At 36.3% G+C, this 72,089-nt stretch overlaps 5 protein-coding genes, 1 non-coding gene and 2 pseudogenes across 6 annotated transcripts; 4 read left to right on the forward strand and 4 right to left on the reverse strand.

Moving 5' to 3' along the window:
- Nucleotides 1-14,752: 14,752 nt before the first annotated feature.
- LOC103418834 (pentatricopeptide repeat-containing protein At5g16640, mitochondrial-like) lies at nt 14,753-15,280 on the reverse strand. The gene has a single exon (XM_008356943.3). It carries the CDS (start codon nt 15,278-15,280, stop codon nt 14,753-14,755), a length of 528 nt encoding a protein of 175 aa, XP_008355165.3.
- Nucleotides 15,281-18,221: 2,941 nt separating this feature from the next.
- On the forward strand, nt 18,222-20,314 carry LOC103433327 (pentatricopeptide repeat-containing protein At1g07740, mitochondrial-like). The gene has a single exon (XM_008371573.4). It carries the CDS (start codon nt 18,329-18,331, stop codon nt 19,727-19,729), a length of 1,401 nt encoding a protein of 466 aa, XP_008369795.4. The 5' UTR covers nt 18,222-18,328; the 3' UTR covers nt 19,730-20,314.
- A 235-nt stretch (nt 20,315-20,549) lies between these two features.
- LOC114823928 (dirigent protein 25-like) lies at nt 20,550-21,717 on the forward strand (annotated as a pseudogene).
- A 4,907-nt stretch (nt 21,718-26,624) lies between these two features.
- Nucleotides 26,625-28,284, reverse strand: LOC103418817 (protein SODIUM POTASSIUM ROOT DEFECTIVE 2). The gene is made up of 3 exons (XM_008356926.4): nt 27,644-28,284; nt 27,478-27,553; nt 26,625-27,120 (listed from the first exon to the last, which is right to left on the reverse strand). Exons 1-3 carry the CDS (start codon nt 28,142-28,144, stop codon nt 26,972-26,974), a joined length of 726 nt encoding a protein of 241 aa, XP_008355148.3. The 5' UTR covers nt 28,145-28,284; the 3' UTR covers nt 26,625-26,971.
- A 4,120-nt stretch (nt 28,285-32,404) lies between these two features.
- LOC103422483 (protein JINGUBANG-like) lies at nt 32,405-33,390 on the reverse strand (annotated as a pseudogene).
- A 2,579-nt stretch (nt 33,391-35,969) lies between these two features.
- Nucleotides 35,970-37,881, forward strand: LOC103421534 (large ribosomal subunit protein uL29-like). Its single transcript, XM_008359581.4, has 4 exons — nt 35,970-36,111; nt 36,213-36,348; nt 36,439-36,595; nt 37,656-37,881. The coding sequence occupies exons 1-4, from the start codon at nt 36,108-36,110 to the stop codon at nt 37,728-37,730; spliced, it is 372 nt and encodes a 123-aa protein (XP_008357803.1). The 5' UTR covers nt 35,970-36,107; the 3' UTR covers nt 37,731-37,881.
- A 998-nt stretch (nt 37,882-38,879) lies between these two features.
- Nucleotides 38,880-38,953, reverse strand: TRNAR-UCG (transfer RNA arginine (anticodon UCG)). Its single transcript has one exon. It is a non-coding gene; the product is annotated as a tRNA-Arg (tRNA).
- A 16,041-nt stretch (nt 38,954-54,994) lies between these two features.
- Nucleotides 54,995-56,741, forward strand: LOC103447764 (3-ketoacyl-CoA synthase 12-like). Its single transcript, XM_008386963.4, has one exon. The coding sequence runs from the start codon at nt 55,014-55,016 to the stop codon at nt 56,544-56,546; it is 1,533 nt and encodes a 510-aa protein (XP_008385185.3). The 5' UTR covers nt 54,995-55,013; the 3' UTR covers nt 56,547-56,741.
- The last annotated feature ends 15,348 nt before the right edge of the window (nt 56,742-72,089 follow it).

Consider the following 72,089-nt stretch of genomic DNA (forward strand, 5'->3'; position numbering starts at 1 on the left):
GAAAAACCCAATGGGAAAAATCCTAGTTGAAGGAAAAAGAGGACAACATGCATGTATCATAGATACTCCCCCTGTTATGTATCTTCCCTTGATTCCGCATTCTTCAAATTTAGCTAATTGGTAAGCTGACGTAATCCGATACTCTGCACTAGCTTCTGAAATGTGCACTTTGGTGGAGATTTGGTGAACAGGTCTGCTAGATTTTCAATGAAACGGATTTGTATGACTTCAATAACTTTAGCCTTCTAAAGCTCATGTGCACTGAAAATTTTTGGAGATCTGTGTTTAGTCTTATCGTCCTTGGTGAATCATTCCTTCATTTGGGCAACACATGCTGCATTATCTTCATGGATGATAGTTGGAGTGTCTGTCTTTGAGGGTAGACTACATGAATTTCGGATCTGATGGATCATTGATCTTAACCAAGAGCATTCACGACTTGCTTCATGTAAAGTAAGTATTTCTAAGTGATTTGAATATGTAGCAACTAATGTTTGGTTTGTTGAGCGCCATGAGATTGTTGTATCTCCATTAGTGAACACATATCCAGTTTGTGAGTGGACTTTATGCGGATCAGATAGAAAACTAGCATCTGCATATCCAACAAAGATCTAATCATTTGTGGATTTTTCTAAGTAGAAGAGACCCATGTCTATTGTCCCACGAAGGTATCACAAAACATCTTTGACTCCTTTCCAATGACGAACTGTTGGAGCAGAGCTATACCTTGCAAACAAGTTAACTGAAAAAGCTATATCTAGTCTAGTACATTGTGCTAAATACAATAAAGCACCTATTGCACTCAGATATGGTACTTCTAGACCAATGGCCATTTCATCATCTTCTTTTGGACGAAAATGATCTTTCTTAATGTCTAAAGAATGAACAACCATTGGCGTGCTAAGTGGATAAGCCTTGTCCATGCTAAATCGCTTTAGGATTTTTTCAATGTAAGCTGATTGGTGGACCAAAATTCTATTAGCACAATACTCGATCTGCTAAGACAATATTTTGTTTTTCCAAGGTCTTTCATTTCAAATTCGCTTTTTCAGATATTCAGCAGTTTTATTGAGCTCTTCAGGGGTTCAAACTAGGTTCATATCATCGACATATACTGCCACTATAGCAAATCCAGAATCGGATTTCTTAATGAACACACAAGGGCCAATGACATTGTTGGTATATCCTTCTTTAATCAAATACTCACTGAGATGATTATACCACATTCATCCATATTGTTTCAGCCCATACAAGGATCACCTTAATTTGATTGAGAGCATACATCGCGATTTGTTAGTTGTTTCAGGCAACTTAAGTCCTTCTGGGACCTTCATGTATATGTCAGTATCTAATTCTCCATCTAGATACGTAGTGGTGACATCCATACGTCGCATGTCAAGTTTTTTTTAAACTACTAAACTTATTAAGTAACGGAACGTAATTGCATCCATTACAGGAGAGTATGTCTCCTCATAATCAATTCCAGGTCTTTGTGAAAAGCCTTGTGCAACGAGTTTTGTTTTATATCTTACAATCTCATTTTTCTCATTCGCTTTCTTGTGAATACCCATTTGTAACCCACAAGTGTTACATCAGGCGGAGTTTGGACTACCGGCCCAAAAACACTTCGCCTTTCCAAGGAATTTAATTCTGCTTGAATTGCATCTTTCAACTTAGTCCAATCTTATCTCTGTTTACATTCATCAACAGGGCGAGGCTCAATATCATCACTTAATATGACTTTAGTGCCTACTGCGAATGCAAACATGTCGTCGATGATTATTTCATTTTGATCCCATAATTCATTAATACATGCATAATTTATGGAGATTTTTTTGCTTTCATGTACCTCTGTCTCTTCAGGTACATGTGTCTCATCAAGGATATTTTCCTTTTTTGAAAGTACAGAATCATGCATTGTGGATTTGTCATTCATTCTCTCTTCCTGAATGATTTCATTTGGATTCAGTTGTGCCCTCTTCTTTCTCTTTCTTCTCTTTCGAGGGGCTAATCTTTTGAACCTGGGGGTCTACCATCATTCGCAGCCACTTTATTTTGTCCAACAGGGACATCAATTCTTCCAGATGCATTTGCAGCTAGTATATGTGATTTTGTCACTTTCATAGCATCATTAAATGCATCTGGCATTTGATTAGCAATACTTTGAAGATGAAAGATCCTTTTCACTTCATTTTCACATTGAGTGCTAAGTGGATCAAAATGGGACAAGGTAGGTACAACCCATGACAGCTCTTGTCGTTCTTTTGGAACGGTCCCCCTAATGACAGGAAAACTGTCTCATCAAAGTGACAATCAGCAAAACGAGCTGTAAACATATCACCTATCAAGGATTCCAAATATCTAATGATAGACGGTGAATCAAAACCCACATAAATTCCTAATCTGCACTGAGGTTCCATTTTAGTGCGTTATGGTGGTGCAATAGGCACATAAACAGCACAACCAAAAACTCATAAATGTGAAATGTTTGGCTGATGCCTAAACACGAGTTGTACTGAGAAGTATTGGTGGTTGGCTATAGGTCTCAATTGAACCAATGATGCAGCATGTAAGATGGTATGTCCCCATGCAGAAACTGGCAATTTTGTTTTCATGAGCAAAGTGCGAGCTATTAATTGAAGTTGCTTGATAAATGCTTCTGCTAGATCATTTTGAGTATAGACATGAGGAAAGGGTGTTCAACATCAATGCTCAATATCATGCAGTAATCATCAAAGATTTGAGACATAAATCCACTAACATTATCAAGTCGCATTAACTTAATTGGGTAATCTAGGAACTGTGCTCGCAACTTAATTATCTAAGTAAGAAGTCTCGCAAAAGCTACATTCCGAGTAGACAAGAGACAAATATGTGACCATCGGTTAGATGTATCAACCAAAACCATAAAATATCGAAATGGTCCACAAGATTGTTGAATAGGCCCACAAATATCCCCTTGAATTCTTTGCAAAAATGATGGGGATTCAACATCAGCCTTTAGTTGTGATGGTCTAATTACCAACTTCCCTTGAGAACAAGCCTTGCAAAGGTTATCATTTGAGATAGCAATGTGTCTGCTCAATAATGGATGTCCATTAGAGTTGGTAATGATCCTACGCATCATGGTGGATCTTCAGTGACCCAGACGGTTATGCCAAAGCATGTAAACTTTTGAATCAATGAACTTCCGATTCATGACAGTATATGATTCAATTGTCTTTATGTATGTATAATACAATCCACTCGACAAACCACACAACTTCTCCAATATACGCTTTTGGGTATTATTGGAGGTAATGCATAGATACTCCACATTTTTTGCACTTGTCATTTCAATGTGGTATCCATTTAAACGTATATCTTTAAAACTCAACAAATTTCGAGTAGATTGAGTAGCATACAATGCATTTTGTATGGACAATAGTGTTCCATTTGGTAACATGGTCTAGGTTTTCCATGAGCATTCAATTATATTTGATTGACCTGATATTGTTGTTATCCTTACTTTAGTAAGCATCAAGTTTGAGAAATACTTTCGATCTTGAAGTATTGTATGCTTGGTTTCACTGTCTACAAGACAAATATCTCCGTCATTTCTCTTATTTTGAGAATAACCATAGTTTTTATCCATACTTTCTGAGTAAAGGGAATCACGGTTAAAATCAATTTATTCATAGTAAAAGGAAATTGAAATGCCACTTTTATTGAATTGAAATGCGAGTTTAAACTACAAGTTCAGAATAATAAAAGTACCTTAAACATTCCCACTTTTCACAATGAAGTCTAAGGCATCTAGGTGGGTTGTGTTCAACTGCCTTGATAGTCGAACATTGGATTAGGTATATCCATTGGTCTAGCCTAGTCGAGGAAATTGGTATTGACACTTTTCTTCTTAAGGGAGGCTTGATATAGATCTATCAGATGTTTCGGGGTACAATAGGTACGCGCCCAGTGCCTATTGCCACCACACCTATGGCAGGCTCCTTTAGAGTTTCTAGGAGCATTGTTCATATGAGCTTTGCCTTTGTGGAGATTTACATTTTTGAAGCTCGGGCCTGAATTATGCCTTGGAACCTGATTATGAAACTAGACACCATGATTCTTGCATTTCCCATTCCACCAACCTCGCTTATGGCCACATCCTCGTTTATGATTATTGCCACCAAAGGATGTGGCGTTCACTTCGAGGGAAGCAGCATTCACTTCTAGGAATGGTGCAGATCCAGTAGGTCGGGACTGATGATTTTTCATCAAGAGCTTATTGTTTTGTTCAGCTACCAGGAGCACAAATATCAGCTGGTTGTATTCAGTGAAGTTTTGCTCCCTATATTGCTTCTGCAGGAGTACATTGAAGGCATGAAAGGTGCTGAAAGTCTTTTCCAGCATATCTTCCTCAATGATGGTTTCCCCACAAAGCTTCATATGTGAGCTAATTCTGAACATCGCAGAATTGTACTCAGCCAAAACTTGAAATCCTGGATCCTTAAGTGAGTCTACTCATAAAGAGTCATTCGAAGAATCACCATTTTCTGGTGATTGTATATGTTTCTCAATGTCTTCTAGAGAGCTAATGGATCTTCAACCGTTAGGTACTCGCTCTTTAGTCCTTCATCAAGGTGGCGACGGATAAAGATCATGGCCTTCGTCCGATCTTGAGATGATGCACTGTTTTCTTCCCTAATGGTTTATCCAAGATTCCCTGCCTCCAAATGGATCTTAGTATCCACTACCCAAGTAAGGTAGTTCTTCCCAGTAATATCCAGGGCAACAAAATCAAATGTGGTAAGGGTATTTTCATCATTTTAACAGTGTTTTTTTAATAATTAACTTTTTGTACTTTTTTTTAATTAGTACTTCACAATAAACTCAATCAGTTGTTCATTCAATATTATTTTCTATATTTTTAAACACGTTCAAAACATCTTAAGAGGCGTATAATGTCGGTTATAAAAAAAGGTCTTTCCCACGCGGATAATAATGTGATTAAATTAGGTGTCAAATGATTTTTTTTTAACGAACGATATTAGGTACACTAAGGGACAGGATGTGGTCTTAGCCTCACAATGAGCTAATAATAATGTGATTCAATCAGTTGTTTATTAAATATTATTTCTTTATTCTTAATGTAAATTTTATAGAGACCGGTTTTATTATGTGGATTCAGCTGCTTGAATTAGTTTATGAGTGTTTCTTCTATTATAATATAATATTATTCATTTACTTCAAATATTTAACTTTTCTTTTGTCACTTTACGCATATAAATAAGAACAAAACTTTGAGTCCGCTAACCAAGTCTTTATCCCACTTGGTTGTTGTATTAAAATTATGTGCACCTTATGACAGAGTAGTTCCTCTCATACCTGGATATTTTTATTAGCCAAATTAAAATGAGCAAAAAGTAAACGCTTGAATTAGTCCATTTTGGTGGCATGCGGAATATAATCCCCCAAGTGAGCCAAGTTCTGGTTGGAGCTAAGAACGAATCTCTACGTACTTGATTTGTAATAAAATTTGTATAATAATTGCAAAACTTGCATAATTAATTCAGGAGTTGGGACGTATCCATCAGGAAGTCAATCGTACATGAAAATATACATATATGTATGTATAATAGGGTTTGTGTGTCTTTTTCTTACCATGGCCTTTCTGGGAAGAACAATACTCTTTTTCTTTAGTTCTTTATTTTGCAGTGTGTATTTTGATAACACACGAAGTACTCTATTTATAGAACCATATCCATGATATACAAATGAGGAAAATCATTGCTTCTTTTGAAAATATCACACCTCCACTATTAATTCACTATTCTATAGTCTTCTCATCTTTTGCCAAATGCATGTGGCATTCATCCCACTAATTTTACAACAAAAATGGCAATTTCCACGAGGTTATAATTAAAAAACAAAACATAAAATAAAATAAAGTAGAGCTAGTGGGTTTCTGCTCAATCTCCTGATTGATTAATTTAAAATGGCAATTTCCACGAGGTGATAATTAAAAAAAATATATAAAATAAAATAGAGCGTCAACTTAGTGGGGTTTTGCTCAATTTCTTGGAAGATTCGTTTGTTGCTAGAAGATTTCTGCAAGTTTTTTTTTCTACATTTTGAGTGTATTACTTTTGTTCATGTTTATCGGGAAGCCAACATTGTGGCTAATAGATAGTTTCGGTTGAGCATTTCATTTGTTCAGATTGTTTTGGCTTGATTTTATTGTAAGGAATGTCTTACACTTTGATAGACCAAAGGGCTTTACTCTTTAATTTACCTTTTACTTTTAAAAAAAACAAGGTAATTGGAGTAATGGTTCCTAAATTTTATTGTAATTGGAGTTTTGGTCCTTGAACAAAAAAATTCGTTAGTATTGATCCCTAATTACTCATTCTTACGTGGAATAATGGTCCTTTTGGTTGGCTAACTCTGTTAGAAATTTCATCCAAAATAAAGTTTTTAAGGGGACAAAAAAATGGATAAACCAAATGAATCTTGGTATGTGATATACAGATTCCAGGTCACATGTTTGGCAATAATACTTAGATGCCAATTCCATATCATCCTTTCCAGGTTTATTTGTCATCTCTTTGCAATTTTGCGTTCTCTGGTTAATTTGATATCCATGATATATATTTTTAAAATCTTATTATGGTTGTTGAATGTAATTGCAGCCAGATAATAACACGCATATGCCGAACCCATTGCCATGAGTGCTTGTGAAGAATCTCAGCCGTCAAGTTCTCAAGCTTTTCTTCAACAAAGTATCACTGGTTTTCCTTTGGCATTTCTAGACGCCCAAGTATCAAATGAGAACATTTAGTTATCTCAATGGGATACAGTTCATGCTTAAAGAGACGACTATTGTTTTGGTGCTGCTGCTATTGTAAACTCAGCTTGATTTTTTGCTTTTGGGAATGTAAACTCAGCCTGATTTTTTGTAGACCATAATTTGTACGTGTTGAATAGAATTGAGGCTCTCAACCATAATTTGTATATGAATAACCTAACAGATATTTCATTCTCCATGGCTGGACCGCAAGTAACCAAAATTCCAATCTATCCGCAACCATTTTCATCCGCAAACAATATGATCTTCATATCATGGACTTCGTAAATATCATATTGGCATCAACGATAAACATGCTAAGTGTCTCCTGAGCCCAAAGCCACTTATGTTCCCCATCGTGCAAATGAATTATCTTATATATATATATAGCCAACAATAAAGTGAATACTGTTTTTTTTGTGTCACAAACTTCAAAAAAAATAATTGGACAAAAATGGCCCTCAAACAAAAAATTTCATAAGCAATCCAAAATAATGCGTCAAATGTGGTAAGGGTATTGTCATCATTTTAACGGTGTTTTTTTAATAATTAACTTTTTTGTACTTTTTTTTTAATTAGTACTTCACAATAAACTCAATCAGTTGTTCATTCAATATTATTTTCTATATTTTTAAACACGTTCAAAACATCTTAAGAAACGTATAATATCGGTTATAAACAAGGTCTTTCCCACGCGGATAATAATGTGATTAAGTTAGTTAAATGATTTTTTTTTAACGAACGATATTATGTACACTAAGGGAGAGGAGGTGGGCTTAGCCTCACAATGAGCTAATAATAATGTGATTCAATCAGTTGTTTATTAAATATTATTTCTTTATTCTTAATGTAAATTTTATAGAGACCGATTTTATTATATGAATTCAGCTGCTTGAATTGGTTTATGAGGGTTTCTTCTAGCATAATCTAATATTATTTATTTACTTCAAATATTTGACTTTTCTTTTGTCACTTTACGCATATAAATAAGAACAAAACTTTGAGTCTGCTAACCAAGTCTTTATCCCACTTGGTTGTTGTATTAAAATTATGTGCACCTTATGACAGAGTAGTTCCTCTCATACCTGGATATTTTTAGGGTAAATTACATAGTAGCCCCTCAGGTTTGAGGTCTATTGTAATATTATACAACATCTTTAAAACTTTTCACTTTCATACCTCAAGTACTATTTTATTTCAATTTCATACAACCGTTACATTTTTCATCCATGAATCTGTTAAATGCTGACGTGGCTGCCACATATATGCATGTGGCTGCCAAATGTTTGCCACGTGGCAAATAAAATATTTTTTAATTTTTTTTAAAAAAACCTGAAATTGGAAGAAGAAGAAAAAAAAAAGGGACCAAACCCCTGCAACCCAGAAGAAGGAGGAAGAAGAAGAAGAGAAGAAGAAAGAGGAGGAGGAGGAAGAAGAAGAAGAAAAAAAAAAAAAAAGGACCGAACCCCTTGCAACCCAGAAGAAGGAGGAAGAAGAAGGAGGAAGAAGAAGGAGAGAAGAAGAAGGAGGAGGAAGAAGAAAAAAAAAACAAAAAAAAAAGAAAGGGACCGAATCCAGAAGAAGAAGGAGGAAGAAGAAGAAAAGAAGAAGAAAGAGGAGGAGGAGGAAGAAGAAGAAGAAAAAAAAAAGGACCGAACCCCCTGCAACCCAGAAGAAGAAGGAGGAAGAAAAAGGAGGAAGAAGAAGAAGAGAAGAAGAAAGAGGAGGAGGAAGAAGAAGAAGACAAAAAAAATAAAAGAAAGGACCAAACCAAAAGGACGAAGAAGAAGAAGAAAAGAAAAAAAAAAGGATCGAACCCCCTACAACCCAGAAGAAGGAGGAGGAAGAAGAAGAAGAGAAAAAGAAGGAGGAGGAAGAGGAAGAAAAAGAAGAAGAAAAAAGAAAAAAAAAGAAAGGGATCGAACCCAGAAGAAGAAGGAGGAAGAAGAAGAAGAGAAGAAGAAAGAGGAGGAGGAAGAAGAAGAAGAAGAAAAAAAAAAAGGATGATCGAACCCCTTGCAACTCAGAAGAAGAAGAAAAAAGGGACCAAACCCAGAAGAAGAAGAAGAAAAAAAAGGATGATTGAACCCCTTGCAACCCAGAAGAAGAAGAAGAAAAAGAAGAAGAAGAAAAAAGGGACCGAACCCGAAGAAGAAAAAAGGGACCGAACCCAAAAGAAGAAGAAGAAAGAGAAGAAAAAGAAGAAGAAGAAAAAAAAAAAGATATGTGGCAGACAGGTTTTTTTAAAACAAATTAAAAAATATTTTATTTGCCACGTGGCAGACATTTGGCAACCACGTGGCATATATGTGGCAGCCACATCAGCATTTAACAAAGGAAACTTTAACGAAAAGCACCTGGTACTGTTCACTTTAACGAAAAACCATATTTTTACACTAAAAAGTCAATCCTGGTACTATTCACTTTACCCTTTATTTTGTCCTTATCATTAAAACTCAAAGTTTTCAAGCCATTTTCATTAGTTTTCCTTTTAACAAATCCATGGATGGAAAATGTAACGGTTGTATGAAATTGAAATAAAATAGTACTTGAGGTATGAAAGTGAAATGTTTTTAAGATGTTGTATAAGATTGCAATAGACCTCGAACATGAGAGACTACTATGTAATTTACCCATATTTTTATTAGCCAAATTAAAATGAGCAAAAAGTAAACGCTTGAATTAGTCCATTTTGGTGGCATGCGGAATATAATCCAGGCGAGCCAAGTTCTGGTTGGAGCTAAGAACGAATATCTACGTACTGGATTTGTAATAAAATTTGTATAATAATTGCAAAACTTGCATAATTAATTTAGGAGTTGGTACGTATCCATCAGGAAGTCAATCGTACTTGAAAATATACATATAATAGGGTTTGTGTGTCTTTTTCTTACCATGGCCTTTCTGGGAAGAACAATATAGTCTGGTAGCTCAGACCCAAAGCCAAAGCCATGGGGGAAGGACAGGGGAATGAAAGAAGATAAATGCTAAAGAGACTCTTTTAACAGTGGGACGCTTTATAGACTTTACACAGTCTCATATTTTTTGCACAATGTTTTATAATGTTGACATGAAAGTTGACATTAAATTATGAAGTGGCAAAGAGTTCATAAAGAGATTTTGAAAAAGTCTTCTTAGCACTTTTCACAAAAGAAATATGATCGAATGAAACCTATTGGTTTTGTTTTTTGTGGGAAATAAAAGTAAAAGTTATGAGAGCTTTGATATTATATGTTTTTCAAATTTCCAGAAATAAGGATGAACCCTAGAGGAGAGGAGAGGAGAGGAGAGGGGATTAAGTAATCAGATCTAACTTTTGTCACATTTCTTTGATCAAATCCAAATTTTGATGTGTATTTATGTTTGCAACGTTTTATATATACAATAATGTTAAAATTATTTGATGCATTATTTTGGGATGAACATTGTTAAAATGACGAAAATACTCCTGTATTATTTGATGCATTATTTTTTGTCACAAGCTTTAACAAAAATGTCCCTCATACAAAAAACATCCCAACCCAAAATAATGCATCAAATGTGGCAAGGGTATTTTAGTTATTTTAACAATGTTTTTTATATAATTAATTTTTTTGTACTGATTTTTTATTTATTTATAAATTAGTACCTCACAATAAGCTAGCAATAATGTGATTCAATCAGCAGTTCATAAAATATTATTTCCTCTATTTTTAAACACGTTCAAAACATCTTAAGAGGCGTGTAATGCCGGTTACAAAAAAAGGTATTTCGCACGCGGATAATAATATGATTAAATTAATTATCAAATGATTGTTTTTTTTTTTTTAATAAACGATTATCTACACTAGGGCTAACTCCAACCCATGGCATAAAACCAGTAATTCCCCTTCTATCCCCTCCCCCCCCCCCCCCCCCCAAAAAAAATCCATTCCAACCCAAGTTCTAATTTGGACCTAAAATCTAAAACCTAAAAAAAAGCCAGATTTAGGCTAGGATTAGTGGTGGATCCCCCATCAACAGGGTGTGCCTCCCACTTGTCTGCCAATAACATTGAGCCCAACGGCTCTTTTGGTTGATCAATGGCCCACATTCAAATGAGATGTTGGTTATCCAACGGTTCACATTTAATTTAGTTAATATTTTTTTTATATTTATAAATTTATTGAATCCAACGACTGAGATCAAATATCATCAAATTTGACGGTAAAAAAAAGATCTAACAGTCTAAATTTAAATTAAACAGTTAAAATAATAATAAAAAAATATTTAACTCAAAATTCACCCAAAAACTCTATAAATACCTATATATTTATTGAAATATCCACACAAGACTCACTTTTCTCCTACAATTCTTCCAATTTTTCTTTCTACCATCTTCCCAAACCATGTATTTGCTCATTTGTCTTGTGTTTATACATTTCTATCATATGTTTCATATTCTTCTATAGTGTTTCATGAGTTTCATGTGTCGGTTTAGTGAGTTTTCAATGTTTATTGGAATTTAAATATTTTTAGGTTAAAATTTTCATAAAATTAATTTAGGATAGTCTACATAATTTTTTTAAGGTTAATTTAAAAAAAATAGCCTAAATTCATTCTTTAATAATCTGGGGCTAAAATTTTAGGCCAAAAGAGTTGGAGCAGAAAAGTTGTTTATGGGTTAAAGCCTAAAGGCCTGTTTGGTATCCTATTTGAAATTTTTTATAATTTCTCAAAACATTTCTTAATAACATTTCTTGAAAACAATTTTCTTTAATACTCAAAAACTTGATTAGTTTGCAATTTAAATTTTTTAAATCTTACGACTTAAACTAGATAAAGAGATCTAAAAAGAGGGGGTCGCAGTAGAGAGAGAAAGAGGAGAGAGGAGGAAAGAAAGCAAGAGATGATTGAAGGAAATAGAAAGAAGAGAGAGGATGAGACGAGATAAAGAGGAAGATAAGTGAGAGAAATAACCAAGAGAATAAACAGAGCGGATTGGAGGAGAAACGAAAAAGGTAAAAAAATAAAAAAATAAAAAAAAAGGAGAGAGAGAAGAAACGAGAGGAGAGATTTGGAGTGAGAAGGGATGAGGGAGAGAAAAGAAATGAGTGAGTTTAAGTTTAAAATCTCTAAAAATTCACTTTTTATGTTTTTAGATAATAGATTTTATTTTTTAGTTAGTCTTGAATTCAGTTTTTGAAAATAACCCTATCAAACAAGTTTTTAAGGCTAAAACATAAAAATTGTTTTGAGTTTAAATTTTGGATTCAAGTACCCAACAGACCCTAAATTTTATGGGTTAAAAATTTTAGGTTTTAGGCCAAAGGTTAGAGATGGTCTAAGGGGACGGGGTGGGCTTAACCTCACAATGAACTAGTAATAATGTGATTCAATCAATTTTTTATCAAATATTATTTTCTCTATTCTTAATGTAAATTCTATAGAGATCGATTTTATTATGTCGATTCAGTTGCTTTAATTGGTTTTTGAGGGGTTTCTTCTAGCATGATTTAAGATTATTCATTTACTTCAAATATTTGACTTTCCTTTTGTCAATTTATGCATATAAATACATTTAAAACATGTAAGCCGCGCGTAGTACGTCGTGATACAAAAAATGCTTTATGCACGCACGTGAGCGCATGCATGAAAGCTAGTAACATAGGATAAGGATCCCCGCCGGATCCTCTTTGTTGGGTTCCTGAGGATCAATCAATCATATCCGTTCATCTTACATCGTGGGTCAGAAATTATTTAAAATTGAATATAAAAAGTACTTAACGAAAACTAACTGCACAATGTACGATAAACTGACATTATTGCTTGATCTCCAAGATCCCCATAAAGAGGATACAATGAGGATCCTGATCCAGTAACATACTATGTTAACAATATTGTTAAACACACAAAACATGTACCTTCACATAAGCGTCCAAGACAAGACATTTTCTTCTGGCAATTATTGTTTGTTGAATTTCATCCCCTGCAAAGGGAGAAAAACGTGTATGGGGCTTGGCTTGCCACTAGCCTTCGCAGAGTGGCAATACAATCCACTTAAAACTCGTCACGTGGCAAGTCTTAAATATAATCTTTTATCATTCTTTTATATTTAAAATTTTTATAATTATTTTTTTAACTAATTAATATATTATATATATTAATGTTATGTTTCCTTTTTTATTTCTTTCCCCATATTTTTTTTCTTCCCAAATCCCCCCACACTTTGTTTTGCCGTAGGTCTTAGGACTCCCTCCCCTTTCTTTCTTTCCCAGTTTTGTTTCTTTCTTTCTTTCTTTAAAAAAAAAAAAAAAAAAAGTTATGCACCCACTCCAATTTTATCATGGAAAGCAACCAAGAATCTGTAAGTTTCTTTTCTTTCTTTATACAATATTTGCTTTGATCATGTGACATTAATAACCCACATATATAGCTATATTAGGGTTATTTTCTTTTCTTTTAATTGGGGGTTTTTGGGTGAGGGTGAGGGTTTTTGGTTTTTTATATTTATAATATGATCAGAGTTTTTTAACAGCTAATGTTTTGATCAGAGTTTTATTGTATAAAGAAAGAAAAGAAACTTACAGATTCTTGGTTGCTTTCCATGATAAAAATGGAGTGGGTGCATAACTTTTTTTTTATTTTATTTTTTTAAAGAAAGAAAGAAACAAAACTGGGAATGAAAGAAAGGGGAGGGAGTCCTAAGACCTAGGGCAAAACAACAAGTGTGGGGGGATTTGGGAAGAAAAAAAATAGGGGGAAAGAAATAAAAAAGGAAACATAACATTAATATATATAATATATTAATTAGTTAAAAAAATAATTTTAAATATTTTAAATATAAAATAATGATAAAAGATTATATTTAAGACTTGCCACGTAGCGAGTTTTAAGTGGATTGTAATGCTACTCAGCGAAGTCCAATGGCAAGCCAAGCCTCATACAAGTTTTTCTCCTGCAAAGGAGATGGATTGTCTGCCTTCCCATTTCCATACTATTTCCATCCCCTCATGTTTGTGTGGTCACGGTTAAGCCACGTCAACATTTTATTTTCTTATTTTATAAAAATAATAATACAAAAAGCAATAAGAATATAAAATGTTGACGTGGCTTAACCATGATCACACAAAACAGGAGGGGATGGAAAAAGTATGGAAATTGGAGGGTAGACAATCCATCTCCCCCTGCAAAACAGTTGGTATCAAGAAAACTAGCGACACCCTTAAACTCTTCAATCAAGATGAGAAGCTAATTATTTAGAACATGTTTGAATGTAAAACCAGTATTATTCTCGCAATGCACCTGCACTCGCATGAGTGTAATAAAAGAAGCAGGGCCAGGGTCACCTTCAACATTTATTCCCAGATCAGCATCCTTGGCATCCACAGAGTGACCTGAAGAACACTACCTCAATATTTTTATTGGGCAAGTCGCCTTCAATATTCAAGACTCAGCTCAAATACCATGCTACTCGAGCAAATTTCTCTATCAGATGATGGATTAAACTACATAACATATACAATGCATTAATGGAATGAAAGGTGAAATATTTTCAAAATTAACTGTAATCATTTGAAGGATCTGTTTCGACATTCCAAGATAGAAATTAATTTCATTATGATCTTTTTATCAATGGCAACAAAGCACGATCTACTTTATCTTTGGATAACAAATCAATTATCAATTCCGCAATTGATGCGTTTGCAGAAAAACCCTTCTCCAACATTTTTTGAATAAGTCCGCTTCTGATGTCTCATTGTTATTGAAAAAACCTCGGATGATTATGTTATACGTCTGAAGAACAGCCTTTCTCTTCCGTCTTTAAATAACTTTACTGCTTCGCTCATTAGCCCTCCGTTACAAAATTCACCAATCATTATGTTATGCGTCCTGGTATTAGGTTGAAGACCTCTTGATGATAAACGGTGAATAAGAATAGAGTAAATCACAATATTTGGATCCAACTTCTCACTTTCCAATTTCCATATCTTTTAACAATTTTATTGCTTCGGGAAATTGTTGGTTTTTACACAGGCCATCCAATAAAACAGCATAGATTTGAACATTCGAAAATTGGCTGCAAGCTTGCACCTGAGCGAACAACTTTTGTGCATCTTCTGTTCTCCCTACTTTGCAAAAACCATCCATGAGAGTGGTGTAAGTAACGATATTAGGAACAAGACTGCTACTAGACATTTCCTCAAGAAGCATCAGTGCCTCATCTATTCTTCTAAGCTTACAATAGCCATTTATCAATCTGCTATAACTATAAGCATGAACAATGGATCCCTTGCTGAGCATTTGTTCCAAAAACTTTTCCGCCACGTTCCATTTCCCCTTGCAAGCAATAACCATCCATAAGTATAAGAACTGTGTCAAGTTCAATATCTCTTTTAAGTCATCATTTCGATCAAGCTTTTCGCAACCCTCTTTACAACAGATGTCTGCCAAGACATTGAAGATGTGCAGATTCGGAAAGTTACTTTTGCTCACCATTTCATCAAACAATCTCGTAGTTCGACCACCTTAATTTGCATACTCCATGAATCAAAGAAGTATATGTAATGACGTCAGGGTCAATACCTTTACTCATTATTTCAAAGAAAAGGTTCAATGACACGTCCCAATTCTGATATTCTCTGAATACTCGGATAGGCACGTGCTGGCCGACACCTGAGGGTGACGAAAGTCATTTATTGATTACAAGAGTAATGATTAGGAGCAAATATTCATGAATAAACATTAGAATCTATAAGTAATAAACAAAGTTTAAGGAAGTGTCTAGAGTGCACAGAACACAATCTAAATCAAAAGTCACAAAAAGGAAAGATCATTACAAGATATCACACAAGTGAGTGGTAGATTGCTACTGGTAGGGGAATGCCTCGTACGTCGTGTCGTAGTCCTTGTTTCTAAGACCTGAATGGGGGCGCAAAACAAAGATGAGTGGACCAAGTTCATAAATATAATAATAATAATAAAACAGTTATCAATGTATTAACCCCCACAATTTATATATAATGAAAACTACTAGCATAATAAGTGATGGATTTAATAAAAATCCTAGCATGCCAAAAATATCTCAAAAGTCATATCGTGGAATAACATCGCAGAAATCAAAATAATAAACGTCTCACAGATCGTCTCGTAAACGCGGTGTGCTGCTAGAAGGATCACTGAACAAATATATCTCCTAGCCCTATGCCAGCACTGTGGTCTCTGTGCCCGTAGTCAGAGATTACCAACTCCCGGCCCAATGCCTGCTCCGTGTCCCTCAGCTCGTAGCTAGGGATTATTTCTCCCGGCCTATCTGCCAACACCAGATCCTCACCCCAGGCAGCATAGTGTCCACTATATACGCACAAATAGTTACGCCTCTCATAAATAACCACTTCATAGTATAAAGTCATCCATCGTCTATACTATAAATAGAGGTTTCTAAAACATGTTCTAGCATCCTATTGTCATCCATCAGATAATCTACCAGTTCATGGTTTTTATAGAAAATAATATATTTTAAAATATAGCTCAATATAGGTTAACAAATAAATTCCTCACCAAAAACAAGACGATAAACCACATATTTCATAAACATGCTTAACATAAAATCAAATTATAAACTCGTAAGGCATGCATTTCATTTATGCAATTAAACTAGGAATTTATGCAAATTTTAGAAAGGGTCCACTCACAGATACTCCTTAGCAGTAGAGTTGTGCGGATAAGGATTAAGAATTTCCTCACTAGCAACTTCACATAAGCACAAAAATGTAATAAATAAATAAAGGATTTTCTAAAGGATTTTGGCTTGAACTAAATAAAATAAGGGATTTGGGTTGAATGGGTTAAGGTCTAATGGGTTTTAAAATCCTAAGGTTTTTGGGTTAAAATGGTTTTAGAGTGAAGAAGAGTGGTTTGGGCTTAACCCAAACCCACACTCACACACACACGCTAGCCCACATACACACACACTGCACATCACATACATACACACCAACACGTGCATAACACACGCAAACACACCACACATGCATGGACACACACACACACACGCACTACATATCACACACACCACACAACCCACACACACACACAGCCCAAAACACACACACGGGGCCCAGGCAGGGCACGGCCCACTTCACACACATGCACAACAATCCACACATAAGCAGGCCGGGCTTTAAGCCCTTTCATTTAAAACCGGCCTAAGGCCTTTTGGGTATTTGGGTTTAAAAAAAACATAAAACTAAAAAGAAAAATGGTACAGGCCAGGGTATTGGGTTGGTCCAAAACAGGCTAAGGCCCATGGTGTTCTAAACGGCCTGAAAGGCCTAGTGTTGTTGGAGAAGAACGCCGAAGCTGCTACAACTCTGGCCAACGGCAAACAGGGATTTTAGACCCCGATCTAACTACCAAAATGAAGAGCAAGATGAGGGGAAGAGATTGCTACCCTCGAATAGTTGTGACACGGCCGGAGGTGACTGGAAATTCCCTCAAAACTCACTAGTTCGCCGGAAAAATGGGTGAGCTTCCCCCGCGCCATTCTCGTCTTCAAAACCTTGGAAAAACAATGTAAATCTCATCACACAACGTCCAACATCATCAATGGCGATTTAAAAAAGGATCCAACCTTACCTAACCGGAGGAATAGGAAAATCTCGCAGGAGATTTTCTCTGGGTTCCTCCGTGTCCCGCAACAACGAAAGAGAGGGAGAGACGATAGGGTAATGATGGTGAAGGTGTTGTAGATACGGGGTTGGTAATGGGTGTGGGCTCACGGGAGGATGAGAGGGAGAGAGATGAGAGTGAGTGCAGAGAGAGAGAGAGAGATGAAGGAGAGAGAGGTCTCGGGGTTGGGGGGGACAAAAAGAGAGAAAAGGGAGGTGAGTTAGAATGCTACCACGTGGCAGTTTGGGGTAAAATCACATATAATATGAATAATTGGGGGGTAATTGTAACATTCAACGCATCAATAACCATAGTATACTCGCAAAGACTTACAACTACCACTCTCTATCATTTTATTAAGAATCCCGAAAGTATCAGCCCCTTTATTCTGAAGGAGGGATTCGTTGATCAGTGTGGTGAAGGTCGCCACATCAGGTTCAAAACCAAGTTCGAAGAATTTCCCCTAGACAGACTCTTTATCTTACAACTAATTTGTTGGAAGAAATTTCATTGCCAACGTATATACCCTGATTTGCTCATTTTTTAATTATTTTATTAACGTCATTCTTTTATTTTAATTTTATCACAATTAAAAGGGATGTGATATCCACACATCCCATTTTACTTCTCACACACCCTTTTAATTTTCGGCCGTCAAATCGGATGAATTAAAAATCAACGGATAGAAATTAGCAAGGGATGTGTGAGAAGTAATTTGGGATGTGTGGATAGCACACCCCCAATTAAAATAGCTCTAATTATCTTGAACATTTCTGATCTAGAGATCACAACTCCAATTTTATCGTAAATAATTGCTCCAATTTGTTTTTGGAAACGATTGCTTCATTTTGTTTTCCTTTCTTTTTCCCGCGTCCAATGTTCCATTCAAGAGCCAAATCTATCAACCTTCTCCGCCATTGCGGCAGCAATCCCCTGCAATCCCATCACCAACCATATCAGACTTTCCACTCCAACAAACCCAAGACCACCATCCCTCGCCGCCGCCAAAGACTTCACAGAAGCACCGCAAAGCTCCGCAGGCCGATACCTTTCGTCTCCGATGTCAAAGAAACGCAAGACCCAGAAGAGGCCTTGTCTCTCTTCCACGAGTACCACCAAATGGGCTTCAAACACGACTACCCTTCTTACTCTGCTCTTCTCTACAAGCTCGCTCGCCGCCGGAATTTCGAAGCTGTCGACGCCGTTCTCGGCCTTGTCCGAGATCGAAACATTCACTGCAAAGATACCCTTTTCATTGCTCTGATTCAACATTACGGGAAAGCCGATTTGGTAGAGAAGGCCGTCGATCTTTTTCATCAAATGCCTTCTTTTAACTGTGTCCGTACGTTGCAGTGCTTCAATGAGCTCCTTAATGTGCTTGTTGATGGCGGTAGGTTTTCAGATGCGGATGAGATATTTGGGAGGTGTTCTACATTGGGTTTTCGTCCGAATTCGATTTCGTATAATATAATGATCAAGGGGTGGCTTCAGAAGGGCGACTGGGAAGAAGCATGGAAGGTGTTTGATGAAATGCTTGAGAAAAAGGTGCAACCTAGTGTTGTGACGTATAATAGTCTTATAGGTTTTTTCGGTAGAAGGGGTGAGTTGGAGAAAGCTACTGGTTTGTTTGAGGACATGAGACAGAAAGGGAAATACCCAAATGCGGTGACATATGCATTATTGATGGAAGGTTTGTGCTTGGCGGGGAAGCATGATGAAGCAAAGAAGATAATGTTTGATATGGAGTATCGAGGTTGTAAACCACGTCTTGTGAATTATGGTGTATTGATGAGTGATCTTGGAAAGAGAGGGAAGATTGAGGAGGCAAAGTCTTTCCTTCAGGAGATGAAGAAGAGGCGGTTTAAGCCGAATGTTGTGATTTATAACATATTGATTAACTTTCTGTGCAAGGAAGGCAGGGCTGCAGAGGCTTACAAAGTCTTGGTTGAAATGCAAGTTGGAGGCTGTGAGCCGAATGCAGCTACTTTCAGGATGATGGTTGATGGGTTTTGTCAGATAGAAGATTTTGAGGGAGGTTTTAAGGTTTTGACTGCAATGTTGGCAAGTAGACATTGTCCTCGTTTAGAAACATTTGAATGTTTAGTTACAGGCTTATTAAAGTGCGGGAAGATCAATGATGCTTGTTTTGTCTTGGAGGAGATGGAAAAGAGAAACATGCAATTTCATTTGGAAGCTTGGGAAGCTCTAGTTGTGGATGCTTGTGGAGAGGATATTGTTGCATGTGACGTTGTGACTGAACTAGGCTCTGCCCATTAATGGTCGTCCGGGAAGAGATGAATCAGCACATGGAACGTAACGTCGCTTGGCCTTCGGCAGAGAGTAAGAGGAATGGTGTTCTTTGGGTGATGGGGAGCTTCTGATAAGATTTTTTCTGTGCTCTTAGGTACTTGAAGCTCTAGTCTCTGGTAATTGTGGTGAGAAAACAGTTATTAGGTTGGCATGTAAAGCAACTAAGCAATGTGCATTGTGCACCCGTAAGGCTTCAGGAAGAAGAGGAGTTTATGAATCGAAACATTTCACCAGTATCATGTATTATTGTTGCCAACTCAATGTCTGAGGAAGCTCACTATGCTTGTGGTTCGAGGTTTAGTTGGCATGTAAACTCAGCCTATATATGACCACTGTAGACTTCAGGGAAGCGAATCCTACTCGAGGGAAGAGACGGAAGTTTTGCGCCGGAGTCAAATTGTCGATGTGATTGCGAAGTCAAGTTTCTGGGGGAAGCTCTGATTGATGATGCTTGTTGTGCAAACGCAGCTTTTTGTCATTTTTTTTCAATTTAGTTGTTGATACCAACTCCTTTGTTTCATTTTTGATGGGAAATATAATGGCTTCCATGGATCTTACTTCTATTTCCATTTTTTGAGTTTACATACAATAAAAAGTTACCATATATCTTAGAAATTCTTCTATGAAATTACTTTTTACTCTGTTAATGGATCAAAAGTCAAAATAATAATACGATTTTAATTAAAAATTCAATTAAAAGGGGAACTTCCTAAACGAATCCAAAGGTTTCAATTAATGCTAGAACACCTACTCCATCTTATAATTTAAACTTTCTTGTTAAACTTAGTATATATATACCCAACAATTCTGTCTTAATTCATCATCAACCCATTTAACAAAATATCCTCTCCAGATCATAAGTTCTTCAATTTTCTACCTTTCCTTCGAATTTATGGCAACCCGGAAATCGACTCCCTTGGCCCTCAAGCTCACAATCTGGCTGCTGCTTCTAGCTCTTGCCATGCCATGCGCCACCTCTGCCCGAATCCTCGATGAGGAAAACCCTGCGGCCCCCGAGGAGACTGATACAACTCAAACACAAACACCTGTTTCCAATGTGCCACCTCCTCAGGTAGCTACAAATCCAGCAGGCCCTGCTGCAGCTACAAGTGCCACAGTTGGCAATGCAGCATCCTATCATCCACTAACCTTCTTTTTGCATGACATTATCGGTGGATCAAACCCCTCGGCTAGAGCTGTCACTGGAATTGTGGCCAATCCGGCAGTCAGCGGTCAAGTCCCTTCTGCGGTCAAGTCCCTTTTGCCAAACCCAATGGAGCAAATATCCCAATTGGGAATGGCATTCCCCAGAACAACAACAACAATGGAATCATCAACAACAACAACGTCCCCTTCTTCACCGGCCTTGGTGGTAACGCCGGCAACAAGTTGATCCAAAACAATGGCAACAACAACATCATTGGTGGGAATGGGCTTCCGTACCTGAACGGGGCTCAGCTTCCCCCTGGAATCACCCTTCAGAAGCTTATGTTTGGGACCCTTACAGTTTTCGACGATGAGCTGACTGAAGGGCATGAGCTTGGATCTGGCTTGCTCGGCAAGGCACAAGGGTTTTACGTGGCGAGTTCTGAAGATGGGAGCAGCCAGACCATTGCCTTCACAGCCATGTTTCAGAGTGGAGGTTATGCTGATAGCCTCACCTTCTTCGGTGTGCATCGGGTGGCAGCGTCGGAGTCTCATCTTGCAGTCATGGGAGGAACTGGCAAGTATCTCAATGCAAAGGGTTATGCTCTTGTTAAGACTATTCCTGCAACAAATCAGCAAAACACTGATGGAGTTGACACTGTGGTGCAGTTTACCACGTATCTTACTTACTAGTGTGCTAATTAAGGTTTTAATTTAAAATGTTGTTAATTTTGTGTTTCGCTAAAATCTCTGCACTAGAGATGCATGTTCGAAAAGGATTGTGATTTAAATTGCAGAAATGATTGTTATTTGCATGAAAATGATGTATTTTTTCTTTTGAAATATCTCTTAAATCGGATGAGACTAACGTAAGATTAGATAAGACTAAACTACAAGAGCCTCGTGCTTTTGTGAGAAGTATCTCACGAAAAGTTTTTTTCCGCTTCAAGAGTAGGCTGATTAGCCTTCTAACTACCTTGGCTAATTAGCCTCTACCCCTTCGAGATTAAGTGATCATTTACTATTGGGGTTATTAAGGGCATATTTCAATCAAGTTTTATGAAGTTCCTTTAAGATTAAAACTTACCTGTATATACCGATTAAGTTGGAGACAATGTCGGTACAAGAGGGCTGAAAGACGTTGGCAACCAACGAATAAAAGCAAAAATGTGAAATTTGTCCTGCGTGGTTGAGGATTAAGTGGAAGAGTTTAAGGCATTTATGCATTTTACGATAGTGAATGGTTGATTTAGTGAAAAGGTTGGCCAACAACAGAACATGGGCGTGCCTACAGGGGTTGGGTCATATTGGGCTCAAACGGGCAAGGTCGTGAGCCAGGCTTGGATTCTAAACTCTTTGTCCTATGCTTCGGCAACAAAAGATTGGGTTGGTCGGCCAACCCAATGCTACATGTCGGGCTAAGCAGAAGTTTGGCTCGATTGAACTCGAATCAACCCTCTTTAACCTGCTTTAATTATAATTTTTACCAATCAACGGGTAGAATCATTCGCAGATCACGTAAATTGGCGATGAGGCATTGTAAGTGACATAATAGCCTTACTATTACCGGTATGATCCTTTGAGATTCAGTCTTGCGTCACTTCGAATTTTCCATCTCCTTGTCATTCCCCTCTCTTTTTAATTTACTCATGCTTTGCGAGATGTGGCTATTCTTATATGACAAATGACGATCCTTATAAATGAAATGAAATTAATTTCCTTTCAATTTGATAAAAAAAAAAATATTTGAGTTCAAATTCTTTATTTTTCTACAATGCAACCAAGCATCAAATGCCCCGAAATATAAACGGCCAAATTTGAACATTAAGATCTAATGGCTATAAAAAGATAGATTGCACGGCCAAATCTAGGGTATTATAGCCAGATCCCAAATTCTTTGAGATATAATCCAACTAACTTTGAATCCATGTTACATATGAAGGTTTAAGTTTTTGAGGCGCTCTCTTTCGTACATTTCAAATAAAAAAATAAAAATGACAATATTTACATGCTAAAAAATTCATATTTTCCGGCCAATCTACAAAATAAACCTCTGGCGTGAAGTGAGAATTGAGAAAAAATTTACTGGCCATACATATTGAAACATTTTTTTATCAAACGATAGATTTTGTTAGATTAAATGTTAAATTAGCTACCGATGAAGTTCGAACTCACGTCATCATGCAAAGGCACAACAACTTTCCACCATAGGCACCGGTAAAAGGCCACTTGCCCATACATATTGAATTGAGTTCCGAATTTTGTAATCTCCATACCCTAGCACTACCAGAAAGTTCAAAGGTGAGCTCACATAACATATGGAAGATAGTTCCAAGTTTTAAGCTTTCATACGTCAAAAGCATAGTTCCATGTCTCAAAAAGGAGAGTAACCTAACAAATTTTAATTTGCTTGGATAACATATGGATATCATAAAAATTTCTAAAGTTAATTTCAACCTTTTTTTTCCTATCCTTCTTTCGTATTGTGTAACTTTCCATGTCGATTTCTTCCACATTGTTCCCAACACCCTTCCTCTATCTTTATTCATCCCTTCATTGTTTTACTCTTTATTTCTATAACCAAAAAGTATAACTAAAATTGTACCCCAAAAAAAAAATATAACTAAATAAAATGGTTAAGAAATAGCCTAACGTTTTCAAAATTCCCTCTAAGATATACGGAAATGATCATGTTTCAAACAAATTTGTGGTGATAATATAACAATTCAATATGTAAAAAGAATCTCTTTTATTAAGGGGTCTCTCAATAAAATATTTTATGGCTCCTACTTCCGATTTTATTTCAATTATCCAAATCATCTATTTTTTTATTATTTATCCAAAAAGCTTGTATCCGAACAATAGATTAACATGGTATTTCAAGAAATTACTAAATTCAAAATAATTTAATTGAGTTATTATGGTTGGTATCAGATTTGAGGGATTACCTAAAAGCTATAAGGCGTGGATTATTGAAATACAATGCAAAGTAAGGCTTACAACGGTGCCACTCAGTTAAACAAAATGAGAATATTTGAGGCATTTCTCAAGTTAAAGTAAAATATTTAAGGGTGCCCCTCAAACTAGATAGTTATTGAAGGGATCTTTGTTAGGGCAAAGATAATCCAATGTCCAAACACTTCCTTACAAACAAAAAAGGTAAAAAAATTTAAGGGTGCCCCTCAAACTATAGTTATTGAAGGGAATCTTTATTAGGGCAAAGATAATCCAATGTCCAAACACTTCCTTACAAACGAAAAAGTAAAATATTTAAGGGTACCCCTCAAAATAGATAGTTATTGAAGGGATCTTTGTTAAGGCAAAAATAATCCAATGTCCAAACACTTCCTTACAAACGAAAAAGTAAAATATTTAAGGGTACCCCTCAAACTAGTTAGTTATTGAAGGGATATTTGTTAGGGCAAAGATAATCCAATGTCCAAACACTTCCTCACAAACGAAAAAGAAAGACTTTTAGCTAAAATGGTTCTTCAAATTGACATAATTTCTCATCTTGATCTTTGAGATTTAAAAATCGATATAAGTGGTCTTTGAGTTTGTTCGCCATAAATCATTTTCGTCATTCTGTGAAAAATCTTCATTAGATAAGGTTAAAACTACAAAAATACCCTCAGATTTTGTCAAATCATTTTGCCTTATTGTTTATTAAATTGAGGTTATTTGTGTCATTTTGGTCCATTTTCGTCATTCTGTGAAAAATCTTCATTAGATAAGGTTAAAACTACATAAATACCTCAGATTTTGTCAAATCTTTTTGCCTTATTGTTTATTAAATTGAGGTTATTTGTGTCATTTTGGTCCTTACTTACCAAATATTTTTCATGAAATGACCAAAATAATTTATCATGAAAGGATCAAAATGATTTATAGTGAACTAACTTAGAGACCGATTTCAAATCTCATAAACCAAAGTGAGGAATTATGTTAATTTTAAGGACCAATTTAACTAAAAAGCCAAAAAGAAAAGATTTCATGGTGATCATCACGAAAATTTTTTGCACCAACAGGTATACCAAAAACATATTCTATGATATGATTGCTTGAAGGGTGAATCATTTTCCAACTTTCTTAATAGTAATAAAGTCACGAAACATCCGAAAAAGAAAGATCACAACAGAAAAACAATTATTCAAGTTATGGTTAATTGATGGCGTTTTACTGTAGTTCCGGAAAATAATAATACATATGCACTTTATTGCATGTTTGATTTTCACCTATCTCCTTCCTCTTAAAATTTAACAATTTAACATTAACATTATCGTTTATAAAATAAAAGTTATGGCTAACTTTGCTTGCATTCAATCTATGGATATTGCAGAACTCTTTTGCCTACTAATTAGTTGGTCGGAGGATAGATGGATAATATAGTTTTAAAAAGCAAAAAAGAGAAGGAACAAATTAAGCCGACCAAGAAAAAAGGCATGAAAGTATGCAACTTTTGAATTAAAAGGCTTGCAACAAAAAAATGTTGGTAGAGCTTGTTGTCTTCATTTGGTTCTTTGTGGGAATGGCATGTTGGGCTAAAGTACAAGAGAGATTACACTTTGGTCTCTAATTGTTGTACACGAGATTTGAACTAATGAAAAATCAGATGCTACAAAATCAATTTAAATTTGTAATTATTGTTTGTGAGATTTGATCTTATAAAAAAATCGCGTGCTACTAAATCAAGTGGTGGCTTTTTTTTTAAGTACAACGATATATTTTTTTACACTAAGGGGGGTGGAGAGTTCAGCTAAACCACACAATAGGCAACCTAATTTGGTTTCGAATTCGTCATCCACGAGATTCGAACCTAAGACCTCTTATGTACAAGTGAAGAGGAATACCACCAGACAGTAGTACTGAATGACTGGAAACAAGTGGTGGCTTTAAATTATGAAAATCTTGTTAGAGAGCTAAGATTCATTACTAGCATACAAATTCTGACCATTTATTTGACCACTTACCGTTACTTATGGTACAATCCAGAGGATAGGAGAAGAAAGGAGAAAGAAGAAAGGAAAAGTGCTTCTTGTCCCAAGCAATAAGATGTCCTTGAGTGCCGACCACACTGACAACGCATGCATTTCTCTGTTTCTGAACATTGTCACGACGCTCTCTTGTTTGTATGTTTCACGTTGTTGTTATATATATTTTGCCACACTTGCTACCTACTACCGCATCAAAGGCGTAGGATGCTCAAATGTCAAATAATGTTCCCGGAAGTCAATTGATGGGAAATATTACGTGATACCTGAATATACGATAGTGTTGTATAACTTGTGTGATTTCTCAAAAATATGTGCATGGAAAACGATAGCGTGTTCCGAGTGATCGGATATAAAGGTTTGACACTGGTAGGTTTAATCCAGTAACTTTAATTCTCTGACAATATGTGCAATGCATGCTTTCCATGGTAATCTGCTAAGAAGGAACTGATCATGTTAAAGAAGTTTCCAACAAACATGTACGACAAACAAACAATCTTTGAGCCATTAGATGAACTTTCAAATTCAGATTAACAAGATTATGTCGGTTTAAAAACTGGGAGAGTTTTCATATGTTATACGTGGTCGTGTCACATAATTCTTCTGGAAAGGGTCAAACATTTTGAAGTAATGCAAAAAAACTAATTATAAAAGGTGATGGTGGTTAATATAAGTACATATATGCTCAAAACTGAAAAGTGATACGAATTCGTGGATATGTGGGGTGTTGAAATGCTCAGATTGTTTTGCATTTACATATAAGATACCAAACTTGATTATTGACTTAACAATTAATTAGTTAAAAACTTAATCATACAGATTACAAACACATGCAGACCTGAAAACTTGAAATATGGCAGAGAATATATATCAAAGAGTAGTGCTATCAACACACTTATTTTTCCCTCTCACACATCCTATTTAATTTTCGATTGTCAGATCGAATGAATTGAAAGAAGATCAATAAACAAAAATTAACAAGTGTGTGTGAGAGGTAAAAAGAGGTATGTAAATAGCATTACCCATAAGAAAAGAGATAACTGATTTAATTAATTTAGGGTTCATGAGTGGTTCATGCTGATGAGGGTGATGATGATGTTGGAGAAGGCCAGAGCTGGGCTTTCTTCACCTTGGATACGCTTGAGAGCACAGCCGATGGGGTCACGTCCCCCATCACCGTGACTTTCTTTGTCGGGAAATCTATGCTAAATGAAGTCACTCCTGCAGAAATTCAGCATCGCATTACAGAAACATCATCTATTATTTCAATTTTCATTCCAAGTGATGTTGCACATAACATTAACAAGGACTATCTGAATTATCAATAAACAAAAAAAATTATAATTTAAAAAAAATGTCTGACATTATAACATATTAAATTTTCTGACATGAGAATATTCTTTACATCCCTCTACTGACAAACTCATAATACAAACACCTAAACTAATTTGTTTTTTAATACAAAATTAATTTGGTTTGAAGTATAAAGAAATGTATACTAATGTAATTATTAGATATATACAAATTTATACGAAATTTTAAGTATTTTTTCTTTCTCCATCTAGTAAATAACTATACCTTCCATTTTAGAGAGGTGCTTTCTCACTTTTCCTTCACAACCCTTGCAGTGCATTGACACCCTTAAAACAACAACCTACAACAGTTGAACAACTATATGCATGAGCTCAATTGTCCAATAGCAAAAAATACAAAGAAACAGAAGAAAAATGAAAATTAGGTTTACCTGGTGACGAAAACGAGTAGAAGAAGACTTCAAATCAGTATTAGAATGACCATTTGAGCTCATCAAGCCTCTAGGCTTAGAGGGTACTTGAGGAGGAACAAACGCAGCCGAGAGATTCTTATGATCAGGCTTCTGTATCCAGTCGATGAAGGGCGAGTCACTTAAGAGAAACCGAGAAGAAGAAGAGCCATTGGTACCCTTAGTCCTTGTTAATTCATGTATGTCAGCAGATCTTTTTCTGCGTGGCTGACTTTGTGCACTAGAAAAACTCTTTCTACATTTCTCGTAAAACGGTTTGGGATCGATAGGTAACTGAGATGAGCAAGGGGCATGGTGAGTTTGACGATGAGGTTGGTTTTTCAGTTGATCGCGATCACGAAGATGATAGTGATGACGATGGTCAAGGGGCCCGGGGCCTTGGCGGACCATAGCACGTTGGTCCAGGCTAGAGCAAATGGCTGTGGAAGCTGGAGATGCACAGAAAATATCCATTCCTTTCATAGCTAACTGGAGAATAACTTGGACTGGAAATGGGGTAGCTTTTGTTTGGTGAAGATTGAGGAGAAATTGAAGAGTGAATGAGTGATACAAGGATCGATTTTCTTCAAAAGAGGCCAACTAGTCTCCTTTTAAATTAGGTTGCTGGATGAAATGGAAAGCCAAAGAAAAAAGATGTAGTTCTGATCAGGCCCCACATCAAGGAATAGAAGAAAGGATTGAGATCAACTCTAGATTTTTGTGTCCGGAATCCGCGGATCGAGAGATTCGGACCACTCATTTTTAACCATACGGCCCTATTAGCATCCCACTGACCCACTTAAAAACTTGAACGCCTAAATCTCTCGATCCAGACTTAGGACACAGAAATCCAAAGTGAATCTCATTCCTAGAAGGAAAAATTCTTGCAACCATTGCACTATTCTAATGGCATCATTCATTCATTCAATATACGTTTATTTTTTGTCTAATAAACATTTGATACATGAGGAATCAATGACAAAAGAGAATCTCTTAGAAGAGAGAGGATGATAGTACCTTAGAAGATTAGAAGTGATCCATTTTCAAAGTTCAAAGTTGTGATTTTTTTTTTTTTTTTTTTTTTAAATCTCATTTTCCATTGATTTGAGAGGTGGGGATAATTTGATTAAAGTTGTGGTCATCTTTGTGTGGAATGGTAGCTCAACTATTTCTCTAAAAGTATAGTTCTATTATTGTTACATCATATTGTTTTACATTTGACCCTCGCCATGCATATATAGCATGAATATCCCTATGGTTGGCTAGTTGGGTGCAAATCACATTTGGTTTTCTCATATATATATAGAGAATATGATTGTCACTTGTCAGGCTCTATACGTTGTTGAAACTTGAAGAAGATTATGAGTTCAAATTTTATAAATTAATTTTTTCAAAGGAAAAAACTCAATATTTTGTTGTGCATGTACGGCCTGAAGCCAACAAGATTTTCAGTTTTGTGAAGGTCGGCTTTCTTGTGCATGTACATTTACTAACTGACTAATTATTTACTCTTAAATGTTATGCTAATCAAGCATGCATTAGTTTCCCAAGCACCTTTGGACTAGATCTCTATCTATTTTATACATTATTTTTTTAAACCTTGATAACTAGATTTGAAACAAAACAACCACCTTTAATGCTGTAAAATTATGTCCACTTCTTACGATATGCAATAGGAATTTCAAAATAATTATAAGCGACAAAGCAATGGGCAATAATGGTTGGATGATGCCAAATTAGTGTAACTGGGAGAAGGTGGCAGTGGGTCAAAGCATGATAATCTGACCACTTAGCTTAAAACACACATAATTTATTAATTTTAAACATTAAATCAGAACCTAAAAATGTAAAAGGGATGTTTTGCCGACCTTCTTAGTTGAACATTCTCGTCTTACTTTTTTCGTTTCGTTCTTATCCTACAATACTGCACGATGATTATAACGTTCTACTTTCTACTTCGCCCCAAACTTGGCTGCAGTTTACTGTACAGCATTGCATACCTGTTTGCTGGTCATATAGAATGTCCAGAATCCTGATACTATTTAGCTGTTATTAATTGTTATTTGATTGTGAAATGATTACGCATGGGAAATGGGATAAAGGGCTGAGTTGTGTTCCATCAAACATTGGCATTTTGCACCCACACTGGGCCAAATCCCCCAGCGACATCTTTTTGTAGATGAAGTACAAAGTTGTAAACCACAAGTATTGTAACCATCGATTGCCTTCTGATTAGCTGGGAATTGCAAAGATGATTATTTCCTTCTAATTAATTTTCATGGAAAGCTTCTCCTTTTGACTAGGGTTGTAAGGTGTTGATGCACAAAACCGGAAGGTTTTGAAACAACATAAATCCGACCGTGAATCTGCAAGAAAGCAAAGAACACAAGATGTATCGTGGTTCACCCCAATGTTTGGGCTAAGTCCACACTGATGTTGATTGTATTCCTCTGTAATTGTATGTATGGATTACAAAGTGTTGTTGTGTTTGTGAGGGTATTGCCCTCTGTTGGGTTCACAGAGGAAGAGAGTTGAGAGAGGGATGCTCTGAATAGGAGAGCCTCTGTTTGGGGATCTAAGGCTTGAGGATTGTGAGGGTGAGGAATCCCTTTTATAGACTAAGGGCTCCTCCCCTTTTACATAGATCATGGGTTCAATGTCTGGAAGTCCAAGTAATGAGGCCCAATATAATATGGTACTAACAGTAGTCCCCCAAGTTTTCAGTCAAGAGAGTCTTTTGGCTAGAGACTTGAAATTCAGTCCATGTGTAGGCCGAAGTAACTAGATGTCGTCTAGAACTGATACTCGATATGAGGCGGTACTCAATGTGAAATGATGCTCAACTAGAAGTAGCACATGTTGCGAGGTTGCTCGGCTTGTGGCTTATGTTGCCCTGGTTGGCTCAGCTTGTGGCGTTGAAGGTGAGGGAGTCCATTTTATAGAATAAGGGCTCGCTCCTCAATACATAAGTGATGGGTTAGGAGTGATGCTCACGGTAAGGCGGTTGCTCAGCAGACGGCCATACTCTCTAATGGAGGTGAGGGAGTCTCTTTTATAGAATAAGGGTTCGCTCCTCAATACATAAGTGATAGGCTAAGAGTCTCTCTCTAATGAAGGTGAGGGAGTCCCTTTTATAAAATAAGGGTTCGCTCCTCAATACATGAATAATGGGTGCTCTCTAATGAAAGTGAGGGAATCCATTTTATAGAATAAGGGTTCGTTCCTCAATACATGAATAATAGAGCTAAGTCCCCCAAGTATTTTTCATGAAGCCTAGTTACGGAAGCCCAATATATGGTACATAGTGTAGTCCCCCAAGTCTTCAGTTAAGAGAGTCTTTTGGCTAGAGACTTCAAATTCAATCTATGTATGGGCTGAAGTGGCGGTTGTTCGAAGGCGGTCTTTGTATACCATGCACTGAAGCTTTGTAGGTGAAGTTTTGAAAGTGAAGCTTTGAAGCTGGAGCTTTTGTAAATGAAGCTTTTGAAGCTGGAGCTCTCGAAGCTAGGGCTCTGTAAATGAAGCTTTCGAAGCTGATTGACATGAGTGATGCTCATGAATGTTTATATTGATTGACATGAGTGATGCTCATGGATGTTGACATGAGTGATGCTCATGAATGTTGACATGAGTGATGCGCATGAATGTTGACATGAGTGATGCGCATGAATGTTGACATGAATGATGGTCATGAATGTTTATGTATGATTGACATGAGTGATGCTCATGAAAGTTTATGTATGATTGACATGAGTGATGCTCATGTATAATTTTTGGAGTACTGGACGTACTTTTGATCACCTGGTTGGTGATCAGAGCAGCAGGCTGCCGAATAATTTTGGAGTACTAGACGTACTTTTGATCACCTAGTTGGTGATGATAGTGGCAGGCTGCCGAATAATTTTAGCGTACTAGACATACTTTTGATAATTTGGTTGGTGATAATAGAGGGTCTGGCTTTTTTGGGCATATAGGCCTTTACTCTCCACATAACATTCTAGCCCACTATTTTAGGCTTGTCGACATTTTTTTTTTTGGCATGCTGCCTTCTTTCTTTCTTTATGATTAGCCTCTGGTGGGGTTATACAAATGTCTCCAAAAAATAAGAAAAGTAAATTACATCATTCAAAAAAGCCAACAAAAAAAGAAAGAAAAACTAATGCAAAAGGTGGGGATGGCAGATGGTTGGATAGTGGGATAGCATATGCAGCTGGTAGTTGCGCGGGGGGGGGGGGAGGGCCTACTCAATGGGTCACGGCCATAATTTCCTTCTCTACAATCATGCCATCACCCCGTAATTATCTCTGCTTTTTCCTTCTTTTTATCTTTTTCCCTTTTTTTTCTACCTTTGCTTTTTGCTTTTGCTCGGTTTTTCTGCTTTGCTTTTGCTTTTGTTTCCACTCCATTTCCTGCATGTTCTCCTGTAAGAAGTGACCCCTCTGTACTCTCAGAAAGTGGGCATCTTCTTATCTTATTCATGAGAGTGATTCTCATGCAGTGTAAGTGAATATCGCCTGTATCTTGAATCCATGGGCGAGACAATCCATCCATTTGATTGGATAGGAGTTTGGTTGTAATTCGAAGAACCTAAGGGAGGAAGGATAAGCTTTGAAATGTTTCTTAAATCAAGCTTCGATAAAGCACCTCTCTGAGCAACTCCTGAGGTATCTAAGCCCAGCAGATCTGATTCAACGGCTCCCCCATCAAGTACATTGACAAAACTGCCATTCAATGCGCTTTTGTTTAGCAAACCAGCTTCCAACTCACCTCAAGTTGGTTTTGAACATCACCACCATTTGAAGTGCTAGTACGACTAGCTTCCCATCCCATCACAAACTCGGCCGAGCCACCTTCATGAACCCATCTCCCATCTTTAGAAATGATCACAGAGTTAAGCGAAACATCATTATGCCCTACAAAATACCCTTCAAACAGTGTGTGCTCTTCTTCCCCTCTTTGCCCCAAGCTTTGATTTTCCCATCTGCAGAAGTCGAATACACAATCCCTTTACTTGCCACCAACCCGTTGATTGCATCATCGTGAGCCTTAATCGACTATACACACTTCAAATACGAAATCCTCCGCACCTTGAATTTCTTGTCCCATGATCAAGAGTAAATCAACTCGTTATGGAAAGCCAAACATGATATACTATCTGCATGTTCGATCCACCATCTCTTATGATGTCTTCGAGTTTGGACATAATTACTTTGCTTCATGAACTTCCCCAAATAGTCTTTTGTTATAGGAAGCATGTCGACAAGCCTAAACACATTCTTCGACCTCTGGGAAACCTTCCAAACCCTGATCTTGTTGTCTTGGTGCGCTGTAAATACCTTGTTTCCAACAACAACAACCGCCTTAACGCTTCCATCGCCTTGTATGAATTTCATGAACGGACTAAAATCCGGTTATTGCCAAACTATGATGTCTTTGCCTTGTGAGGGGCTGAGGATGAATTCACCACACAAGGCTAGACACAAAACCGGACCTACGTGTCCGGAGAGCATCGCCAACGATCGATACGAGAAGGACCCCATTAAAGGTATGCAGGGAAATTGATACTTGACGTGATCTTGAAGTGAAAATGGGCCTGAATTCGACGGGCTTTCATCAGTCTCGTGGGTCGTGCTACTGCTTCTGGTGGTGCTTACTGTTGAGGAAGAGAGCAAGGGACTTGTTGAGAGACGCTTGTTTTCTAATAGAGTGGAATTCATTGGATGAAACATGGTTACAGAGAGAGAGAGAAGTGGTGCTCAAATAAGAGAAAGAGAGAGAGGTTGTGGGATTTTGTCTTGCAGTTGCATAGAGAGACTGAGTGAGAAATGAGGTGGCTCCGTGAGTTTTCTAGGAAAGCTTTGGGTTTTTGGGTTTTTGCAGATTCACGATGGATATTATGGTGAGGTTTCACGGTGGTGAGATGAAAAAAATGAAAGAGAACCGACATAGTTTTTCGTGTCGCTTCCCACAGAAGGCGCCAAATGTTGATGCATAAAACCGGAAGGTCTTGGAACAACGTAAATCCGACCGTGAATCTGCAAGAAAGCAAAGAACACAAGATGTATCGTGGTTGACCCTAATGTTTGGGTTACGTCCACACTGATGTTGATTGTATTCCTCTGTAATTGTATGTATGGATTACAAAGTGTTGTTGTGTTTGTGAGGGTATTGCCCTCTGTTGGGTTCACAGAGGAAGAGAGTTGAGAGAGGGATGCTCTGAATATGAAAGCCTCTGTTTGGGGATCTGAGGCTTGAGGATTGTGAGAGTGAGGAGTCCCTTTTATAGACTAAGGGCTCCTCCCCTTTTACATAGATAATGGGCTCAATGTCTGGAAGCCCAAATAACGAGATCCAATATAATATGGTACGAACATAAGGCATCCAACACTGCCTTGATTAATTGATGTTACAAAGATTTGTTAGCTGAAATTCGTGAGCATTGATTCTTGAACTTGTTGTAATGTAGAGCCATGATTCTTTTGGTTAACTCCGTTATAATTTCTATCCAAACTAAAGGGTTTAAAGGGGAAAAAAGATGGAAATTCTAGTGGGGTTAGCCAGAAAGATCTTTACTTCATATTATAACAAGTTAAGGCACCATATTAACGAATTTTTATTTCAGGAACCAAAGCTCCAATTAGTTGAAATTTGATCACCATTTCTCAAATTATCATTCCATAAAATTGAACTAATTCATCATTTGGTTCCTCAATTTGAAAGATGATCAATGTTGCTCATAAATCTTACAATTGCACATCATTCATTACAAGCATTTGTCTTAGTCTTACCATCTAATACCTACCAAAGTTTGATCATGACTAAACTGATTGTAGCAAAAAGTTGTTGGTACCATCTATGATTTTTTTTATAAGCATCAGGTATGAGGGAACTGAACATTGAACCTATTAAAACATTTTTAACCACTTGAATTATCAACTCATTACCATCAACTATACTCTAAGTACAACAATACAAGTTTACTTAATCTTTTTTTGGTCAAGAAGTTTATTATAGCTTTGGTAACTATAATTGTAGCTTAAACTCACTATGACCAACTCCAATGGTTGGGTACTAAATTTTTAGCTCGAAAAGTTTAGGTTTCAACCCAAAAAACAGTTTTTCTCCTCCAATGATTTTGGCTTAAAATTTCAACCTGAGATTATTAAAGGATGAGTTTAGGCTTTTTTTTTTTTTTTTTTTTTTTTGTAGATGATTCTAATTTATTTTTATGAACACATTAACTTAAAAATGTTTAGATTCCAACAAATAATGAAAAATCATTAAATATGTTTCATCTTCTAATACAAACGTTTTAACACATTTGATTTTGTTTGCAATAGAAAGAAACAGTTTTAGAAGTGGGTAGAAAGAAAAATTAGAAGAATTTTACAAGGAAAGTGAATTTTGTGTGGATGTTTGAATAAATACATAGGTATTTACAGAGTTTTTTGGTGAATTTAATTTAAATAATTGTTTAAATTGTTTTAGCCATTGGGTTTAGTTTTGAAACGTTAGATCTTTTGTTTACCATTAAATTTGATCATATTCGATCCGTCGTTAGATTTAATGTATTTATTAGATTTAAAAAATAGGATTTGAATCTGGACCGTGAGATCAAAATCACCTTTGGGGGAGGATTTGTTTGACCAACAAAGTTGTCAGCGATGGGTCATACCCGTTGTAGCTTTGTCGCCTGTGGGACGTGGGCTGCATCAGTGGTGGGCCAGAAAATAGGTTTGGCCTTTTTGGGCTAAAACTTCCCAAATTTAGATTTTATCCCAAAACTTGTTTTAGGCCCAATGGTTAGAGATGGTCAAGCGGGTTTAAAACCTAATTTTAGGTTTTAACCCAGCCATTGGAATTGGATTAAGCATAAAGCCTAAAAGGAGCAAGTCCTTAGTAATTTAGGAGCTTATTTGAAAGTGTTTTTAAAATAACTGAAAGCGTTTTTAGAGAAAATGTCTTTGAGTTCTAAAAGCACTTGAAGTGCTTCTTCCATGAAACATTTTAAGTGTTTTTTTAAGGATTCACTTGCGTAAAGCAGTTATGTGCTTCTTTCATGAAGCACCTCAATTATTTTTTTAGGATTCTTTTGCGTTTTTACTTAGGCTTACTTTCAAAAATATATTTACAAAAAACGCTTGCAGTTATTTTAAAATTACTTCCAAATGAGCTTTAGATCTTACAAGCGTCAGGGTTTTTCCCTTCTAAAGAAGAAGAGGTGAGAGCTGACGACCTAACTGACCCAAATCCATATCCATTTTAGTCCAACGACTCAAATAGAGAATGGACTCAATGATCCGCAATCACTTTGAGCCCAAATGTAATGTGAAAAGACCAAAATGGCCACAAATTAGGGTTTTAGAATTAAAACCGAACCCAAGTTCTAGGGTTACACTCTCGTCTCCACCTCCTTCTTCCAAAGCGAGCAACACAGACCGCAGCAATGGGTACGATCTGCAAAATTATCATCCTCCTCATCAAATTTCTTCTGAAGTCTAATATTGGTTGTTCTAATTTAACTTTGTTTCTTAATTTTTTGATGTAATAGCGAGGATTAAGGTCCATGAGCTCAGGCACAAAACCAAGGCTGATCTTTTGGCTCAGCTGAAGGATCTGAAGGCAGAGCTCGCTCTTCTCCGAGTCGCCAAGGTCACCGGCGGAGCCCCCAACAAGCTCTCCAAAATGTACCCTCTCTCTCTCTGTCTAATTTTATTGATTGATTGATTTTGTAGAGTTTTGTTCAAATAAGTTTTCGTTTGTGTTTGTGATTTCAGCAAGGTGGTGAGGCTTTCAATCGCTCAGGTGTTGACGGTGATGTCTCAGAAGCAGAAGGCGGCTCTGAGAGAAGTCTACAGGAATAAGAAGCTTCTTCCTCTCGATTTGCGTCCCAAGAAGACTAGGGCCATCAGGAGGCGTCTCACCAAGCACCAGGTACTGCTAATCTGCATCTCATTTGAAACCAATTTCGATTTTCGATACTGATTAGTGCGTAGTGACTCGGGCCTGGTTGATGGTTTAAAAGTTGTAGCTAAGTAGTGAAGTTTGCGAGTATGCTTTTGTTATATGCTTCCTTTGCCTGGATATGATATGTATATAGGCCATGTAATACTCGTTTCTTTGTGTGGACGACCCCTTTTAATGATTGTTTGAGAAATAAGTAAAATGACTGTCTGAGAGACCGGGACTTAGTATCGAGGGGTGAAAAGTAATGTGTTGGTATGTTAGATGTTTTTCCTTTTAATTCTATAGTTCATAGACGGTTTAGGCTTTAGGATCTAGATGCAATTGTTTAACCTATGTTTGGCCTGATCATGGTTAAAATTAAAAACAAAATTATGATTTCCAAGACCGTGGCTATATAACTTCATGGTTTTTCGATATGATCCCGCAAGCGCTATGTCGAATCTATCTTAGCTGATAAGCTCAAATTTACATATGACAATGGTGATCTAGAGAATCTCTCTATCTGGTCTGGCTACTATGTGTTCCTGTTTGAAATTTCATGTCCAGTCTTTTTTGGTGTTTGCAATCATATGGGAGAACGGTTCTTCTATTTGATTTTCGTAGATAGACTGACTTGAGTGTAAATTTACTTCATCTGGTTAAGATAGTCTTGTGAGTAGGTTTAGTTTTTCTTTTTTACCAGGATCTTATATGATTCCAGTAGTTGGGGAATTCCTCTATTGCTTTATGATTTTTTTCGGTTTAACTTCTATTTGGCACGATCATATAGTTGATAGATATGAGCTCGAGTTTTGTGAATTGCTGTATTGTTCTGTCTATCTTTGTCCCCCTCCCCTCCCCTCCCCTCCCCTCCCTTCCCCTCCCTTCCCCCTCCCTTCTTTCTCTCTTTCGTAACATGAACTGTAGGATACCCTTGCTTAGCTTTAAAGCCCTCGCCGCAGTATTGTAGCGGTCAGAATAATTATCGATGTCAAATCTTATGGCAACATCTTTTTATATAATTCAGTTGTCAAATTGTTTCTTGTAGGCATCTTTGAAGACAGAAAGAGAGAAGAAAAAGGAGATCTACTACCCATTGAGGAAGTACGCAATCAAGGCATAATTACGGATCCAGATTTGAAGGGAATTAAGCGTTTCACCCGTTATATGATATTCCAAGGACATCAGTTTAAAATGTTGAACCCTTTCCGTAATTTTATCTATGTAGACACTTTCCCAAATATGATTTTGTTAATCCAGAATTTTAACGCTGATTTTGATTTGGTTTATAGTTTGATTTGCTCTAGCGAGTTGACTCTATCGGGCTCTTCTTCTTACCCAAGCCAAACCGTTTCATGATGAGAACTGAGTTGTAACTTTGTGATGCTGATGATGAATATCGGAACATGGCTCACTTCTCATCATTTGCTTGATCCTTCTGTTTTTTTGGGGTATATTGCTTTACGAGGCAACTCTATGTCTTCGATTGGCTATTGGTCTTTTGATGCATGTTCCGTGTCGTGTTGTCCAACAGAAGCAGTGTGACGAGCCTGATAACAAAGCTTCTAAACATCCTCTCGCATTGTTCTTTAGTTGATGCATGTTGCTTTGTTAATTGCTTCCAACCTGTATGGTCATTTTGTGCAAGTAGAGATGTAGACATAAAGCAAAATGCATCGGTGTGAAGCTTTGATGAAGCTTGTGGAGCTAAAACTCGAGAAACAGTTTGGTAGTATTTCACTTCATCTGTAAGTAAGAGGTTTTAGGTTCGAATATCATAGATGGTGAATTCGACACCAAATTAGGTTGCCTATTATGTGACTTAGCCGAAATCTCTCTTCCATTTAGTGTAAAATATATTATTGTACTCATAAAAATAAATAAATAAATCGGGAAACAGATAAACCCATACCAAATTTTCTGCAACTCAACATATATGCATTAGGCCAGTTTGTGAGGATTCAGAGTGTTTGACCACTTACCCTCCTTACACTCGAGTTCAAATTCCCGTCGTAAATTTTACTTTGTCAAAAGGAAATAAACATATATAGAGCACTTTTTGAGTATAATAATATTTTTATATGAAAGGGAGTGAGAGTTCGGTTAAACTACACAACATATACAGAGCATTTGTGTTCAGCATACCATTGTTCCCCAAGCTTTTGGGTTGTTGGGCTGGAAATTTGTATGATCGGATGGACCACAAAAATGGGTTTGGCCCGTTTGAATTGGAAAAATATGAAACAAAACAAAAATAAAGATTGACTGAATGCGACCACAGTGGGAGTCGAACCCACGACCTTTTGATCCGAAGTCAAACGCGCTAATCCACTGCGCTATGCGGTCTTTCATGTGAATTAGGAGAGCATAAGGGATTAGGTAGGTACACAGTGGGGTTCCCTCTAGAGTTGAGAGAATAATTGTAGTGCACCTTACCGTCTCAATTATTCTGTGTGTTTATGAGAGAGAGTAATTGTAAAATTCAGAAAATATTCCAAACTTGCAAAGAAATTTCCTTGAATTTGGAAATTGTTGGGTTAACGGTCAGAATCAGTGATATTAATCAACGTTTTATGATATAAGTGGATTGCAAAGTTGTTATGTTATGGATTTGGAGTATAATATATATTTTTTTAAATCCTCCTAATAATTATAACACAAATACATTAATAATATTAGAAAAAAAGTCCTTCTAAGACATAAGCGCATTGTAGTCTTATTTTGTTTTTTCAACCAAAGGTTTTATCCAATTAATTTTCTTCTAGTAAGGTTTTAAAAAAGTAGCATTACATGCATCGACTACCTTATCAATAATTCATATGAGGAACTTAAGGAGTTTTGGGTCCTAGCTCCTAAGCCCTAACTACAGAGTTATTAGGATAACTCAAATGGGCCAAGGGGACCCTTAAAACATCATGAACTAGACTTTGACCCACCCTTGCATGAGAGCCACGGAATTTTTAAGCAGCCCTCACCCGCTTAGGCAAGTCTAGATGCTAGACTCTTGCTTGTTGTCTGATTAGTGCCTATTGTCGGTTAGAATTTTACATTAAATGGTATATTGAAGAATACAAGAATCTTACTTTGGAAAATTTGAAAAATTAAATGATTTATATTGTGTGGTTCCACTTCTAATTATATTAAATGCTAAAACCCTTAGCCCTTGGTAAGATAAAATTTAGAAAACAATATCAATGTGATTAGTAATAGACCGAGAGTCCGTCTCTATAAAACCCTTGGCACATTGCTCAAAATATTTCTCTTTTGTTTTCTATACATGACGATTTAATATTCCAATATATAATTTGTAATTTAATTTATCACATAATAAATTGATAAATTCAGATTTTTTTTTTTGTTTTTTGTTTTTAATGACACCCACCGCTTGCACTTGCTCTGGGGTAACGAAAACGATTTTTGCCTAAAGATTATATGAACAGGATCATCATATAGCCGCGTGCATTTAAGCCTCCAGCTTTAGTTACAGTGAGTGAGACACATTGCCATCTAACATGTGCAATCGTTGTTGAGCATTAAAGAGTTTTCATTATTTTAATTACCCCAAAATATTAAATAAATTGTAGTGACCAAAAAAATTAATTATAAAATCAATGAATTGTGCGCACACAAGTAGGGAGAAATTGAGCCACTTAATACTATAGTTTAGTGATATTCCTTTTTACTTGTAAGTGAGAGATTTTAGATTCGATTCTCGTCAAATGTGAGTTTGAACCACATTATTATTCGCACATTGTGAGGCTAAGCTCACCCCTCTCCCTTAGTGTAGATAATATCGTTTGTTCAAAAGTAGACAGAACTTGAAAGCAAAAGGCCTAAAATTTGAGTGATTATTATATATGCACGAGATAAGATAAGAGAAAAGTTGCATATTTGGGTTTGTTTTAGGTTGTGACTAATTAAAATAAACTTGAGTCCAATTCTTATTTGTTGTGTCAGTGTGAGACAAACAAAACTGGATATGATGGGTTATGACTTCAAAATAGAATGAGTTATCTAATATATCATTATGCATATATTATAAGTCTTGTCTTACTTTTCTCTAAAGCCAAATTCCATACAGTCCACTAAACGGTTAGAGTTTTGGAATTAGCTTCAAAAAGTGCTTGCTGTATGCGTACGTACTTTTAAAACTTGCATTAAAATTGCATTTCCGTTAGGGTTATGGAATTAGTTGTCCAATTAAATCAAGATTTATTGAGTCAATTGTTTGATCTGAGTTGGGGATCCGTGACATTATTATTTTTTACATAATTTTTTACATACATTTTTGTAAAGGTCACTCCATAATGTATTGTAATGATCTGAACCCTCTATCTTTTAAAATATCATTCATAAATCATTCTGGTAAAACATTAGACAAATTTAAAACCATTATGACATTCATTTATAGTAAAAAAAGGGACAAATATGGTTTCATAAAGAAACCATAAACCCTTAATTCAATGGTCATATTGTTTCAGATTTTGGTGATTTTTTAGTAGATATGATCTTTGAGGAAAGACCTAAAAAAGAGACGGTTCAAATCGTTGAAATACATTATAAAGTTAGCCCACAAAAATGTATTTAAAAAATTGTGTAAAAAAATAATGTGACGAGTCCATATATATCATAATATATAATATACATATACCTATATTTATCAGCTGAACGGCAAAGGCTTAGTCTCCATATATTATATAGATAATCTTTTATTTCCTAATTGGGCAGTAAAAGAAAATAAATACAAGAACTTTCTCTCTTTTGTTTTTGGTAAAAAATTAAAGACAAGAATGAGACAGTGACATGGAGGTTGTAGCCGTTTTATCAGTTAGATGCTTGTCTCTTCATTTACTAATTTGTCTCTCCCGATCTTGTGACAGAGGAGGAATTTATACGTCAAGATATGTAGACTTTTTCCACTCACACATTACAACTATCAATTTATCCATATTTTTATCTAAATTTCTTCCCAAAAGAATTGATAAGGTTATAGTGTTAATATGATAATATCTATTTCAATTTTGTTAAGAAAGAATGGAAGAAGTAAGGGCGAAGCTAAAAAGTTAATTATGGGGAGACAATAAAGTAGAGGCAGATGCATGACAAGCATTGGGTTCAGGATATACCGCCCTATCCGATATCGTAAGCTAAGCATAGGTTAGAGACTCGGGTTTGACTTCAATAATATGTATCATTCAATAATACAGGTGTTGTGACTGTTATATTTGATTTTAAAATATTAAAATGATTTATTTACAATTACAAACATTCATTTTCCATATCTGTAAATGATACGCACATAGCATTAGCAGTCAAAGTCACCTAGCTGTGAGAATATGCCCATTTCCCGTTTACTTGGTTGGTATACATGAAGTAAGTAACCCTTTTTCTCATAGAATATTGAACTGTAATTTGTAAAACTGAAAATTTGAGAAAACCTACTACAATTTGATATTTTAAGAAAATGTCCATAAAATGATTGGAATTCAACTTATATATAGTTGGAATAAAGTGTTTAGGATAAATTCAGAATTGTCTAATAATCTCACAAATTTGAATACTTTATTCGTCTCCATGAAGAGGTTTTATAAGATTATAAAGGAGCAATAATAGGAAATAATTAAATCAAATCCTGGTTCACAAGACAAGGAAATTGGACCAAATTAGATTAACTTATATCCCTAATTAAATCTACCTCAAAATAAATAATCTAATTTGAAACTCGTAAATTCAAAACCCCCCTCACATGCGACCATGCATTAATATTATGTTTGGATGAAGAAATTTAAGATTATTAAAGAATTTTAAAATGACGGGATTTTATTTTCTAGAATTTGTAAATTTTCTTGTTTGGTTAACAAAAAAAAAATTGGAATTGAATACGGAATTTGTTATTTTTAAACTCTCAATCATAGAAATTGAGAAATGACACATATTTACATGGATTCAAATTTGGGAATTGGAGGTCCCTAATTTCAAGTTTTTTTCCACACAGAAATTCTAAATTTCTATATTTATGAATCCAAACAAGGGAATTGATGCATGTTAATTTATTAAATTTTGACTTTAAACTAAATTCCAAGTTTATTTCTCTCATCCAAACATAGTGTAAGTGAGCCACACATGCATGGAATCTTCATTGATATGCTAAAACTAACACTAATCCTTCTTAAAGCATAGCAGATCATAATCTGTCAAAGATATGCTAACATTAATCTTTCTTAAAGCATAGCAGATCATAATCTGTCAAAACAAGACATCATTTTGAATGCTCAACTGGAACTAGCGCCAATATTTTTAAAAGCCTAACTAGAATAAACACCTCTTTTGAAAAGCCTGACTAACAAATCTCCATCCTCATAACTAACACCTTTTTTTCGAAGCCCAGCTGAACTAATGTCTTTTTTTTTTGATAAATAAATCTCTTGAAATATGTTGGAATTTATGCTTCTTTTCAAAAGTCTAATTAGAATTAACGCTAATCTTTTTTAAAATCCAACTAGAACTAACGCTTCCTTGCGAAAGCCCCAACCACCAAATTTCTTTTTTCCTTCAGTTATGTTTCTTTCATCCAAACTCTTTTTTTCCTTCTCGTATGGTGATATTCAAAGATTGACACCATTTTTTCCCCTCTTCAAATTCAAAACCAAACTAAAGTTAGAAAAATAATATGGTAATGTTAGGGAAATTAAATGTATAGACTGAACTTTGTAAATTAAGTGACATGGAAGCAATGATTGAATTATTACTTAAATGTTAATTAACGTACTTATTTTATATTATGAACCATCATTTAGTTTACAAATTTAATCTACCTAACACTACTCAAAATAATAATAAAGAACCCTTCATGATAGGTGGATGCCTAACATACCAAAAACCATTTCTTTTCCTTTTCCTCATCTTCCTCCATCATTTTTTTCATTAATCTTCTGTGACAGCAGCAGAAACTGCTTTACCTTCTTTCTTTTTCTTCTAACTATAATAGATAATTTTCACCTTAGGTTCATGACATGTGGGCCGAGAAAATTAGTTTTGTGCACATGCATGCATGCATACATGTTTCTTGAATGTTCTTGCAATTAATATATGTATATAGGGGCGAGATACAAAACAGAGGAAACCTAGAAAATTGACAATTGAAAAGGAAAGAAAAAACAAGACAAAGGAATATAAATTTATAATGGCAGCAACATCTTCCCTCCCAGTGATGGGTAGTCGCTTGGGGAACCGGCGGCTTGCAGCTCTCGCTCTCTGCCTTGTATCGCTCTCTCGCTCTCTGCCTTGATAGTGTGAAGGGTGACGTTTTGTTAGCATCAGATGCGTCGTCAAGGTTTCTTGTATCTCCTTACACTACTCGGTGTTTTTTTGCTTTAATTTGGTTGATTGCCTCCTTGTAGGCTTTCTCTTTATCCTTTTGGCATCTTTGCCCTGGAATTGAAGTATCAGTTCTCCAAAAAAAAAAAAAAAAAAAAAAAAAGAGGCGGCGGTGCGAAAAAAGGTGCTACACAAAAAGGTGTTGGTGCACAGAAAAGTGGCGGTGCTCAGAAAGGTGGCGATCGAAAAGGTGGTGCACCTAGAGAAAATTTTAATTGTGATGGAAATACGGATGGTACACCACATGTTTTTATGCAAGTGGTGGAAAATTTTAATTTTTAAGTTATTAACATTTTAATACACATAACCCACCATTTATATAAAGACACGTGGTGTACTACCTCGTGTGACGGTCACACTGAAAAATCTCTCGTGCACCTGGAACTGCTGGCGGTAAACCCCGTGGTTGTTGTGCTAGGATAGCACCAAACCCGTTGGAACCAACTCAAGCTAACCCACATGAAATATATCAAATGGAATGCAAGAACAAAATATAAAAAATACCAAGATTTTAACGAGGTTCCTCAACAGTCAGTGTAACTGGAGTACGTCCTTAGAGCAGTAGGAGTTCACCCAATAATCCACTATCAACCAAATGGGAGTTTACAAAGTGTTGGCAAGCTCACAACCCAAAAACCCCAATACAACCAATAACTCTCACACACCAAAGAAACAAATAGAAAAAGAAATATTGTGAATAATTTCTTCTCTATATAAAGCTCAAAGCTATTACAACAACAACTACATTGGTGGGTGATTACTAACCAAAGAGAAGAGCACATTCTTCTTCTTTTTTTGCTCTCAGTTTTCTGCTCTCTGCAGCTTCCTTTGCTCTCTCAAAGATGGCTACTAAAACAGAAAATGGTTCACACTTCCTTTCTATTACATTCGAATGATAACTTCATCCATACAAAAGTACACAATAAAAAATCCAAAGTAAAGGAATAATAATTCCTTTACAAACATTATCATGACCTTCATTTTTTCTTTTCAACAAACATAATCATTTGTCTCCTCATAATGATGTTCCCACATCATTATGTCCTTCATTTTTTATTATATGCTTTTGGCCACTTCGCCACTAATTCAACAATCTCCACCTTGGCCAAGTTCCGAAAATGCCATGATAAGCCAACCAACACAATCAACACAAAAATTACTCCCAAACACTAGCAAGAAAACAACTCATGCCGAGCCAAATGCTCCAAAACTCCTACTGCTCAACGTTTTCTTCATATAGGCAAAATGTGAGCCAAGTTTAAGCAATGAACAAACTTGGCTACACCAACAACCTTAGTCAACATATCATCGGGGTTGTCTTTAGTTGGAATCTTCTGGAGAATAATCTCTCCTTCACCAACGACTTCACGCACAAAGTGATAACGCACATCTATGTGCTTGGTCTTCGCATGATGAACCTGATACTTAGCCAAATAAATGGCACTCCAACTATCACAATGTACCTCCACCTGTTTCTGATTAACCCCCAAATCTCTAATCAGCCCATGTATCCAAATTGCCTCCTTTATAGCTTCAGCAACTGCCATATATTTAGCCTCTGTAGTAGACAAGGCAACAGAAGACTGCAAAATGGACCTCCAACAAACTGGCCCTTTAGCCATAGTAAACACATAGCGTGTAGTAGACTTCTTTCCATCCAGATCACCTGCATCTGAATCAACATAACCAACTGCAAAATGACCAATACCAGAGTCATCTTTCTCAAAGCATAAACCAATGTCTCGAGTACCATGGAGATACCTCAATATCCACTTAGCTGCTTGCCAATGCTCTTTACCTGGATTATGCATATATCGACTCACCATGCCAACTACATGAGCAATATTCGGTCTAGAGCATACCATTGCATACATCAAACTACCAACCAAATTTGCATATGGTATATTTTTCATTTGCAGCTTCTCTTTATCAGTTTTAGGACATTGTAGAGAACTTAATTTAAAATGAGGAGCCAAAGGGATACTAACCGGTTTGGTTGAATCATGAACTCCAAACTTCCGAATCAACTTTCAAGGTATTGTCTTTGATTCAAATTGACCAAACCCTTCGCTCTATCTCTAGTGATTTCCATGCCAAGGATTTTCTTCGCTTCACCAAGATCCTTCATCTCAAACTCATTCTTCATTTGCTTCTTTAATTTTTCAATCTCTTCAACGTTCTTTGAGGCAATCAACATATCATCAACATATATCAACAAATACATGAAAGACCCATCTTGCAACTTCTTGAAGTACACACAATGATCATATTGACTTCTAGAATAATTTTGGCCTCTCATAAATTTATCAAACCTCATATACCATTGTCTTGGAGATTGCTTCAAGCCATAAAACGATTTCTTCAACTTGCAAAACAAATTCTCCTTCCCTTTCACTGTATACCAATCCGGTTGACACATATAGATCTCTTCATTCAAATCACCATGTAGGAAACCTGTCTTCACATCAAGTTGCACAAGCTCAAGATCATACTGTGCAACAAGAGCTAACATAATGCAAATTGAGGAGTGCTTCACAACCGGAGAAAAGATTTCATTGTAGTCAATGCCCTCCTTTTATGCATACCCTTTAGCAACTAATCTTGCTTTGAATCTCACATTGCTTTTCTCATCAACATCTTCCTTCTTGGCATACACCCATTTGCAACTGATAGCTTTCTTGCCCTTAGGCAATTTAGCTAACTCCCAAGTCTTGTTCTTCAAGAAAGAATTCACTCATCACCCATGGCATTGCACCACCTCTCCTTCTCCTCACTCTCAATGGCTTCCTCGAAATTGGATGGAATATCATCAATGATAATAGGAAGAGCAAAAACAACATAGTCACTATACCGAGCTGGCTTGGTAATTTGTCTTTTTCCTCTGTTCTTGGCAATAGACTCTTGAGGTGTCCTCTTCAACTTGAATAGAATCTTCAAGTTCAACTTCTTCAACATCTTCATGGTCTCCAACTTCTTCACTTGTAGTATCTTCGACATCAGCAGAAATAAGACTTGAAGTACCAGAGGCAACTTTCTCAAGCTCCACTTGTTGGACATTTTCACATTCTTCTCAGAGTCTTTATACATACTTTCTTCATCAAATGTCACATCTTTGCTGATTACAAGTTTCTTCAACTATGGGCACCATAGCCTGTAACCTTTGACACCACTATTGAAACCAAGAAAGATAGCCTTTTTGGCTCTAGGATCAAGTTTATTTTCAGTTACATGAAAATAAGTAGGTGAACCAAAAATATGAATATAATCATAATCAGTAGAAGGTTTCCCAGTCCATACTTTCATTGGTGTCTTACCCTGAACAGCAGCTGAGGGTAACCGACTGATGATGTGACATGCATAAGTAACTGTCTCTGCCCAAAATGACTTGCTCAAACCCAACTGAGACAACATACATCTAACCTTCTCAAGCAAGGTTCGATTCAATCTTTCTGCAACTCCATTTTGTTGTGGAGTTCCCCGAACACTGAAATGCCTCATAATCCTTTCCTATTTGCAAACTTTAAAGAAAGGGTCGGATGTGTATTCACCACCATTATCTGATCTCAAAATCTTAATCTTTCTCCCAGTCTGGTTCTCAACCATTTTCTTCCAGCTTAAGAAAATGCTTAATACCTCACTCTTGTGCTTCATAGTGTAGACCCAAGACCTTCTTGAATAATCATCAACAAAGGTCACGAACCAATGTCTACCACTCAAAGAGGGAGTCTTTGTAGGACCCCAAACATCTGAATGCACATAATCAAGAATGCCCTTCGTCTGATGTACTACAGTACCAAACTTCACTCTAGTTTGCTTTCCCAAGACACAATGCTTGCAGAAATCAAGCTTACAAGTCGTGGCACCTTTTAGAAGACCTTTTTTCACAAGCCCTTGTAGAGCTGTCTCACCGGCATGGCCTAATCTCATATGCCACAATCTAGTAGTATCTGAATCAGATGTGCCCATATTTTCTAAGACTACAGACACTTCACCTGTCACGATGCTTCCTTGCAATATATACAAATGACCACATCGAGGAGCTTTCATCACAACAAGTGCACCATAAGTAACTTTCATTGTCTGCCCATTTGAATGAAACCTGAAGCCCTTGGCTTCTAAAGTTCCCAAAGAAATAAGATTTTTCTTCAAATTTGGTACATACTGAACACCTGTCAACTCTTTAACCATGTCATCATGCAACTTCAAACGAATTGTACCAATCCCTTTTGTTGTGCAAGGGTTGTCATCTCCCATGAACACAACACCACCATCAAACTCTTTCAAGCTTGAAAACCAATCCTTGTGAGGAGTCATATGATGAGTACAACCCGTATCCAACACCCACTTAGTAGCACAATCAAATGATGAGGAAGTGGCTAAAGCAAAATCAGAAAAATTTGTTTCAACCTCAGCAATATTAGCTTCAGAACTTTCTTTGCCTTTGGTCTTCAACCTAGGACAATCTTTCGTCCAATGGCCCTTATTATGACAAAAGGCACATTCATCCATTTCCAAGGTTTTTCTACCTTTAGAGTTTCCTCTAGGTCGAGAGTGTGATTTTTTCCTACTAGAAGAGGATCTCCTCTCCGATGATATACCTCTAACAAATAAAGCTTCAGAGGTACTATTATGATTTTTATCTTTATGCCTCATTTCATAATTCATCAAGGCATTTGACACATCTTCAAATTTCACAGTTTCTATACCATGCATAATAGTGGTAACAAAATGCTCATAAGAGTCCGGCAAGGAATTCAACAATATTAAGGCCTTATCTTCATCCTTAATATCCTCATCTAAATTTAACAAGTTGACAATCAACTTATTAAAAGCATCAAGATGTCTAATCATTTTTGTGCCTTCTTTGTATTGGAAGCGGTAGAGCTTTTTCTTCAAGTGTAGCCGGTTCTCTTCACTCTTCGTCATATACTTGTCTTCCAATTTTTGCCACAACACACTTGCTAATGTCTCCCGCATCAAAAAATACTTCTGAGTTTTTGCAAGGCACAACCGAATTGAAGAGCAAACCCACAAATTTAATTTCTCCCATTCCGGCTTCGACATAGCTTCCGGCTTCTCTCCCAAAGCGGCAAGTAGATCTTGTTAAGCCAACACATCTTTGAACTCACATTGCCACATCTCGAAGTTGTTTGTGTCATCAAACTTTTCCACTTCGAACTTTGCATTTTGCACCATAGTTCTTGCAAACTCGGAGTTGCTTCCAAAAGGATTCTCATCTTGCCCGTCTGACATCTTTGGCAACTAGACAGTACCCAAGAACAACTAGTGCTCTGATACCAATTGTTGTGTTAGGATAGCACCAAACTCGTTGGAACCAATTCAAGCTAACCCACAAGAAATATATCAAATGGAATACAAGAACAAAATATAAAAGACACCAAGATTTTAACGAGGTTCCTCAACAGTCAGTGTAACTGGAGTACATCCTCGGAGCAGTAGGAGCTCACCCAATAATCCACTATCAACCAAATGGGAGTTTACAAAGTGTTGGCAAGCTCACAACCCAAAAACCCCAATACAACCAATAGCTCTCACACACCAAAGAAACAAATAGAGAAAGAAATATTGTGAATAATTTCTTCTCTATACAAAGCTCAAAGCTATTACAACAACAACTACCTTGGTGGGTGATTACTAACCAAAGAGAATAGCACATTCTTCTTCTTTTTCTGCTCTCAGTTTTCTGCTCTCTGCAACTTTCTTTGCTCTATCAAAGATGGCTACTAAAACAGAAAATGGTGCACACTTCCTTTCTCTCACATTCGGATGATAACTTCATCCATACAAAAGTACACAATAAAAAATCCAAAGTAAAGGAATAATCATTCCTTTACAAACATCATCATGACATTCCTTCCTTTTTTCTTTTCAACAAACATAATCAATTGTCTCCTCATAATGATGTTCCCACATCATTATGTCCTTCATTTTTTATTATATGCTTTTGGCCACTTGGCCACTAATTCAACAGTGGTGTCGTACACGTTGGTGATGCAGCACCTGCTGCTGGCGGCAACTTCCGAGCTCATGGAGGTGGCGGCACCATCACATACCACGGAGGGCCTTTGATGACCAGCAACATCAACCTTTCCATCCTATTTTACGGCCAGTTTACAGCCGAACAAAACAACGTGATCCAGAGTTTCCTGAGGTCCCTTGAGAACACTGAGAACGATCACGTCGCCGCCGTGCACAGGTGGTGGGACGTCATCGAGAGCTACCAATTGTTCACTGGTCTAACCCCCACTACCCGTACCCCACCTAGTACTTGATCGGAAAAGTGTTAACCCTTACATACTTCAAAAGTCTGGTGAAGAAGGCCGACCTTGGCAAGCCCAACACTCTTTTCGTGTTCTTCACCGGGAGCCAAGTGACGGTGCACCAATTGTGCCGTGGCAAATGTTATGACCACGACTTAATTGACAACAAACCATACCTCGTTGTCGGAAACCCCAAAATCTTGTGCCATGGGGCTTGCGGTTGGCCATTCCAGAGGCTGGACTACGGTACGCCTAATCAAGTGATGGTGAAACCCCTCAACGGCAACATGGGCATTGATGCCATGATCATCCACTTCGCCTCCGGCTTGGCAGCTGATGAGTTAATATTATATTATATATTTTACCTTATTTTTAATATAATTTGGTAATTATTTTGGTAAAATTTTGATATTTTGCTTTATATTTTCAATATAGGACATTTGACTTACTATGGAGCAAAATGTAATCAAACGGACGAAATTTGGAGTGATTCAAATTGGAGGATGTTCGCATGTCTCTTGGCATGCTTGGGGTCAAATTTGAGATTTTTCTACCAAGCGGTTATTTTTTAGCGATTAAATAAAGGAGCAATGTGCGTTGCATTTTGGAGCCCAATATGACCTCAGATGGGTTCGTGGCCTTCTAGAGAAGTGTTCATAATAGTTCAAGCTTTAAATCTAGCTATTTCGGGCCAGTTTTGGAGTTGATATGGGTCCAAAATGTGGCTGTGCAAATTTTTGGATGAATTTACTAAGTCAATTTAGGATTATGTATCCTATTTTATTTCAATTTATTTGGTTTCCTAGTTTGATTCTAAGACTATGAGGATTTTAGTTAGAGTAGTATAAATAAGCCTTTTGGCAGACCTAGGGTTTCTGTTCTACGTATGCAATTTTTGGGAGAAGATTTTGGGAAAAGTTTAGAGATTTCAAGACTTATACTTTTAGGTGTTTTCATTCTTTTCTAGTTTAATACAATTATGTTGATTTTAATTATAAATATGCATAACTAATTCTCCTTGCTAGGGTGAGGCCATAATCCTTAGCAAGAATATGTAGTCTCTTTTTAATTTTCTTATGAATTTGTGCATGCAAGTTTTGGATTGTTAATCACTGTGCTTTAAACTATTTATTTGTCTTAGTGATTCGCGGCCATTAGGATATTTAGAAAAGTAATTTGATGTAATTTTGGCGAAGGGTTGTCTCTAAAATTAACTAAGGCTTCTTGTGGTTAACATGTGTAACTACTTAGGATGGACGACACGTCTTAAGAGTTATATGGTTTTTCAAAAGGTTTTCACAAAACTTAATGAGTCTTGTATGTTCACATTCAATTTGGACACCATGGACAGGTTGCATATTAAATATACATTCTATGTTGGAGGTTCCAAGTAGGGCGTACTTTAGGAAAACCTAACCTTCAAAATATGCATGTCTAATTCATAAGGAATTAGAAGAACTACGAAGGATTGTTAGGGTGACGGCGGAACCCTAGTATTTTCTCATTTTGAATTCTAAAAATTGTTTCCTTTTTATTTCTCTAAAAATTGCAGATTTTAATTAACCTTTTTAATTAATTTTGTTTCTCTAAATTTAGGTCATTAAATGATCCTTTTTCCTTTAAATAATTAACTAAAATTTTGGTTTTTCATAAATTGTTTTAAATAATCCCTGCGGAAAACGACTTTGTTTGAACCGTTTATACTACAACAACCTTGTTCTCTTATAAGTATTTTGTGTGATTTTCATTTAGTGTTGATAAACGAGATCATTTCATATAGCATTGATAAACGTGATCATTTCATATAGCGTTACCTTAAACATATATAGTTTGTTTGGTATTGACTTGTAGCAGCTAGCTAGGACAGGATGAATAGAGATCATACCCATTTGAAAGAGCATGCGCCTTGTACAAATTTTCTTCATAACCTCTTAAAGCTTGAAAAACTCTGACTTTGAGTCCCTACAAGTAACATATCCCTTTCTTCCTTCTCACGCGATCGAAGAGAAAGACTGAGAGAGCGTGAACTCATAAATGACTTTGTTTATATATATATACCTAACGCTTAAAACAAGTAATAGAAAGTCAATGCATAAATGGTAATTAAGTCTCCAACCATCGAACTGGTGTATAATTTAGCAAAGTCCAATGCATATATCAACTGGCGATAGCTACAAACTGTCGTGTTTATTAGGGTTTGCTTTCAGCCTTTCAGCCTTTCAGCCTTTCAGCTTCATCCGTTTAATCGCCAAAGTAATAATTTAAAATTCAAGGCCTGGTTGATTGCAAGAGGCCTAATATAATGAGGAGCAAGGTTCAGCTATAGGTTACATCACAACTACACTTTAGTTATATAATTAAATTAGGATTTTCTGAACAACTAGTTAAGTGTGGACTTATAGCTCCAGTGGTAGAGCACTTTTACTCCCGCACTCACAATAAGAACTCATCAACTTCCATTAGTTTTTTTTCGTGAATCCATGGTAATTTTACTAATTCAGCTAGTTGTTCCTCAGCTTATTTGATTTAAGCACTGCACCCACACGAATTGCAAAGAGTTTTAGGCTTAATGGTCTAATAATTAATATAGTTTTGTTCCTTGTTCAAATCCAACAATATATAATCATCATTAGTTTAGTGAAATTCTTCTCTATTTGTGAGTAGAATACCTCAGCTTCAACTCACATGGATGATAAATACGATAATTTTGGTTGATTCATTGTATATTTCAAAACTTCGTTCCTATAATATAATACATTGACTTTTTGGTAGTGACTTGTAGAACCTGACGCGAGTGAATCAGAATAAATGACACTTGTATAAATTTTCTTCTTGAGGTCTTAAAACCTTTGTACAACTTGAGTTGAGAGCTGAGGACCTAGCCTTGGACTCATTTCGTTAGGAAGGCATTGTTTATACCTAACACCTAAATCAGGGAATAGACTGAACAGAGTCAATACATAAATGCCAAGTTCCTAACCAAACAGTTTTCTCATAAATATACGTTTTACCAAAGTGCCAAGTCCAACACAAATCAACTGGCTTATTACAAAACTCAACAGACACCAGCAGCCAGTAGAAAAATCCCCAAATTTAAAATAATATAACTTATTATTAAAGTAAGATATATAATACCCTAGTTAACTGTAAGTGATAATGTATGTTCAGTTATAGATCACCAGCATTTTCATTATTTGTTTGAGGACTCTAATTGAGTGATAAGAACATTGCAATAAGGTTAATACAACATGTATTTAAGCTTGTAAGTGCTGAGGGAAACACTTATATATATTAGTAGTATATCACTTTATTCATACTTGTTCAACTCACATCCTCCTTGTCCTTTCCTGAATGGAAAATGTTTGCTCATGCTAATTTTGTCATGAGTACGTGACTTATTATCTAAATCAATATTGCGGTAGCAAAATTCCGTCATATTTAGTCTTAACAATTGTACCTAAAAACACACATTTGATAAAAGACCAAAGTCATGCGCCCAAGGAGTTTTGAGGGGGGGGGTGAGGGGAGTTTTGGCCAATGGATCTCCGATGTCGAAGTCAGTTTCTCTAAAAATAGAGAGATTTTAGTGCTTAGTTGCATAACAAATTGCTTCAACTTACTTGAGAAGTATGTAAAATGAGTATTTATAAGGAGGTGTAGCCGACCACATGTGTAGGGATTGATATACCATGTGTCGGCGTCCAGCTAGCCAGAGTGTGATATCCATTGGATGCAGCAGGAAAGTATCTTTAAGATGCTGAGATATCTTAAAGATGCTTGAGAATAATCTATCTGCATATTATTAAATTAATAATATTTAAGAATTATTTTTGTAATCCTCTATTGAATGCCACGATGCTTCCTTGAATAAATGAATAAGTCTTTGATGAGGAAAGAATTAGTTATTAATTATACCTTTAATTCTCTTGTTTTATGGCCTTGCCATGGGTAGTGGAGTAAGAGAAATTTTAGTCAGCAACTCAGGTCTTATTGATTGAACTGCGTGCGGAACGTATGTAGGCTTCGCCAAATTAATAAAGGGTTTTCTCGTCAAATGTGAATAAAAGTCCACACATCAGCTCAAGAATTTTTTGAATTATTTTTTGTTCCACAAATATTGTAGAAAAAATTCTGCTTAATTTTTCTTGGTTATTGTTCTTCCAACCAATTTCTATGGAAATTTAGCTAGTTGTATGCAATCTATGTTTTCTTTTCTTTCTTCTAAACCATACAAAAAATATTTTTCTTTTTCTTTCGAGCTACCCCTGATCTCTCTTAAATGCGGGTAAGCTACTAACTGTGAACTATAATACCTTTCCATTTTAAAAATATTACAAAATTTTGAAGCCTTTGGTCATGCCCAAAATTATAAGGTTTAAAGAATTAAATACAATGTCTTGCAGCTAGTAGTTCTTTGATATGGAGACCTTGCAAGGTTTATGCATGGTACGTTTGTAATTTTGCTCATTGGAGGAAGTTACACAAAAAGTCTAGAACCCCGGCGATCTCCAATATACATTTACTTTTCCATGCTTAATATGTGACTTGAGCAATAAAGTTTGATATCAAAAGGAAATGATAAACACAAATATTTTTCTCTTTCGACATGCCTCTCTTTATTTTTTCCGCGGCCATCAAATTGAAAAATCAAACTAGAACAACAGACAAAATTAAGCTGTATGGTATCATTTCCTTGTCAAAAAGCTTAAGCCACACACATCAGTTTGGTGGGGGTTGGGAAGTTGCAAATGGGAGTCTTTAGCATCTTCACATGTAGTGTACCTCCTCCTCCTCCCTCTTCTTATAAGACTCCCATTTTCAAGCTCACATTTCCATCCACATCTATCTATCTATCTCTCTCTCCCCATTTTGTAATGGAGCTTCTTGCTTTAGTCTGTGTTTTTTCAGCCTTGTTCTTCATTTTTATGATGTGGAAGCTTTTTGATGAGAGGAGAGACCACGAGTGCTACATTTTGGACTACCAGTGCCACAAGCCCACAGATGACAGAAAGCTAGACACTGAGTACTCAGGTGAGATTATCAAGAGGACCAAGAATCTTGGCCTTTTGGAATACCAGTTCCTCCTCAAGGCAATTGTCAGCTCAGGGATTGGTGAGCAAACTTATGCTCCAAGAATCATGTTCTCAGGCAGGGAATCATGTCCCACATTGGAAGACAGCATCTCGGAGATGGAGGAGTTCTTCCATGACAGCATCAAGAAACTCCTTGACAAATCAGGGATTTCACCTTCAGAAATTGATGTGCTTGTTGTGAATGTCTCCATGTTTGCATCTGTTCCATCGTTGCCCTCCAGGATTATAAACCACTACAAGATGAGGGAGGACATAAAGGTCTTTAACCTCTGTGGGATGGGCTGCTCAGCATCCCTAATCTCAGTTGACATAGTGAAAAACATTTTCAAGTCACTCAAAAATGTTTATGCACTTGTGGTCACTTCTGAGTCCTTGAGCCCCAATTGGTATTCAGGCAATGCCAGATCCATGATTCTGGCAAACTGTTTGTTCAGGTCTGGCGGTTGCGCAATTCTACTGACCAACAAACGGGCCTTAAAACACCGAGCCATGTTCAAGTTGAAGTGCTTGGTGAGAACCCATCACGGTGCGAGAGACGATTCCTACGGGAGCTGCATCCAACAAGAAGATACACAAGGGAATCTAGGGGTTCACCTAGACAAATTCTTACCCAAGGCGGCTACGAGAGCTTTCGTGGACAACCTAAAGGTGATCTCCCCCAAGATTTTACCCATTAGGGAGCTGGTGAGGTTTTTGCTTGTAACCCTAGTGAAAAAAATGACCTCCTTCCAACATCCCACCAAGGGAGGGGCTACTTCTAGCCCATCACCAAAATCTGTGATCAATTTCAAAACTGGGGTGGATCATTTTTGCCTCCACACTGGCGGGAAGGCGGTGATCGATGGGGTAGGATTAAATCTTGGGCTGAGTGAGTATGATCTGGAACCTGCAAGGATGACACTCCACAGATTTGGGAACACATCAGCAAGCAGCCTCTGGTACGTGTTGGGATACATGGAGGCAAAGAAGAGGTTGAAGAAAGGAGATACAGTTTTGATGATAAGCTTCGGAGGTGGGTTTAAATGCAACAGTTGCTTGTGGGAGGTAGTGAGGGATTTGGGGGATGAAAATGTTTGGAAGGAGGACATTGCTGTGTACCCACCAAAGACACTCACAAACCCTTTCTTGGAGAAGTTTGGTTGGATTCATCAGGAGGATCCAAGCACATTCAACCTGGAAAATTATTAAGCTATAAATTAAAGGTGATATCAATCTCTCTAATTGTTTTAATTACTTCTGAAAAGTGTAATTTGGGGGGGGGGTACCTCTCAATTTCGTTGTTTTTGTTGTATTTTTTTTTCTCTTTCTGTATACTATAAAGTTCTTATTGTTGAATACCTCTATAGATTTCATAACCAATAAGATGCTGCTTCGAAATTTAAACCCTTTTTTTCTTCTTTTAGTTTATTTCTATTTTTGTTTTACTTTAATTCAGAAACATGTATGTAAAACAAGTTTATCCTACATATGCTTGAGTAATTAATTTATACAGATTTATTTTGCTTTGTATTTATTTCTGTGGTGCAAAGGAAATGCGCTCATATAAGAAGAACCTTTTTGCATTTGATTTTATGGAGTGAATGGAGTGATTGCAATAGCTAGCAGATGGGTTCAAATAATGGGTGTATACCTGTGGTAACATGACATGCTTTATACGCCGGACTGCTATACTAAATTTTCTCTAGTTGGCAAATAAATTCACCCATCTAACCCAGTTTTAACTCTCAAAAATTGTAATATACTTCATTATCATTTGTTTACAAGAGGGAAGTCCTCTCTTATAGAGGGCCAAAAACTACACAACTAGTCCTAACAAGTGAACAAGCCAAATGATGATTACATGAGGAAAACACCGAAGAGGAAAATAAGGAGAAAAGAAAAGCAAAGCAAAGTAATGATGACTAGCTATAAAGTAAAGTAATGATGTCTAGCTATAAAGTAAAATAATGATGACTAGCTAGATGAATAATTACAAGTCTATTGTCTATACCAATAATGTCTAGCAGCTATTGTTGACACTCCTCCTCAAGTTGGTGCATATATGTCATGAATGCCTAACTTGCTTAGTGAGTTGTGAAATACTGAACTTGTGACTGCTTTGGTGAGCATGTCTGCTAATTGATCTTCAGATTTAACGAATGGAACTTCAATAAGTCTTGCCTCAATTTTTTCTTTAATAAAATGTCTATCCACCTCCACATGTTTGGTTCGATCATGTTGAACCAGATTGTGAGCAATGTCAATTGCAGCCTTGTTGTCACAATGTAGACGCATAGCATGCTTGGGCCTAAATCCCAAATCTCTCAGTAAATTCTTCACCCAAAGCAGTTCACATACTCCATGTGCCATGCTCCGATATTTTACTTCAGCACTTGATCTAGCAACAACCTTTTGTTTCTTACTACTCCAAGAGACTAGATTTCCTCCAACAATAACAAAGTATCCTGATGTTGATCGTCTGTTAGTTACATCATTAGCCCAATCAACATCAGTGTAGCCTTTAACGTCTAGATGACCATGTTTTGAAAACATTAATCCTTTCCCAGGAGTTGACTTTAAATACCCTAAAATACGGTTTACAGCATCCATGTGTGTTTCACTTGGTGCATGCATAAACTAGCTTACCATGCTGACTGCATATGCTATATCTAGTCTAGTATGTGCAAGATATATTAGCTTACCAACAATTCTTTGATATCTCTCTTTGTTGGTAGGTATCTGATCAGGATATTCACCAAGTTTGTGATTCAGCTCAATTGGGGTATTTGCTGGTATACATGCTAGCATCCCAGTTTCTGTCAAAATATCAAGAACATATTTCCGTTGTGATAGAAATATTCCTTATTGTGAGCGGGCCACCTTAATGCCCAAGAAATACTTTAAAGCATCGAGATCTTTCATCTCAAATTCACTTGCTAGATACTTTTGCAATGCTGCCTTCTCTTCTGGATCATTTCCTGTAACCACCATGTCATCCACATATACAATAAGAGCAGTGATTTTACCTTTCTTATTCTTTAAGAAAAGAGTATGATCCAAGTTGCTTTTCTTGTATCTGAAAAATTTCATCGATTTGGTAAATCTCCCAAACCAAGCTCTCGGTGATTGCTTTAAACCATACAACGACTTTTTTAGTTTACAAACGTTGTTGGTCTGATTGGGATCCAACTTGCATCTTGGGGGAAGCTCCATATAAACTTTTTCTTCTAAATCTCCATGCAGGAAAGCATTTTTGACATCGAATTGTTGCAAAGGCCAATCAAGGTTTGCTGCTAGGGATAAGAGTACACGAATAGTGCTTATCTTAGCTACAGGGGCAAAAGTCTCTCCGTAGTCAATGCCATATGTCTGCGTGTAGCCTTTTGGCATTAATCTTGCTTTGTATCGCTCAATAGTGCCATCTGCATTGAATTTTACTGTGTATATCTACCTACAACCAACTGATTTCTTCCCTTTAGGTAGATTAGTTAACTCCCATGTGGAATTTTTCTGGAGTGCCTCCATTTCTTCATTCATTGCACGAGTCCACCTAGGATCTTTCATAGCATCCTCTACACTACAAGGAATAGATACAGTGGATAATTGATTTACAAATGCCTCACATGATGTAGATAGCTTATAGAGGGACACATGGTTAGCAATTGGGTATTTAACCTTGGCTCTAGGATTAGGATCATATAACTGTTTAGGAATCCCTCAAGATTTTCGAGGGGGAAGTTGATAATTAGTGGACTTAATTTGACTTGACTCAGGTACGATCACAATAGAATTAGATTGATCAGTTACCTATTGATTGTGTTAAGGGGCTAATTGATCATGTGGTACTGTCGAAGAAGGCAATCCCAAGCCATCTTGACTTAACTTTGTTGGATGTACTTCTGTATCTGATGTTGGAGTGGATGATTCTGTTTCTGCATGTATTGTTTGATTACGGTCGTCCACCGACTTATCAACATTTATCTCAGTTTCCGAAATTTCTGCAACAATTTTAATGTTGCTAATGTGTTGGGTATCCTCTTCAAACATACTATTCTCCTCTTGAAGGGGATACTCAATGTCTCCCTTTGAAAAATATGTTTCTCTTTCTTGAAACTGGACATTTGCAGTGATGTATAGAGTTTGGGTAGGAGGATGAAAACATTTGTATCCCTTTTTTGTATCAGAATAACCCAAGAATACACACCGGAGGGCACATAGATCAAACTTCCCCCGTTGATGTGGATAAACCTGTACATAAGCCACACACCCAAAGACACGTGGTTCTAAGTTTAAGATAGATGGAATGGTGAGAAGGTGGTTAAATGTTTGGAATGGTGTTTGATATTGGAGAGTATTGGATGTTGTTCGATTTATGAGATCGTTGCAAAACACAGTGCCTCCCCCGAAAACTTATGATGCATGTTGGCACCATATAAAGATGCACGAACCACTTCTAAGAGATGTCGATTCTTCCTCTCTGCTACACCGTTTTGTTGAGGTGTATAGGCACATGTGATTTGATGAACAATACCATGCTCTTGCAAATAGTTATGCAGATCATGATTGACATATTCTCCTCCATTATCAGACTTGAGTGTCTGAATTTTCTTGTCAAACTGAGTTGCAACATATTGATAAAAAAATATTGAACTTGGTAGGAACTTCACTCTTGTGCTTCATTGGAAACACCCAGGTCATTCTAGTACAGCCATCTATAAATGTCACAAACCATTTAAATCCAGAAGTTGTAAGAATTCTGGCAGGACCCCAAACGTCAAAATGAACGACCATGAATGGCACAAAACTTTTATTTAATCTTAATGGATAGGAAACACGATGACTTTTGGCCAAAATACAAATTTCACAATGGAAATCAGATTCTTGGAATTGGGGAAAAAGTTTAGGGAATAAAAGTTTAAGATAACCAAATGAGGGATTTCCTAATCGCTTGTGCCATAACCAAATCTTCTTCATTCGGGTTGATTCGTCTTTGCTTACATGATGCACTTGACTCAATCTATTGCTACATTCTTCCGTTAAGTCCAAATAATATAGTTTGCCCCTTTTAGTACCACAGCCAATCACGGCTCTGGTAAGCAGATCCTGGAAAAGACAATATAGTGGCAAAAAAGAAACATAACAATTAAGGGAGTCAATAATTTGAGAAACAGATAAAAGATAGTAATCTAGGGATGGTACAACTAGGACATGATCAAGATTGAGTGAGGAAGTTAGTGAAAGAGAGCCTTCTCCAGTAACCGGAGAGATTGAACCATTGGCACTGGTAATGAATGTCTGGTTGGCTGTTTTTAGTGAGTGAAGAATGTTAGAATTAGATGTCATGTGATCTGTGGCACTTGTATCAATAATCCATGATCTATTACAAGTATTAGCGGATGTAAAATTAGATATACCTGAGGTGTTCAAGGCTTTTGGGACATGGTCAGATGAGCTAACATCTTGAGAAGACTCAGAGGTGGTGAATGATGCTCTGTTGGATTCCTTCTTTTGTTCTTTGTGAATCCATCCTTCTGGATAGCCAATAATCTCATAACCACCTTGAATAGTATGATTTTTCAATCCACATTTGGTGCACTACATAGGTGGTCGATTACGAAATCGATCAACTATTGAGGAGTTTATGTTTTGAAGTCGAGGTCCTTGTGGATATCGAGAATTTATGGTAAAGAGCATAGTAGCTTTAGGCATGGTGGCAATTTCTGACATGGTTCCTTGTCGATTGCTTTCACGTTTGACATGAGAGTATGCTCCTTCACGACTAGGTTTAGGCTCCATCCTCAAAATCTCACCACGAATTTGATCAAACTTGTTGTCTAATCCTGTAAGAAATATATAGACTCGAAGTCACTCAATTTCTTGCTGCCTTGATAAGATATCATCTGGGTCCTTCATGTTAGTAGGACTAAGTTGATCAAGTTCTTGAAAAATCTCGGTGAGATTGCTGTAATAGTTAGCAATAGGAGCTCCATTTTGCTTCATGGTAAATGACCTTTTATGAAGATCATAAATTTTGGCTTCATCAAAGCCTTATGAGTAAGTCTTTTTTATGGCATCCCATACCTGCATGGCTGTGTCGTAACGGATGAACCGCTTCATCTGATTGGGTGTTATAGCATCAAATAACCAAATTTTGACTTGGCAATTTTCAGCTTGCTATTTGTTATACAGTGGGTCTGTGATTGCAAGCTGCTTGGTATCACCGGAAAAATGCCCATGTTTTTCTCGACCAGCAATTTTCATCTCTATGACTTGATGCCATAGAGAATAGTTGTTCTCATCAAGTTTAATTCCTGCAGAGAAATTGGAATTATCATTTTGAATGGTGACCACTTGTGTGGTGGACTTTGATTCACCTGGTGTGAAGGACTGAATTGGTGAGTCTGATACTTCATCATCACTAGCCATTGTATAGGCTTAAGATCAATGAAGTTGAATAAAAATAAAACTAATATGATGATTGAGATATGATATGGCGGAAGCTTTTTTCTATTTTTGAGGTTCAAGAGTCAGTCATGATCGATTGCTCTGATACCATCTCAAAAATTGTAATATACTTCATTATCATTTGTTTACAAGAGGGAAGTCCTCTCTTATAGAGGGCCAAAACCTACACAACTAGTTCTAACAAGTGGACAAACCAAATGATGATTACATGAGGAAAACACCGAAGAGGAAAATAAGGAGAAAAGGAAAGCAAAACAAAGTAATGATGGCTAGCTATAAAGTAAAGTAATGATGGCTAGCTATACAGTAAAGTAATGATGGCGAGCTAAAGGAATAATTACAAGTCTATTGTCTATACCAATAATGTCTAGCAACTATTGTTGACATTATCAGTATAATGGCCATGGATGATGAATCTCTTCTAGAAGTTCAGTTTGAGTTGTCCGGGTAATGCAGTCTTGTTATAGGCGAGTTTTGTGGTCTCTTTCTGTACTCTCGTTAGAGATTTTTTGTGTTTTATCAAGTTGCAGCTCATCTATTTGGTGACCTTTGTCGTATTGGTGCATGAATCGTGAGTGTTTGTCATATTTAGCTCATGCTTGCATGAGTCTTGTTTATTGTTTCATTTCGATAATTTTATATCATTTCTTCTCATACAAAAAAGCCAGAGAAATCTCATTTCGTAATCACTAGGGTTAGAAACATTTTTTCCCCCAAATAGCTAAGGTATCAAACATTAAGGAAACCAGTTTTGAAAAGTATTCCTAATCCTTTCAATTTCAAACCACGTACGAAGTAAAGAAAAAAAACCATGCTATTGTGTCTATGCATGTTTTAGAATTGGATTAGTGGATTAATTTTGATAACGACATACAAGTCAGGATGTCCCAATCAACGGTTCTTGCAATTTCGGAAGTCTTACTAAATATGTATACCCTAGTACATATATGGCATGAAAGAATACTTGTGAAACTGAAACGAGTATGCCCTAATTAATTTGGAGTTTGGGTGGATACTTTTGAGAAACAAAAATACGACTTCATTTAATTATCTTAGAGGCTTAGAAGTTTCACCGATAACTTTTTTGTTCTCAAATATACAATAAGAGTTCGATTCTCATCATTTCTCTGAATTTAAACAGTAAATATTTGTACAAATATAATCTCTTTCTATGATGAGTGAAGAAATGTGCATAACTTTCGTATGTATATCATCAGTAATTAACTTTTTTGCGGAAAAAGATGTAAAATTTACAGATATAATATCGTCTGCAGCAAAATCCACAAAGAGTGACTCTCCTTTTATCCTTTAATAACACTTAAAATATGCCACTAAAATTGAGAAATGGGCAAACCAGCGAGAGCATAATGGATCCACGTACAGTTCAGATGCAACTGGAATTTGTATCACCACCAATAACTGAATTACTGCAGATCGATGGAGCTAACACGGTCGACTGAAATAACTTTTACATAACTACTCCACTCTCTTCATTTCAAAAAATTAGTTTTAATCAAAGGTCCCTACTCCATAGCCGTTGCAATATCTATATATGTATATATGTTTGTGTGTGTGTGTGTGTGTATCACCAGCTTGGACACACATGCAGAGAAGAACTCTAGCTCTTTTGTGGCCACCACCATTGACAGCAGAAAAAACTTTCTTCGGGAAAGAATATTGAAAATCTAATCTAGATCTTTTATGCGTATACCAGTTATCTTAATTTCTGACACATGGGTACGGTTAGTTGTCTACCAGCCAATTGTTGATGTAGGCAGGGTGAGATACTAATGTCAGTCATTTACGAGTAATGTTATTCTTCCCATGTTATTATACCATAATTTTTATATCATTTTATGTAACAGTTTAATTGAACATGCCACATCTTTAGTTTTAGTTTTATTGTTTATTACTATAATTAACACACTTATTCTTTAAAAATTAATAATTAAAACACCCTAATTGGAATTGATTAGGTCTAACGCTTCGTTGTCCACTCCATCTCATCTCTCCCTCTCACCCCAATCTCCTCCCTCCTTACTCTTCAGCCTTCTGCAGTCTCTATTTTGTTGTCAAATTTTATTTGGTTTCTAACTGATCGTATTTGTTTTCCTTTTCATTGTCATAAAATAAGGGTTAGCTTTCGTTTCATTAAACAATGACTTTATATGCATCTTTAAAAATTTGATGGAGGAGTCAAAAGGAACAAGTTTTCTATCAGATTGAAGGTTATGGCGTCACTATTCTTGTTGAAAAATCCTCATATTTATGGTCTTAATTTTTATTTGTTTTGGAAAAGAGGTGGAAGGAGGATGAAGAAGCACAAGACAATTAGAGTAACTTTAAGGAAGGAGGAGGAGATTGGGATGACACAAAGATATTTGAGGACAACTAGACGAGGGATGCAAGAATATGAAAATTGAAGTGTTTTAATTCAATCTAGTATCTATTTCATAACAAAAACTATTAAAATTAATAAAATTTATATGGAAATCCAAATATACTGCAATTAAGTGATGTGGCATGTCCAACTCAGCTGCCACATAATGTGGTATAAGATTGTAGTATAATAAAAAGTTACGTCAAACTTTTTTAATGCTTCTAAACGATTTGAATCCAACTTTTTTAATGCTTCTAAACTTTTCTAACTGTATACAAGGTACGTCAAAGGAAGAAATAAAAAGTTATGTTCAACTTGAAGGTTGAAGATGGATAACTCATTAAAGAAAAATTATAAGTATAAACTCATTGTGCACTTTAAAATCCCTTTGTGCACTCTTTATAACCGTACACTTTTCTCTTTCTAAATATAAAAATTTGGAGTGCACAATGAGATATTTGGAGTGCCAATAACACCCTAAAAATGATTTTATTTTTTCAATTGGGAATTGTTATTAGCTGTCACATCCTAGCCTGGGTGGGACCACTTCCCAGGCTTGACTCTGCCGTAGCACGATATTGTCCGCTTTTGGCCCTGACCACGCCCTCACGGTTTTGTTTCTGGGAACTCACAAGAGAACTTCTCAGTGGGTCATCCATCCTGGGATTGCTCTCGTACGCTACTCGCTTAACTTCGGAGTTCCGATGGAACCCGAATCCAATGAGCTCCCAAAAGGCCTCGTGCTAGATAAAGATGGGAATATACATATAAGGCTTACATAATCCACTCCCCTGGACGATGTGGGATGTTACAATCCACCCCCCTTAGGGCCTAACGTCCTCGTCGGCACACTTCCGGCCATGGATTGGCTCTGATACCAATTTGTCACATCCCGGCCCAGGTGGGACCACTTCCTGGGCCCGACTCCGCCGTTGCACGATATTGTCCGCTTTGGGCCCCGACCACGCCCTCACGGTTTTGTTTTTGGGAACTTACTTGAGAACTTTCCAGTGAGTCACCCATCTTGGGATTGCTCTCGTACGCTACTTACTTAACTTCGGAGTTCCGATGGAACCCGAAGCCAGTGAGCTTCCAAAAGGCCTCGTGCTAGGTAGATATGATAATATACATATAAGGCTTACAGGATCCACTTCCCTGGGCGATGTGGGATGTTACATTAGCACTTCAAAAATCTCATTCTACACTCCAAACTTTCTATATAAGGAAAAAAAACACTTTTAAGGAGTGTAGAATGAGATTTTTGAAGTGCCAATAACACTTCCCTTTCAATTTTATTATATAATAATACTATAGATTTAAGTGAAACTTTAAAGCTTGAGTTTTTAAAGCTTTTTTCTCGTTTGGTTGTTTAAGATTGAATTGCTTTTGATTATTTAGTGACGTTATATTTGTAGCTCTTTTTACTTTGTTTAATAACATTTGTAAACTTCTACAGTTAATCCTCAAGTTTGTTTTGATTTAAGTTATTGTTTTCTAGCATCAATACATTGGCCTATTGTGTTTTTTTTTTTTTTTAACAATCTTAAGGATTGGTCTTTTTATAAATTTTGCAACAATATCCCGAAATTTTAGAGACGACCCTAATTATACAGGCAGATTAATTTTGCCACTAAACTTAAACAACTTAAACAGCTCTCTTCGGCCAAATTGTGCTTTCATTAAAATCCTATCCCCCTTTTTGCATTATTAGCCGAAGTTCCTGGTGTGATGACCGATAAACAATACGAGAAAGAAAGCAATGAACTTATTAGGAGAAAGAGAATTACGCATAGAAAAAGTTATGGTAGCACTATTAACTTATACGGAAAGAGATTGAAAAATATACGTTAAAAATGACATTTAATTATAAGGAAAACTAATGAAAAGAGTTTGAAAACTTTGAGTTTTAATGATAAGAACAAAATAAAGGGTAAAGTGAATAGTACCATGATTGACTGTTTAGCGTAAAAATATGGTTTTTCGTTAAAATGAATAGTACCGGATGCTTTTCGTTAAAGTTTCCTTAATTATATTATAACAAGTAATGTACTAATTTATATTCTGAGTACATAAGAATTTGGGACTATTTTGTATTGTCCATGTCTCGATGCAGATATAGGCTAGCTGGTAGGACTTTTGGATCCAATCTCATCCATAGTTCCGTATGGTCAATTTTGCTTCATTTGTCATAGTAGATTGGAATATTACTTTAGGTTGGACGACACTTAGATTAAATTCTTATTGTTCACATTAAATTCTTATTGTTCACCTTTCATGTAGTGTCAATATTAAGGTTAGAGTGCGTAAGTTATCGTTAATTGGTACAACATTAATGTGGAACATACATAACAATATTAAACCAATGTTTTTATATATAATTAAAGAAGGGAAAGCATACAACTACACAAAGATTTGGATTACATTCCAAAACTCAAAAGAGGAGTGTTGCATCAACAATTAACATCAATCTAATATCCTCCCTAGTTGTATGAACATTGAGCAAATAAGAGCTTGTTTAAAAGTATTTTTAATATGATTGAAAATATTTTGGTAAAAATATTTTTAAAATCAATATTTAGTAATAACGTAAGTTAATCTTAAAAAAGTAATAGTTCTTCTTTCAGAAATCACTTCAAATGTTTTTTAAACCCAAAAATATTTTCTCTAAAGCGCTTTATATCATTTTAAAAGCACTTTTAAACGAATCCAAAAATATTTTATCTAAAGCGCATTTTCTCGAAAGCGCTTTATATCTTTTTAAAAGCACTTTCAAACGAACCCAAAAATATTTTTTCTAAAGAGATTTCAATCATTTTAAAAACACTTTCAAACAAAGTTAAAATCTACAATCAATTAAAACTCATTCACTAAATGGCAACAACAGAAAAGTTGATTTTGAACCTTGGAATTGTCAATGTCAAATAGGGAATCTAAACCAAATTCATTAATAAGGGGGCTAAGTCGCAAGGGTCAATGACATGACAGCATATAGGGACTTCACCACTCTACATCCGTGCCAACCCTAAATTCTAGACACCATTAAATCAAGATTGGTCCACACAACCATGGTCTAAAATATCCATAATATTCCGATATTTTTATCGAAATTTCTGTGTTTTTGGACTACCGATATTTCCGATATCATCGATATTTTAAACCTTGCTAAGTCACTCATGTATCTTACCACGCAATGTATAAAGTGTAAAATATTGTACTAATTCATTATATATAAATGATTATGGTGTGTTTAAACTTCTTTCATTAATTACTACATATTTTCTACACTCACAATGTTTGTCAGCTCGCTATATAATCAACTTAAATCAGTTATATTTATCATGCAATGCATTTCCTTCCAATTTTTTGTGATAAACTAATAGATAATTGACTAAATAAACATCCTGCAAAGTTTCAATAAAAATTTCCAAGTTTTTCTTACAATTTCCGTGGTTTTTATTCAATTTTTATCGATATCGATAATATCCCGATATTTCCATCGAAATTTCTGTGTTTTTGGACTATCGATATTTCCAATATTATCGATATTTAATACCTTGCACACAGCTTATCGACGTTTCATTCTCATCCATCAGATACAGATTAGATTTGTCACCTCAAGCCTACCACAATCAACCCCTAAATAGGGGTCAACACTAGATGAATCTAAGAAGATTCAAGTTTCAACTCGAATAACTGGATAAAGCCCAAGAAGAATTGAGGGCATCTCCAACTGAATGAAGACCAGATGACTCGTTTTAATCCTATAGTTCTCAAAGAAATTAATATTTTAATAAACAATGCAGGGCCATATTTCTTACTATCTCTAACCAAGGGGCCAGAGAGTTATAGGCCAAATATAGCCATGTGACAAAAAATCATCTCCAACTAAGGGCCAAACCTAATTTATTATTTAAATTTAAAAACTACAACAACTTAAATTTATAGGGAAAAAGTACCTACAACATAATCTTGTTACACATCTTTGGGCCAAAAGAAGCATGGAGTAGGCGTTTAAGTTTTATGTTATTCAATGTTTTTAAAAATGTTGTTTAGGTTTCATGTTGTTAAATGTTTTTTATGTTTTATAATTTTTATGTTGTTTAATGTTATTTAATATTGTTTCATGTTGTTTCATGTTACTTAATGTTATTTAATGTTGTTTAATGGTTTAGGAAGTTATAGAAAGAAAAAAAAATAGAACTTTTAAAGTTTTTTAATAAAATTTTGTAAAAAAAAAATATATTCAAATATAACGACTAACTGACGTCAGCATGTTACCGTTGCATTCAAATCCCAGCCTCGCCCGAGGCTGGTTGGGTTGGGCCAACCGGTTAGCCCTTTTCTCCTTTTTTGGCCCATTGGGGCCCACGAGCTCTTTGGCCTAACCCTCGGTTGGAGATGGTTTTCGTGTCATTTCGAGCTATTTTTGACCCTCTGGCCGGATCTGTTGGAGGATGGCTTGAGGTGAGGCAAAGTCTAGCACCGTACGACTAGGAAAGAAAGGTCTCCACGTTTAATGAGAGGAGTGGCTAGGTTTATTTTCTTGGATGAATTGGTTCGGGGAATTTAGATAACTAGCCATATTTTGTACCACAAAATGATTTTTAGCCTACTTTTTATTATTCCTACAAATTTAACCAAAAATGCATGCAAAAGTTCTACATTGCCCCTCCCTTCTCCCTTGTATCTTGACTCTCTTCCCCTTCTCTACGACTCCCACCAGTTCGCCACAACCCCACCACCACACCGTTTCTTCTCCCAAATCCAGTTAGCCTCTCAAAACTGATGCAAGGTAATATGTGTGTCGGAATGAAAAAATATATAGAAAAACAAAAGGAGTAGCGAGAAGATTGCCCCATTATTGTCTAGTGATAGCAATGTAAGCATATGTTTCCTTTTTCGCATAAATCGACCTTACAACATAGAAGGCTTTCCCAGGCTTATCAAGATGCTGCAAATTCGATTTTAAATAATCGAATACGGGCTTTCGGAAAAGAAGGTTTTTGTGATATCCATGAATGTTAAAGAGTAGTCGTAAAGCCGTATAGGGAAGATGAGAGGATGAAAGAGTTTGCAGTCCATAATTCAATACCTGAGACTAGCATCAGTCGTAGTGGGTGCGGCAGTGGTGGTGGATTTGGGAGAAGAGACGGGTTGTGTGGGAGGTAGGAAAGAGGGGGAAGAGACAAAGGAGAAGAGAAGGGGCAATTTAGAACTTTTGTATGGATTTTTGGTTACATTTGTAAGAAAAATAAAAAGTAGGCTAAAAATCATTTTGTGGTACAAAATATGGCAAGTTATCCAAATTTCCCAATTGGTTTCCAGAGAGTGGGAAAACAATGAAGTAGTGCGAATTGTTATTTAACTCCAAAATAGTTATAATATCCCTCTTTTCTTTTTGTTTTTCAGAATGAATGATGCCTATTTTAGAGTGGTATTAAAATAAGAGAATTGGGTACACATATAATTCGGTAGATCGAAGACATACAAGGAAGAAATTGATGACAACTTTCACAAAAATAATTGAAAGTTATAAGATGGATAACTAATGAAAGAAATTAAGTTATCCATTTGAATCCCCAAAAAAGCACATAATCCTTGCAGTGGTGAGGGGGGCTTGTAAAGCAACATATTATGTTGCAGCAATGTAGAACAACAATGAAGGTTTTAGAAAGAGAGAATTAGAGAGAGAAGGGAATGAATTCTTGTATATTTTATTTGTATTATTACAATCCATACAATTTGTTATATAACCTTCTTACTAACAAAGCTTACACATCAAGTCACTACAATCTCAACAACCTTGACTACCTTATAACAAACATACAAATCTATTGACACATGGCAATACATCTAACCATTCATCTTATACTCTTATCATCATCCCTCAAGCTCAGGAGATGGATTACCAAGCTTGAGATTGCAGCAATGAGTGTGAAATAGTGGTGCGACAACCTTTTAGTCAGAATATCAGTAAATTGTTCATTGGAAGACAAATTGCATTTTAATTAGTTGTTTGGCTACCCTCTCACACACAAAATGCATATCAATTTCTATGTGCTTTGTTCTTTGATGCATTACTAGATTACATGTGAGTGCAATAGCTGACAAATTATCACATAACATTGTAAAGGGAATTGGACCTAGAATTTGCAAAAACACAAGTAGCAGTTTTATCCAATCAATTTTAGCAGATATTGATGCAATTGCTCAATACTCAGCTTCAGTAGATGAACGAGATACTGTATTTTTTTTCTTAAAAGACCAAGCAATAGGATTAAACCCCAAGAAAACAACCAATCTAGTTGTAGATCTTCTATCATTGGGATCTCCAACCCAGTCAACATCACTGAATGCATTTAGATGTAATCCTCATTTGACATACTAAATCCCATAACTTTTTGTACCTTTAAGATATCGAAGTATCCTTTTGACAGCCAAATAATGTGACTTTATTAGACAATGCATGAATTAACAAACTTGATGTACATAAAATGCAATGTATGGTCTAGTAAAAGTGAGATATTGTAGAGCTCCCACAATGCTTCTATATAGTTTTGGGTTGTCAAAAGGTATTCCACCATCTTTAAGTAGCCTGTTACAAGGCAAGCAAGGTGTAGCACAGAGTTTAGCCTGATGCAATTATGTTTTTGTTAACAGATCATTGACATACTTACTTTGAGAAAGAAATAATCTTGTTGCAATTTTTGTAATTTGAATACCAAGGATATAATGTAGAGTTCCCAAGTCCTTGATATCAAATTCTTGGGCCAATTTAGTAATAATCTCACTAATTGCATCAACTGCACTACCTGGTATGATTATATCATCTATATAGAGCAAGAGAATCACCACATCAGAACCAACATGTTTCACAAATAAAGATGTGTCTGCATAAGTAGGCTGAAATTCCAAGGACGGCAAGAAATTGGTAAATCTATCATTTCATGCCCTCAGGACTTGTTTTAAGCCATATAGGGACTCGTAAAGTTTATACACTAAGGTGGAATGCAATGAATCCACAAAACCAGGAGGTTGTGCGATATAAACCTCCCCTTGTAAAATTCCATGTAGAAATGCATTTTTCTTACATCTAGTTGCCTTAGAGACCAACTAAAATGTGCAGCTAGTGCAAGAACTAAGCTCATTGTAGTTGGCTTAACCATAGGACTGAATGTCCTTTCATAATCTATGCCTGCATCTTGATTGAAGCCTTAGCCATAAGCCTATCCTTGTATCTTGAAATTGTTTCATCTGCATGTCTTTTAATCTTAAAAACCCATTTACATCCCACAAGGTTCCTATTTGAAGGTAGGGTGACCAAAGACTAGTGTTCTGAGAGTTCAGTACTTGTATTTCCTCTTCCACAGCTTTAAACCATACTAGAGATTTAAGAGTAGACTTATATGACACTAGTTCAATCTGAGATAATTCAACTTCTACATTATCATATGACATAACCAGAAAAATATTCTTCTTTGAAATACCACTTTTAAATCTTGTTTGCATAGGATGCAAATTCAGTGGAAGAATAGGGAAACCACTTGCAAGCTTTCTGGTTGGAATTTAGGAACCACATGGATTGTAGAAGAGAGTGACTGAGGTGAAGTGCCAGTAATAAGTTGATTTGAGACTTCAACTTCAGCATTTGATGGAGTCTAAGATAAGTCACTGGCACTAGTAAGTCTAATTTTAGGATTGGGATGTAGTGGTGGTGGTATGACAACAATGTTTTCACTTGTGAAAGACGCTGGTTGTGAAGGTGTTCTTAATGAGAAATTGGTTGGAACTGCATATTATTTTTGTGACAATGAAGGGTATGGAAACTCACACTCATCAAATATGACATGCCTGGAAATGTAAACCTTCTTTGAACTAACTTCAAAACATATGTATCCTATATTCTT

This window comes from Malus domestica, chromosome 03 (assembly GCF_042453785.1).
Source record: "Malus domestica chromosome 03, GDT2T_hap1".
Classification (NCBI taxonomy): domain Eukaryota; kingdom Viridiplantae; phylum Streptophyta; class Magnoliopsida; order Rosales; family Rosaceae; genus Malus; species Malus domestica.

Coding starts and splice junctions, on each gene's coding strand:
- LOC103418817 (XM_008356926.4), bottom strand. CDS start 28,144: ATGAAAGGAATGGATATTTTCTGTGCATCTCCAGCTTCCACAGCCATT. Junction 27,554..27,643: donor CTACTCGTTTTCGTCACCAG/GTAAACCTAATT, acceptor CAACTGTTGTAG/GTTGTTGTTTTAAGGGTGTC. Junction 27,121..27,477: donor GCACCTCTCTAAAATGGAAG/GTATAGTTATTT, acceptor GAATTTCTGCAG/GAGTGACTTCATTTAGCATA.
- LOC103447764 (XM_008386963.4), top strand. CDS start 55,014: ATGGGAGTCTTTAGCATCTTCACATGTAGTGTACCTCCTCCTCCTCCC.
- LOC103433327 (XM_008371573.4), top strand. CDS start 18,329: ATGTTCCATTCAAGAGCCAAATCTATCAACCTTCTCCGCCATTGCGGC.
- LOC103421534 (XM_008359581.4), top strand. Junction 36,349..36,438: donor CCCAACAAGCTCTCCAAAAT/GTACCCTCTCTC, acceptor TTGTGATTTCAG/CAAGGTGGTGAGGCTTTCAA. Junction 36,596..37,655: donor GGCGTCTCACCAAGCACCAG/GTACTGCTAATC, acceptor TGTTTCTTGTAG/GCATCTTTGAAGACAGAAAG.
- LOC103418834 (XM_008356943.3), bottom strand. CDS start 15,280: ATGGTGAGCAAAAGTAACTTTCCGAATCTGCACATCTTCAATGTCTTG.